This window comes from Tiliqua scincoides, unplaced genomic scaffold (assembly GCF_035046505.1).
Source record: "Tiliqua scincoides isolate rTilSci1 unplaced genomic scaffold, rTilSci1.hap2 HAP2_SCAFFOLD_103, whole genome shotgun sequence".
NCBI classification, from domain to species: Eukaryota; Metazoa; Chordata; class Lepidosauria; order Squamata; family Scincidae; genus Tiliqua; species Tiliqua scincoides.
The window spans coordinates 2,772-74,860 of NW_027101355.1; the positions used below are offsets into that span (position 1 = coordinate 2,772).

General features: G+C 46.4%; 2 pseudogenes; both read left to right on the forward strand.

Annotated features, from left to right (window-relative positions):
• The first annotated feature begins 5,420 nt into the window (after positions 1-5,420).
• LOC136635825 (procathepsin L-like) lies at positions 5,421-24,441 on the forward strand (annotated as a pseudogene).
• LOC136635826 (5S ribosomal RNA) lies at positions 21,271-21,388 on the forward strand (annotated as a pseudogene).
• Positions 24,442-72,089: the final 47,648 nt, after the last annotated feature.

Consider the following 72,089-nt stretch of genomic DNA (forward strand, 5'->3'; position numbering starts at 1 on the left):
GTGCAGCCATGAACTGCCTTGGGGACTCCGGCTCCTGATTTTGCCTCGAGGTTGACTCCTGAAGCCTTTTCCACAACTGGATGTAGCCACAAGGCAGTGGAGGTTTGGAATCAGAGTTTTCCTTCTCTTAGATGTCTCCCTATTCAACTTCCTGATACACACAAACCCCTCCCGCGCCCCTCCCCCCGCATTAAAAGCCATTAAAAGACGATGTATTTCACATTCCATGGGCAAAATCTAATGTGTCTAGTTAAGACCATTCAGATCCAGAAACTGTCTGCTCCAAACCCCCGGTAGGGAGAGCACTTTAGGGTAGTGATGATTTGAGGGTGTTGCAGAGATTCCCAAGTGTCCCACAACCGCACCTGGTCTTTTGTGAGTGAGCCCAGTCTTATTCCTACATCTTTACCATCTGGGCAGGGTTGCAGGAGTCCTGGTTTCTGGAGAGAAAAATGCAGCCAAGAGGTGCTCCATTGAGCTAGAAAGGTAGCTTCTCTGAGGGTGGGGGCACCTACCACAGCAAGATACTGGCAAGTAAGGGATTGGAAGCACTGATGTTGGGAGGGACCATTTATTCCTTATTTGGTCAGGAACGTAGCAGAAACCGCAGCCGCCAGGGTCCTCGAAGGACAACTAGAAAGGACCCAACTGCAGGTGTGCTTCTCACATCTCACCTCCCTGGTTCTCCTTGCTTTCTCATTCACAGGTTAGTGAGTTCAGCAGTGACACCAGCACCTCCCTTAGCCTGGGAGAAGAGGTGGATGATTCTTTAAGGTAAAGCATTGTGAATTTCCTGTCATCTTTAGTGGCTCAAAGCCAGAAACATGCGGCCCAACCCTATCCCCCCTGCCAGCCCATAGTGCACAGTGCTGCAGACAGAGCACATGTTGCATGCTATGGGGTGTGTGTGTGTGTGCGTGTGTGCGTGTGTGCGTGTGTGCGTGTGTGCGTGTGTGCGTGTGTGTACCAGACAGCCCAGGAGATAAGTAAAATGTTTTCCTACTTACTTCCCCATAAGCCACCTGACCCCCAATGGGTTTCATCAAACCTATAGTAGCTATTTTGCTTGCATAAGTCCAAGGAGACTAATGGATTGGTTCAGGGCAGGGAAAGGGGATTAGGATTAGGCAGTGAGGTGGTGCACCTGCCCAGCCTCCTGCCCAGCCTACTGCCTGCCCCAAACTGCCCATGATTCTCCCCTGAACTGCCCCTGCCACCAACCTGCCTGTTCCAGCAGGAGATCTGGAAAGCACTGTTGTGTGTACTTGGCCTCTGGCTCTTTGCTTCGGCAGCCCCAAAGCTTGTGAGTCTGATCTTCGCCACCTAAAGAGGTGTTGTAGATCTGAGCAGCCCGGAGCTGCGCTATGCTGCCCAGGAACGGGGTCAGGATCCGGCACAAGTGATGGAACAGCATCCCTCATTTCAGAGCCTTTATACAGGTCCAACAACTCTCACTATCCTGCAGTCCATTTTAGCTTTACCATCTCTGGTGACAAGGAAGGGATCCTGGGGTGCAAATTTTGAGTCTGTGTCACTTGAAGTGCAGACCTGCTGTCAGTCTCAGCTCCTCAACATGCTACACTATTCCTTGAGGCAATCCGTGGAGGTTACGCGGATATTGTTAGCCCACATCAGTTTGTTGTGTGTGTTTTTTCTTCTCCATCTGTCTCCTTCTCCCAGAAACCTGGGATATTCTGATGGGGGTCCCGATTGTGCTGAAGTCCCAGACAAATTTGGGAAACAGAGGCTGACGTGTGATCTGGTCACTATCCTGAATCAAATGATAAGCCCAAACAATCTGATCCGGTCACAGGCTCTGGAAGTGTTCAGATCTGCAGACAAATTTTGCAAATTTTGAGTCTGTGCCACTTGAAGTGCAGACCTGCTGTCAGTCTCAGCTCCTCAACATGCTACACTATTCCTTGAGGGAATCCATGGCGGTTACGTGGATATTGTTAGCCCACATCAGTTTGTTGTGTGTGTTTTTTCTTCTCCATCTGTTTCCATCTCCCAGAAACCTGGAATATTCTGACGAGGGTCCAGACTGTGCTGAAGTCCCAGACAAATTTCAGAAAGAGAGGCTGACGTGTGATCTGGCCACTATCCTCAATCTAATCTAATCTACACTGAGCAGGTTTCCTTGAGGGAATCCATGGAGGTTACGTGGATATTGTTAGCCCACATCTGTTTGTTATTAATTGTGTGTGACTTTTCTTCTCCATCTGTCTCCTTCTCCTAGAAACCTGGGATATTCTGACAGGGAGGAAGTGAGGCTGACGTGAAATCTGGCCACTCTCCTGAATCAGATGATCAGCCCAAACAATCTGATCCGGTCACAGGCTCTGGAAAAGTGTTCAGATCTGCTGACAGAGATCCAGAAATACATGAGTCACTTAGGGCAGTGATGGTGAACCTTTTAGAGACCGAGTGCCCAAACTGCAACCCAAAACCCACTTATTTTTCCCAAAGTGCCAACACAGCAATTTAACCTGAATACTGAGGTTTTAGTTTAGAAAAAACAACTCATACATGTCTTGTCACAGCTCCTCCCCACTGGGCCTTGTGCCCGCTTAAGGCTGATTAGTTTTCCTTGGTTGACTCACCAGTACAGCACGCAAAAGTCAGAGTCCAAAGTCAGTAAGCTAAGTCACAGTCTAAGGTCAGTTTGTCAGTCAGTCAGTCCAATCAGTCAAAGGTGCCAAGTCAGAGTCCAAAGTCAGTAAGCCAAGTCAGTCAGTCCAAGGTCAGTTTGTCAGTCAGTCAGTCAAAGGTGCCAAGTCAGTCAGTCCAAGGTCAGTTTGTCAGTCAATCCAATCAGTCAAAGGTGCCAAGTCAGAATCCAAAGTCAGTAAGCCAAGTCAGTCAGTCCAATCAGTCAAAGGTGCCAAGTCAGAATCCAAAGTCAGTAAGCCAAGTCAGTCCAAGGTCGGTTTGTCAGTCAGTTAGTCTCTCCTCTCCACATTCACTCCTCCTAGAACCCACAATCCTTTCTATCTCAGGTGCTCCTTATATCCTGAGGGATCTCCTTTAGCCTCTAGTGGCTGCAGCTGTGCAGCACACCTCCAGCTACCACCTGGGCCTTAATCCTGCATTCACTTAGAGCAAGGGGCACTGTGGACACCACACCCTATCTCCTCGGTAATATCTTCCACAATGTCACTACAATACATTAACATCTTTTACCTACTATTACTTGTAACCCATAATGAACTTTTCCTCTAGAAATTTGTCCAATCCCTTCTTAAAAGCATCTAGGCAAGTTGCCATCACTGCTTCCTGTGGCAAAGAGTTCCACAGACTAATTACATGCTGGGTAAGGAAATATTGGCAGGGAAGGGGTGGCTGCAAGACCTTTTCTCAAACAAGAAAAAAAAAAATTTAAGCCCCACCCACAGAAGTGGGCTCTAAGGCTGCAATCCCAGCCACTCTTTCCTAGGAGTAAGCCTCATTGACTCTAATGAGGCTTACATCTGAGTAGGCATGCACAGGAGCAGGCTCCAAGGCTGCAATCCCAGCCACTCTTTCCTGAGAGTAAGTCTCATCAACTCTAATGGGGCTGGTTGGATGGCTGCATCATGCTGTATTTCATGCTCACAGCTATGTGAAATTGTGCATGCACTTCTTTTCCAATAGGTTTGGAGAAGCAATTCTGTGGTTTACCTTTAAGATCATATGAAAATTAGTTTTGTGTGACATTCTTACAGATAAGCCTCCAGCATGTGCCATAAGGCGATAAGGCAGGGCCAGCAGCAGGTGCAGGGCTGGCGCCACAAAGCCCAAGCGCTCTGCTCCCCTCCAGCGACGCCAGGCTGTGAGCTCTGCTCCCCTCCAGCCCAGCTCCTCTCCAAGCCCACCACGGGAATGTCCGCGCTGCACCCTCAGGCTGCAATCCTTCCCTCACATTCTTGGGAGTAGCCCCACTGACTGCAATGGACTTCCTTCTGAGTAGACCTGCAGAGGAGTGGGCTCTCAGGCTGCAGTCCCAGCCACGCTTTCCTGGGAGCAAGCCCCACTGACTCTAATGGGACTTCCTTCTGAGTAGACAGGCAGGATTTGTCTCTGGCTGCGCTGCTCCCCCCCAGCTGCGCCTGTGCTGCGGAGGAAAAGCCTCTCCTGGCGCTGAGTGGGCAGTTGGAAAGGCGGGCTGCAAAGGCTCAAATGGCTGAGGAGGAGAGCAGCTCCGGATTGGCTGGTCTGCAGCCAGTGAAGGGCCCTGAGCCATTCTAACCGAAAAAGCCAGGAGTCTGCTGGATGCTGATTGGCTGAGCCTGCTGGAGAGTTGGGGAAGGGAAGGGAAAGACAGGGAGGGAAGCAAACTCGGGGCAAAGGAGTGAAGGGAGAGGAGGCAGCGGCTTCAGCGCCCCCTCTAGGCTGCCTGGCTCAGTGCAAGCACGTGCCCACAGAAAAGGCTTGGAGTGCCCTCTCTGGCACGCGTGCCATGAGTTCGCCAACACTGACTTAGGGGTATAGTTGGGACAAACAAACAAATTATTTATCAGTTAGACCAGATCAAATGTCAGTGTCCAGTTCATGCAGCCATTCAAAGACAGAGTGACCTTCAAAGGAAAAGTCAGACCATGGGCCATTATACACCCTCAGTTTGCAGCCAGACACAATGTGGTACATGGTTTGGTGGGAGAACCCACAATCACACTGAGGGGTAGAGACTAGCCCCCATTTAAACACCTGACAAACACCATGTAGGGTACGGATCACCTGATGCTTTAACCACACACAGTGTTCTTTGTTTTTATATTATTACTATTATTGTATTTATTACAGTATTTATATACAAGCATGCCCCTGTATCTGCAGGGGTTCCATTCCAGAACCTCCTACAGTTACCTGAAACTGTGGATGCTGGCAAACAGCTGCCCCCCAGCCTCTGGAGGTGAGGGAAGCAGACCTCCCCGTCCGTGGCCTCTGCCGGGCTCAGGCTGAGCTTGGCAGCTCAAATAACATAACTTCCGGTTTCACGGAGAAACCAGAAGTGGCTTTTTAAAGCCTTATAAGGCATGAGGAGGTTTGGGGAAGCCCTCTGGGCGAAGTGGAGCTTCCCTCGCCTCCGGAGGGGGCAAGCGCCCAGGGGGTCCTGCGGACTCAATCCACGGATAACTGAATCTGTGGATATGGGATCCGTGCATACCACGTTCCCCGGGTTCCTATGCCTTTCTCATAGACTCCTGTTGTTCTCATGATGTATTTTTGTCATTTGCCGCTTGTAATATTGCACTGTTCTGATTGTTTTGTTGAATCTTTGGGAATTTCAGCCAGAAGCCATCATAGTTGTTTGATAAATAGTCAGTGTGCCTGGGTTGTGAGATGTAAAGATGCACAATATCCCTGCAATAGGACGTCTCCTTCCTGCCATCAGGGTGAGCTGCTTATCCCAGCATTGGCTAATCCTCATTTCTCTCTAGCCTTCCGTAGAGTTGCCTTTGCTTCCCCGCCTGGTCACGATCCTCTGTCTCTGCTCGTTGGATACAGATGCCAAGTGCGATGAGAATGCGATAGAGGTTCTCTGGGAGCTGCTGCCCATCCTGCGCCATCGGGCGGGTAAGTCTGGAAGGAGCTTGAGCTGTTGCCTGCAAAGGTCGCTGAACCTTTTGCCAAGTCGAACAGAATACATCCAGGGACAGACAGAGTGTTTGTGTTTGTTGGGCTGGTCATAAGCACCACCTTAACTCCAGAGCCCAGGCCAGCCAGGGGGATAGACTTGGGTTGCTGTTGTGCTTTGGCCTCTGTGGCTGAGGTTTGCTGAGTAGGTAGACCTGGGCTTCCCACCCAGACTTGGAGCCCAGGACTACTGGCCTCTCAGGATGAGGTTTGCTGAGTGGATAGACCTGAGCTTCTGCCTGGACTTGGAACCCAAATCTACTGGCCTACAGAGATGAAGTTTGCTGAGCAGGTAGACCTGGGCTCCCACCCAGACTTGGAGCCCAGATCTACCTGCTGGGTAGACCTGTTTTCTTGGCTGTGCTTGGGCTGCTTCCCGTGGACAATTAGGGGCGGGCCATGGATCAATGGTCCCCCCTTGAATTTGCCCCGGAATGCATCACATTTGAAGACTGCCAGTTGAAAGCCTTTTCGTTGTCTGGCCCCTTGGCAAGGCTAATGAAGGCTGACAGCTTTCTTTTTCAGGCAGCATCTCTCTCTCTTTTCTAGGTGTAGAATCAGTTGCAAGGGGAGCTGGAAGAAACCCAGGGGCCTCCCTCTTGCCCTCCATGCAGTAGCCCTTGCTGCAGCGTTGGAGCATCCAGTGCTCAGTGTGGGTTGCTCCTACTCTGTTGGCTGCCTTGAGCTGAGGGCACTTGGAGTCTAGACAGCATGAGGGTGTTCAAATGGCGCATGGAGGAATTTTCCCAGGGATGACTAAGTTTCTTTTGGGCCCCTTCCCAAAGAGGATGGGGCGAAACAGAGTGAGGGGAGGGTGGCGACGGGAGCAGGCAGAATGGGGGCAGGGAGGGGGTGAAACAGGGTGGGAGGAGAGTGGTAGCAGCCAGAATAGTCTTTGGAGCCTGGGTCTACCTGGCTTCCCCATGTGGAGAAAATGTAGAAAATCATTGCAGAAAGTTAGCAACATTGTCTTTAGGCTCCCAGAAGCATGGGAAATGTCCTGCCTGCAGAAAATGTACTTCTGCAGTAGCTGTAATCCCACCGCTATGTCCCTGAGCTCTTATACACTCCTTCCTGGAAAGTGGATCCACAAAGTAAAGAGCTACTGCAGCAGGCCGGTTGCCTCCTGGATTTGACACCAGGAGTGTTAAGGAGTGTCATGTATGCATTCCCTGGCCCGGTGCATATGGCTTGCAGCAGCCAATGCCGCAGCAACCCCAGCATCCCAAGTCCAGGTGAGAAATTTCTGCGGCCCCTCCTTTGGCTGCTGGGCCCCCTTTTTCACTCTGTGCCTGGGTACAAATTACCCCCTCTCATGGGCACTGTTGCCTTGATAGGCACCCGCTAGTCATCACCACGGGACTGCCTCCTCCTCCCTGCCACCCTCTTGCAGTGGCTGCAGTGGCTGTCCTAACTCTGTCGCTGTTTCACCATGTTCCTCCGAGCTTCACCAAGATCTTTCCAGACTAGAGGACCACATATTTTGGCAGTCAATAGCAAGCAACCTTAAGCTGATCTAATGGAGGGTCAAGCAACTGTTCAATACGGGATTATCTGATCTCATTCCGATGGAGGCCAGGGAGGAGTTGCAATGAAGGGGCATCCGTCGTATGGTGGGATGAGTCGAAGCTGTTTCTTTCCCTTGCAGGCATGCTGATAAATTCCTCCTTGAACCAAGACTCTATCAAGAATGCACTCTGCATCCTGAATGCAGCTGATGTAGCACTACCAACCATCTTCAGGAACAACAGCTGCATCCTGGTCAGAGTAAGTTGGCATCACAAGGGACAGAGTACTCCTGACCCCATATGAGAGTGAGTGACAGCAGAATCCTATCCTTGGGCTGCTCTGCTGGAACTTGTGTTCCAGCAGCACAACCTGACGTATCACATTGCGAAATATAACACTTGAGCACACTGCTGGGTGGCTGCCAGAAACAGTTAGTGGTGCTGACCAGGCAGCAGTGGGTTTCCTATATCCCCCAACAACAGGTCAGCGGGGAGGGCAGGTGTGTGCACGGAAGGGGAGGACTGGGGCATTCCGTGGGAGGGACAGAGGCAGGAGGGGGTGGATCCAGCAGCAATGGTGCATGCTGAATCTAATCCCCCCTTTCAGAAACCTCCCTGCCCCTTTTCCCACCTTGGACATACACCACCAACACAGGTGGTGTATGTCCAAAGAGACCCATCGCTAGCCCCAGGGCTTATGTGGGGTTAGTTAAAAAAATAAGTAACTGCTTTTTACTTGCCTCCCATAAGAAGATAAGAACAGCCCCACTGAATCAGGCCATAGGCCCATCTAGCGCAGCTTCCTGCAGTGGCGTAGCTAATGAATGTGTAGCCCAGTGTGGAGCTCAAAATGATGCCCTGGAAGTGATTTCACAGCAGGAAGTGATATCAAGCCCAGGCTTTTTTAAAAGTGCAAATTGGGGGGAAACTTGCCTCCTCCCCCAAGGAGCTCATCACCCACTTGATCTGCCATCTCCCCCCAGCCAGTGGCATAGCTAAGGCATCTATCTGCTACCTGGAATCAAAGATTTTGTGGCCACCCCCATGACAAAATCAAACTTTATTAAGTAAATACATAAAAAGTTTGCCCCTTATTTGTTTGAGACACTGTGCTGGGGTGATGAGGGACTCCCCCTGGTAAATAGAAGAGGAGCACCACGTGAAAAAGTGCCTCTTTGCCAGTTAGCAGGAGTAGCTGTATTATGATACATGGAAATGAGAGCTGACTCATATTCACATCTTACTGGTTCTCTGCTGCATCATAAGAACATCTCTTTGGCTCTCAGAAAAATCAGTCTCATAAGTCAGCTTTGAGTTAAAGTCGGTTTTTGTTCTTTAAGGCAGTTGTATTTTCGTTTTCTGGTTAATTGGCCATAACTTTTGATAAAATACAGTTATTCTAATGTGGTTTGTTTCATTGAATTCTGCATTAAATAACCTTTCTAATGATATATAACGTGATGGTATTATTTGTATATACCAAGATTTGCTCAATTTTGGCCACTAGTGTCAAGCTCAGCTTGTTGCCCCCCTAAAGCTTGTTGCCCGGTGTGACTGCTACCCCCTGCACTGCTACCCCACTGGCTTCCTGTATGTCACAGTGGCCCACCAAATGTCTCAGGGAGTACACAAGACAACAAGAGACCTGCATCCCGGTGCCATCCCTTGCATATGGTGTTCTAAGGTAACCCACTTCTAAAATCAGGAGGTTGCACATACACTTCATGGCTTGTAACCCGTGATGGACTTTTCCTCCAGAAATTTGTCCAATCTCCTTTTAAAGGCACCTAGGCCAGATGCCATCACCACATCCCATTTGTCTTCAGGTAGTTCCCACCTACCATAGGATGCAGTGTGCTCCTTTGAGGTTGACCTGCATTGCTGCTGCTGGTGGGTGAAAGGATTGGGGCCTGAGTGTGTGTGTATATGGGGGACATCTAATTCATTCCTAATTCATTCCTCCCTTTGACTCACCATTCATTTTTTTGGCTTTCTGCCCCTTTGTTTCTTGTGTCTGGCTCTTTCCACCCCTCCCTGGCTATGCAACATTTTACTAGTAATAATTTAGACCCGTCTCTTGGTCCAAAGGAAAACATATGAGAAAAGCAAGGAGGAAAGGGTGTGAAGCCTTCCATGGTCTGAGGCCTCACTGCATCCTAAACTTCAGGGTTCTTGCAACCTGGAAAGGAAGAGGAATGGGGCTGAAAAACTGGGGGAAAATGTAGGTGCTTGGAGGTTAAGCCAGTAGTTCTCAACCATTTTAGCCCCATGACCCACTTTCAGCATGGAGCTCAGCAACCCAGATGTTATTGGCGGTGGCGTAATGATGCCATCACATCGCTGCCCAAACATCTGGATTGCTGAGATTTTGCATTTTTTTAAACACAAAAAAGCCCACATGAGGTACATGTTTTTGTCAGCAAGAACACAATGCATCTCAGCCCAGAGGGGGCCAAGCATTCTGCTTTCTGGTCTACAGCCCACTCTGGTCCTTGTCGCGTTGTGTTCTTGCTCATGAAAACATGCTCAATGAGAAAAACACACTCCAGAAGGTGTGCTTTACAAGTAATAAAAAAAAAAACCCACAACAGCTCAGCAAGCTCAGGCCATGTTATGCAACCTGCCAAAAATCAGTTTGTGACCCACTTGTAGTTGTGACCCACAGTTTGAGAGCCACTGGTTAAGCCATGCAGAAACACAAGATGTTCAATTGTAGAATGTGTATTATTGCTAACATGGCATGGTAGTGAAGGCAAGTAACCTTAACTAACCATTTCCATGCTTTTCTTGGTGCACATAAGCACCTTCATTGTTGGTTTAAACCAGTAGTGTGCAATCTTTAGGAGCCTGCAGACCACTGAGGCAAAAATTAGAATTGTCGTGGACAATGTGCAAATCCCCCCCCCCCGTTCTCACCTCACCCCCTACACACAAAAAATGCACAGACTATCGGAGAGAATGGACTACCCACAACCACAGCCAACACTTCAGTGCTGGCTGTGGAAGGTCTGATCTCCACCCTCTATGATGGTCCATGTGGAAATGCTCACTTGGCAACATGGAAGTGATTAAAGGCGTGTTGTTGTTTTTTTGAGACCATGTTCACCACTTCTCAGGGTCTCACAGACCACCTGTGGACCACAAGTTGGGAACCAGAGGTTTAAACCAAAGGTGGTGGTGTTTTTTTTTTATCTTAATCAGTGTTAAATATTTACAGTCACATGAAAGCGTTTGGAAGAGAATATTTGGGGTAAGTTCATTTCAACTCTGCTTTGCATCATATGGAATCTGAAGTCTAGACAGTGTCTGGTGAGTCGTTCTAAGCAGAAATTGAGGCCCAAAGAAATGCAGGCACCTAAGGGCATTGGTCTGTTGCTTAAAAAAGAGTTACCTGTACGGCATAACAAATTGCTTTGGAAACGAGAAGACTTTTGAAAGTTTTCCAAACCATCTCTCGACTCCCAGACCTGTCACAAACAGCATTTGAAAGTCATCTCAGTTTCCCAGTAGTTGAGAGACAGGTTGAAAATAAGAATAAGGGCCCAATCCTCTCCAACTTTCCAGTGCCGATGGAGGCACAATGCAGCCCTGAGGTATGGGAACAAATGTTCCCTTACCTTGAGGTGGCTTCCTTGACTGCTTCCCCACTGCAGGATGCGGCACACACCCGTTTGGTATGCTGCATCAGCACTGGAAAGTTGGATAGGATTGGGCCCTAAGGCAAATTCATGGCTCCTGACAAATGTGACTCAAATGGAACCTTCTCAGATGATGAAAAGGCTTTCGAACTGATTAACACAGTGGTCCCCAAAATGTGGTTTGGGACCCACTGGTGGGTCACGCCCTAATTTTTGGTGGGTAGCATAAGGATGATGGAAAGATCAGATAACTAATTGCCTCAAGCCCTGAAGCTATTCAAAAATCAAATAGCTGCTAATTGACCTTCAAACAGCTCAGCTTCTGCAGTTTGCAAGGTAGCTGCTAACTCTTTTTTTCTGGGCATTATTACTTGTAAATAAATAAATATTTTTTTCTAGGTCGCCTTTCATTTAAAGTCTGTTAAAGCTAGGTGGGTCCCAAGCAGTTTGGCAGCAAGGTAGTGAAGGTAAGGAACTGCAAAGATATTATTATTATAGAAATTTATACCCCACCTTTCCCATGCTGAAGTAAATACCCAAGAGGACTTACAAAGCTCCATAATAAAATACAAAGTATCATAACAGGTCAGAAGGAAAAACAGCTTGTACTGCCTTGGATGGCCCATTGGGGATCTATGGGGCTTACAGTAGTGCCTAAGGGCCCAATCCTATCCAACTTTCCAGCACTGCTGTAGCCACAATGCAGCCCCAAGGTAAGGGAACAAATGTTCCCATACCTTGAGGAGGCCTTTGTGACTGCCTCCCCACCACAGATTGCAGCGCATGCCCTGGAATGGAACCCACACGAATAATGTGGCTCAACCTGTAGATCTAGCACATGTTTTCCAGCTCAAAGACCTCAAAGGAGGCCTTTGTGACTGCCTCCCCACCACAGCCTTGTTTGCACAGCTGCACCAGTACTGGAAAGTTGGATACGATTGGGCCCTAAGTATCATGTCTCTGCACCCAGGACAAACTTAAAGCAGGGTTCCCCACCACCCTCTCTGCCTGCCTACCAGAATGAAGAATACTCTCTGTTCTGGAGCATCTCTACGGGTGTCCGGTCACATCTAGTTCATGGTTTAGCTTCCTAATATTTCAAACTTGATTTGTATTAGGAGCCAGAAATTGTAGCCTTGTATGCACATAGACCAGCGTTCCTCAATGTTCATCCCACACTGTACCACTTTGCATGATCCACCTATTGGAAGTACCAGCAGAAGTGATTGCAAGTTACTTCTGGGTTGAGAGGCCAGATGCCACATGACAAACACCAATCAGGAAGAGGCTCAGGGTGCTTTTTAGAGTAGGTGAAAAGCCTGCTGCTCACTGAGCCAAGCCTCCTACTGAAGTTGGTTACATCAGTTCATTTGTCTTGCTGCCAGAAGCAGATGCCTGGGGGTCCCACAAGTACCATCAGACACAACCTCAAGTATCGCTGGTGGTACACATACCATTGGTAAAGAAACACGGACATAGGGCGCAATCCTCACCTCTTATGTCAGTACTTTCCAGCACTGGCATAGCGGTGCCAATGGAACATGTGCTGCAACCTGCAGTTGGGTGTCACTCATGGAGGCCTCCTCAAAGTAAGAGAATGTTTGTTCCCTTACCTCGGAGCTGCATGGCCCTTAGTGCTGGAAAGCACTGACATAAGGGGTTAGGATTGCACCCATAGGCTCATTGTGTATGTGCATGCTTCTGTGCCTGGCGGTGATTTAGTGGCAGTTCTGTGGGCACTGGAGACCTGTACAGGCATTTTATTTTATTTTTATTGCTTAAACAGAACCCCAAAAAATAGCATTACATGGATACATGCTTATGAGTTACATACTTAAAAAAAGGGGGGGAAATGTATATTTATACGCACACACACATATACAAAATATCTGCATATCAACACTTCATGCAGCTTATGTTATTATAGCAAGTAATGGCCTCCAGATATCCTCAAATATATACAGTGGCGTAGCTAGGTCACTTGACACCTGGGGCCCATAAATTTTTGTCTCCTCATGCAACATAATTATTTAATTATTAATTAATTATATTAATTCATTCACATTTTTATACCACCCTTCCTCTAAGCAGCTCAGGATGGTGTGTGTGGTTCCTCCCTTTATTTTGTCCTCACAACAACCCTTTGAGGTAGGTGAAACTGAAAGATAGTAGTAGTCATGACATGAAGTGAGTAATAATAATGGCCAGAAAATAAATGCAGTGAATATTTCCCCACAAGCAATGGATGAAATTCTGCATCAAATGGTCTCATGATGGTATATGGTATTATTTCTAACGTGATGGCATTATTCCTAAAAGCCACGATTTCCATAATTTTGGTCACTAGTGTGTCAACCCCCCCCCCCCCCGATATCTCATTGGCCTGTTTTGAATTAAGGCAGTGGTTCTCTCATGTTTAACACTGGGACCCACTTTTTAGAATGACAATGTCCGGGACCCACCGGATGTGCTGTCAGGAAAAATTCCTTTTCTTGATCCGTAAGTTGATGTAAAAATTGTTCTATCAGTCCAGCTACTCCATAAAAAAAGGTTCCCTATTGTCCCCAGCTCAGCTCACAATATTGAAATACCCACAAGGCCCAAATGCTCTGACTAAAAGCCCCTCTCCGACCCTTGTCCAAGAATGATACCAGCCAGCATCTAATATCCCTCTCAGAAAACAAGCTGGCTGCAGTATGGGCCCCAAGGATGAACAGAAAGCCATAAACAATGGCAAGAAACAAATCAGGATGAAAGGGTTAGGGTAAAAGGGATGTTGATAGAGCACCAGATCCTCTGCAATGGATAGGTCTGTAAACAAAGTGTCGATAACAAATGCCAAATGTTGTTCTTTTCCTGTTGCTCTGTTAATTTTCCGCAGGAAGTACTTCCGCGGGAAGTACAGTGCGCTTAGGTGAGAATTCTCTGTGGGAACCTAGTGTGGGAACCTTGGATTGAAGGGAGGTCCTAGTGTGGGGCCCCAGTGGGGAGGGTTATTGTGTTTATATTACTGCACATATTGCTGATTGTGTTTAGATTACTGTACATATTGCTGATTGTGTTCATATCATTGTACATCTTGCTGTGTTGCGTGTGAGTGTGCCCATCTCTGTGGTTTCAGAGTAAGGCCAAGTGGGTCTCTGCCTGACTGAGTGTTGTGTGACTGAGACAGGAATGAGAACGTGTGTGTGTGTGTGTGTGTGTGTGTGTGTGTGTGTGTGTGTGTGTGTGTTTGTGTGTGTGTCAAGGCAGCAAACTCAGAGGTTTTGAAGGACTGGCCATGAGTGAGTCACTGTTTTGGGCAGCCAATCCTGCTGAGACCAGACTCCCAGGCAGGAGGCCAGCTTGTGTGACCATTAAGATGGGGCAATCAGAGGCTGAGCCTGATGAAAGAAACCCTTTGAAATGTATTTTGGATAACTTTGAGTCCCTGGGAAGGGGAAACCCCACCATTCTGAATGGGTGAATTACCAGCCAGCTCAGAATTTCAATGGTACTCTTAATTTCCATATGTTGTTAACCCTGTCTCAGTCCTTTCAGGAAGTGGGGAAGGCATTGGACATTGAATCTTTGCAATTGTTTATTCCCCCAAGAAATAGACCTGAGCTCTTAAAAAACAATGTAGGATTGAATGTTTAAGATGTAGAACCTGTAAGCCCTGTGCACACTTTAGTGGCTGAGGCTCCAACCACACCGCCTCCTACCGATCCTGCACCCCCTTCCTTTCAACGAGGCACCCTCCCTTCCCTCCTCCAATGTACTCAGTGTTCTGCTTGCCCACCCCTTCCCCTCAGTGTTCCTGCCATCCTTCCCTTCTATTTGCTTGGCAATTTTATATGATGTGTTCTGCCTTCCCTTGTCTGGGAGACAAGATACAATTTGCTGTCTTGTTCCTGGGTGCTCAGGATCAGGCTCATTTGAACTTTGTTTTTTTAATGCACTTACTTAAGAGCAAACTACACTGCCTGTTTGCTTAGAAACACAGCCTGCAAGACAATATATGTGCCCATTACCTAGATCAGCAAAACTGAGTCAATGAGACCCTAGGGGCCAGAATACAAGCTAAAAATGCTTAGGGTGATTTAGGGAGACCCTAAAGTATAGAGTCTCCAGCTACAATAATAACCATGATTTGCCTCCTACCTATTTAGGTAACTAAAAAAGACTAATTGCAGCTGCAACCAACCTAGACAGTTGTCAAAAGTGTGTTTCTCTTTAAATACAACCTTTAATCGTTCTTAATAACTTTTGGATTTCACAGGTATGCAATGCAGGAAGTCTGTGTGTTCCCCCCCCCCCAAGAGACAGGAAAGCCAGAGAAACCCTCCTAACCTTTGTGCCTCAAGGCATGCACAGAGTGCAGAACAGTCTCCACAAACAGTACCCTTCTGAGTAGACGTGGAAACCCTGAGCCTTCAGTTTTTATTTTAGCAGATTTGTTTAGGAGGTTAGGATTCCCTTTTCCTTCAACTCCAAATCCGGAAAATTGCCCTAGGGTGTTTCATGCCTCCCACATGGCCTTGTGCACACTGAAAAGTTTTTGTGTAGGTGGGGAAGTTACCATTTGAGAAAAGCCATAACTGTTGGAAGTGAAATATCAAGGATCACACCTGTTCCCCCTTCTCTCTGCTCATCATGAAAGGTGCGGTGACCCCAGTCAAAGATCAGGCTGTGTGTGGTTCCTGCTGGAGCTTTGCTACGACAGGCACACTGGAGGGTGCTCTGTTCCTCAAGGTGAGAGCTCAGTGACCTGTCAGTTCCTTACCAGTGGCGTAACTAGGGCTTGTGTCACCCAGTGTGGGCCTGCTCCTGTGCTGTGGGCGGGGCAATGTCCCAGGCAGCGGGTGTGATAATGCACTATCACTCAGCCCAAACTAGTTTTTTTGGCTATAACTTTTGTTAGAATATAACATGTACTCAAAAATACCAAGATTTTAAAAATTTTGACCAGTAGTGGTGTCACCCCCGTGTGGGTGTCACCTGGTGCAGCCCACATCTCCCACACCCCCTAACAATACTGGTGTTCCTTACAGCTGGCTTGTTACCTTAGAGCCCTGGGAGAAGAACTTTGCTGCTAGCAGAACTATGGATCCAGGAAAGGTTGTTTAATCAAACAAGTCATAGATTATTGTAGGGGGAAAGTGTGAGGTTAAGAGATGAAGGCAGATTTTATAGGCACACAAACATTGTCAAGCCTTCCACAGCCAGCAGATGAGGGAGTAAATCTGCAACTGGATTGTACCAATTAGGCTGTGAAGAGAGGGGGAGGGGGATTACACAGCTGGTACCAGGGTCTCTGCATCCTGGACAATTGTGTCTTGGTCTACTGAGTCCTGGATACTGGTGTCCCTGGACATTCAAGCCTATTCTTGTTTTGATTTTTTTTCTTTGGTGTCCCAGTTATTAGCGCCCCACTATAACTGGGCAACAAACCCCACATTATATATTGGGGTGGCCAAACTTGCTTAATGTAAGAGCCACAGATAAGAAACTTCAGTTGTTTGAAAGCCTCAAGAGAGATGTTTGAGAGCCACAATATTTAGGAAGCACTCAGGTTCTTCAATATACTTATTCACCATGAACATTAAACTTACGTGTTAATCCAGTGAACTCTCAGTTTATACCCAGTAAATAAGCATAAAACTTCAACATTTATTTACCTTTTATATTGTGATGCAAATTAAGAACCACACATATGTCAAAGAACTGCATGTGAATGTCCGTGGAGGTCTGGGAATGGGTATGCTACCAACCTGTATATGCTAAGACTCTTAACCCAGCCCTAACCCTACCTTCGCATTTTAAAAATAAAAAAGTACATATAATTTAAATATACACCTATTGGGACACAAATATCTAGGACACAAAAAGAACGTGGAGACGAATGTCCAATATCAGAATGCGTTTGACTGGGACACAGTTGTCCAGGATGCAAAGGTCCTGTCACTTGTACAGCTGAATGGTTGCCCATAGTCAAGAAATAGAGCTGTTTACTGCTACCTCCACTGACCTTCCTCTTTTGTCTCCCATATGGCAGTAATTAAATTGTAAGTTCCTTGGGGCAGGGACCTGCTGCCTCGTGTTCCCAGGTGGGTGCTCTCCCCCCCTCTTTCTTCTTACATACACAGAGAGAGGGAGAAAGAGAGGGAGAGATGATGTATGGCATGCTAAATCTAAACATCCTTTCTTGAGCAGGAAAAGGACATTTGAGGAGGGGAAGCTGTTAGAAGAGCTGGTGTCAGTGCCTTGATGTAGAGACCAATGAGTCACCATATTTACCCCTTTCCCTGCAGACTGGAGTCCTAACTCCACTATCTCAGCAGATCTTGATTGATTGCTCTTGGGGCTTTGGAAACCATGCTTGCGATGGAAAGGTGCCTTCGATTCTGTGGATAGGGAGCTTCTTTGGTCAAAGTTGGAAAACATGGGGATTGATAAAAGATTGTTGCTGCTGATTAGGTCCCTCCATCTAAATACTTCATGCAGGGTTAGACGCTCCTGGAGTGGGAATCTAACTCATTCCATCGCTACCAACAAAGGGGTCAAACAGGGCTGTGTCTTGGCCCCCATGCTTTTCAATCCGTTTCTAAACGACCTGGCCCATCCCTGAAGGAAGTAGATAGCCATTGCCCGAAGCTTGGCGCAAGTCAAGTGCCACTACTTCTGTATGCGGATGATGCAGTACTGATATCCTGTACTAGGATTGGCCTAAAATGTCTGCTGAATCGCACTGAAGAGTATCTTCTGTCCAACAAACTGCAAATCAATTATGCTAAATCTAAGATAATGATATTTGCCAATAGATGGAAGGCTTTTAAGTGGTCTTGTAATGGCAATTAAATGGAGCAGGTTAAGCATTTCAAGTACCTGGGAATCAACTTCCATTACAGGCTCACTTGGGCTTTTCATCGTAAGGCAGTGCAGAACGCATCCAAACTGGCGTCCTCAGCTATTTCCCGTTTCTTTTTTACCTGCGGCAATGGTTATGTTCCAGCCGCTCTGGAGGCGTTTAAGGGAAAGATTCTTTCCCTGGTCCTTTATGGCTCTCCTGTCTGGTATAAGGCTACTAGCCAACCATTAGAACGCATTCAAGCCTCCTTTCTGCGGAAGATTTTGGGTTTACCCAGGTGCGTTCCCTACTCGGTTCTGTGTCTCGAGGTGGGGTTAATTCGGCTAAAGACGACTGCTTGGCTAAGATTACTGACATTTTGGTTTAGGATTTTATTTAACCCTACCTCCTCTGGTCTAATGCTCCAATTATTGTCGGATTCAGTCCTGCCATTAGAGATCACTGATCTTCTAACCAAGCTCAGGTCAATAGGGCTGGACACTGCAGAGCTAGGCACGATTGGTTGTGATGCTGCTTACAGAATCGTCAAAGAAAGAATTCTTGACATTGAACAACAAGAGCTGTTTAGTGCCACCAGAACCACATGCTCTCCACTCTATCTCCATGTTCCAATCAGTTTCGGGAAACCAGCCTCCTTCTTTTATCACCTGGAGTGCCCACAGGCTCGGAGAGCATTCACACTTGCAAGATGTAATGCTCTTCCATCAGCCGTGTTATCGGGTAGGTTCAGTGGTATTCCCTACTCGGAGAGGAAATGCAAGTGTGGTAGGGATTGTATTGAGACCATAACACATACCCTTTTCTACTGCCCACTTCATGACATCTCACGCAAGAAATATCTAGGCCCTTTGCTAACTAGGATGCAGGGCTGGGAGGACTCAATCATGCTTCAGTCTCTCCTTTGCACACCTGACTCTGAGACCCTTGATAGGGTCGCTGCCTTTTTATCTGGGGTAATTGCCAGGTAGAGCTCTGGAACTCTGGGCAGTATGTGAGGAAAAGACTGATGTCTATGTTGTGTTGTCTTCGTATATTTTTGTTTTGTTTTGTTCTTTCTCTGTATTTTATGCCAATAAAGGTCTTACTGACTGACTGACTGACATGCTTGCGATGGTGGTCAAGAATGGCATGCATACGAGTGGATCATGAAGCATGGTGGAATTGCCAGCACAGAGTCCTATGGGCCTTACATGGGTCAAGTGAGTCCAGATTGTCTGTCTGTGTGGGAAGCAAAACTTATAATAGTCAATAGTAATAGTCATGACATGAAGTGAATAATAATAATGGCGAGAAAATAAATGCAGTGAATATTTCCCCACAAGCAATGGATGCAATTCTGCATCAAATGGTATATAACATGACATAAAGCCATGATTTCCAGGATTTTGGTCACTAGGGTATCTCCCCCCCACCCTGGATGTCTCATTGGCCCGTTTTGAGTTAAGGCAGTGGTTCTCAAACTTTTAACACTGGAACCCACTTTTTAGAATGACAGTCTGTCCGGGACCCGCTGGAACTGATGTCATGGCTGGAAGTGACATCAAGCAAAACAAAATAAATAATTATAAATAATTAAGTTAAAGATAAACAAATAATTAAGGGGAAGCCAGCCCTGTTTCACCAAGTGAATTTTCTCTGTAGCCTGCCTACAATAACACCCTCCACAAAAATATCAGTGAGATTTTCAGCCCTCCCCAGTGCTCAGTTCAGTGTAAATTCTATTTCAAGCATAGCACTATCAGGACCCTCCGGGCTTTACCAGTCTTTAAAAAGTAAAAATGCACCTTACCAGCTGAAGCCTCTGTTTTGATCCTTCTTATTGGGGGGGGGGGGGGGTGCTGACTTCTGGAGCTCCACTTCCATCAGATTGGGACCATGCAGATAGCCTTGTATTCCCCTTTGCCTGACTTGACCAGCAGCCAAGGCATGCCACTCAGGAGTAAACATGACCATGCGGCTTACTTTCACTTTCCATAGGGCTCAATTAATACAGTCAACTGCTTGGAGGGAGGGACTTCCTTCTTGGGTGTTTTTTGGGGGCTGCTTTCATTGGATAGGAACCATTCTGGTGTCATTGTATTTCTCTCAGCCTACCCTTTCCAACAGACTAAGGCAGGCTCTTCTACTCATGAGTAAACACACAATATGGCTGTTTCACTTTCCATAGGGCTCCATGCATTTTTTGGTTTCTGGTTTTTTGGCCATAAGTTTTGATGGAAAGGAGACATTTCACTCTGGTTATTTTCATTACATTCTGCTGGAAATTCCGCATCCAATGGTATATAGCATGATGGGGTTATTCATAACCTCTGCGATGTTAGCAATGTTGGGTCACTTGTGGTATCACCCCCCAAGACTGGTACCTGGGGTGGACCGTTCCCCCCACCCCTCGCTAGCTACGCCACTGGGGTGGAAGGAGATGGAGGCCCTCGCCAATTCTCTGCGCACCCCTTAGTATCAATATATCAGTGGCTACTAAATGTTATCAGTGGCTGTTAGTCATGATGACTATAGGTTCAGGACAGCACGTCTTTGAATACCTGGTCTAGTGATGTCATGGTGAGAATGGGGTGTTGGTTTCACCTCCTGTTATTGAGATCCCAGAGACAGCTGTTGGATCACTGTGAGATGAGACTTTGGCCTGAGCCAGCTGGGAACCCATATGTTCTTATGGTATGCATATCATACCTGGTGCAGGAGCCCAATGTGCCACCCCATCCTCCTCCCAGGGCAGTGCAGCACCCTGGACAGTGGGCATGGTGATGCACCATTGTCCCACCTCCACTGGTTTTTTGCTATAATGGGATATTTCAACACAGCTTGTTTCATTGCATTCTGCATGAAATTACACATTGATTGATACATGATAATGATAATATTATTAACATAGTCACATGATGATATTATTCAAAAATACCTACATTTTACATATTTTGGCCAGGAGGGTGTCACTTCCCCTATGCGCGTCACATGATGCGGCCACACACCCCTAGCGATGTCACGGCTTATAGAAATCTCATCAGCAACTGCTCTTTGAGGTTCAGCAGACATTACTCATGTGCTTCCAGGCGAGGCTTTGCAGCTGTGAGAGCTACAAAACATGCAAGCTGAGAAATTTCGTAAGTGGAATGCTGCAATCAGTAGTGCATTACATGGTTGCTGTATGATCTCACAAAATGGCAGGCCATGCACACAACCTTGCACAAGCCGCAGCCAGAACCCATGAGCTCTAAGACAGAGATGTGTATGTGAAGCAGTAACAGTTTTCTAATCGAGGAGCTGTCTGGTTTCCCTCTTCCAGAATGGCTATTGCCACTACAACAAATCCGAGCTGATGGCCAAGGTCTCTGGCTACGCAACGTGCCCTCTGCAAACGCCACCGCCTTGAAGGCTGCTCTGTTCAAGCATGGCCCTGTGGCAGTGAATGTCGATGCCTCCCACAAGTCCTTTGCCTTTTACGCCAACGGTGTCTACCATGAGCCAAGCTGTGGTGAGTCTGACTGGTGGGGGAGGAGTTTAGATGCCAGGGGCTGGAGCAGTGGCGTTGCTAGGGGGTGCAGGGGTTGCAGGCTGCACCTGGTGACATGCACGGGGGGGGGTGTCACATCACTACTGGCCAAATTTTTTAAAAACTTGGTATTTTCAAATAATACAATCATGTGCAGCAACTGCTACCCTGCATGTTCCCGATCTCGTCTGATCTCGGAAGCTAAGCAGGGACAGGCCTGGTTAGTACTTGGATGGGAGACTGCTTGGGAATACCGGCTGCTGTAGGCTTATACCATAGTCTTTTGAGACTGAATCATATTATGTACCATTTGATGTATACTTTCATGCAGATGCAATGAAACAAACTGCACTGAAATATTTCTATTCTATTAAACGTTATAGCTAAAAAACCAGCAGGTGAGTGGGGCAATGATGCATTGCCACACCCACCACCTGGGGGGCATTGCCATGCCCACTGCATGATTGGTGGTCTATCATGGGGGTAAAGTGCTGGTGATGGAAACTCCAGGTGATGGAAACTCTCGTGACACCACTGGGCTGGAGCCCTCCATGCTCAAAAAAAAATTCTTCACCCATCAAGGGAGAAACCATTTTCAGGCAGGGCTGCACCTCAAGTATTGGTTTCATGTTTCTTCTCAATAAGAGCACTCTTCACCTCCCAGAACATACACGCTCTGAATTCAGAATTGCATTTGGAGCTGGTACGATATTGACTATTCACAGTGCCTCTTGGTAGCGTCTGAGTCATCAGTGCACACACACACTCTCCAGTATGAAGCTGTCCTCTGTTGAGTCAGGCTATTGGTTTAATTACAGAATCCTAGAATGTTAGAGTTGGGAGGAACTTTGGAGGTCATGTAGTCAAACCTCCTTGTCAGTGCAGGCTACAGCATCCTTGACATGTGACTGTCCAGCCTCTGCTTGAAAATCCCCAACAAGGGAGAGTCCACTAGGCAGATGGTTCCAAGGCCAGACAGCACTTACAGTTAAGAAATTCTTCATCATGTCTGGCCCAAGTCTACCTCCCTGTAGTTTTAACCCATTAATTCTAGTCCTGTTTCAGGAGTGACCTAAAGCAAGTCCTGTCCTTTTTCTGTGTGACATTCCTTCAGATACTTGAAGACAGCTATCATATCACCCCTCGTCTTCTCTCCTGCATGCTAAATATACCAAGCTCTTTGAACTATTAGATGGTTTCCAGACCCCTTGCCACCTTAGCTGCTCTCCTCCAAAACCACTCCAGCTTACCAGCGTCCTCCTTATAACGGGGTGCCTGAAATTCTATCTGCGCCATCTTCCGAGTCAGGCCTGGCTACTGCAAAATAGAGTAGAACCATTACTGCTTGTAATCTGGACTCTATGCCTAAAAAAAAAAAAAAAAAAGCAACCTACCATTACGCTTGCTTTATTTGAAGCTGCATCACATTGCTGGCTCTTCTTCAGCATGTGAACCCAAACCTATTGTGCAATCCTGCGACTTATGATATGAAACACAAGATCTGCCATCATGAGACCAGGATAGGATTGGGCTGTCTGTTTCATTACAATTATTAGGAGAACTGATAGTTGACTTGGTTCAGAGCATCTTCTTGTGTTCAGCCTCTTTCTTAATGGCGTTGCTAGGCAGGTGCGAGGGGTGCAGGCCGCACCAGGTGATGCGCCAGGGGGATGCGCCCTGGGGGGTGATGTGCTAAAATTGCACCATTAGCAGCTACCCCATCGTGCCATACACTGTTGGATGTGGAATTGTCAGCGGAATGGAATGCAAGAAACAGAATTGAAATAGCTCCTTTCTTTCAAAAGTTATGGCCATAAAACTGGAAAGAAAAAATGAATGGATCCCTATGGAAAGTGAAAGTGAGCTGTATCACACGTATACTCGTTGGTAGGCATACTTGCTATAGTCCGTTGGAAAGGGCAGGCTAAGAGGAATCCAATGACACCAGAATGGTCCTGATTCAATGAATGCAGCCAAAAAAAAATACCTGAGAAGGAGGTCCCATCCCTCCCAGCTGCGAGTCTCTTGAGCCCAAAATGAAGCCACATGGCTGCGTTTACTCATGAGTAAGTGAACTTGCCTTAGTCCATCAGAAAGGGCAGGCTGAGAGGACTCCAAGGCATCAGAATGGTCCTGATCCAATGAATGCAGCCCCCAAAAACACCCAAGAAGGAGGTCCCTCCCTCCCAGTTGTGAGTCTATTGAGCCCTATGGAATGCAAAGCAGCCTCACGGTTGCGTTTACTCATGAGTAGGCAGACGTGCCTTGGCTGGTGGTCAGGCCAGGCAAAGGGGAATCTGAGGACACCAGGATGGTGCCGATCCGATGGAGCTGGAGTGCAACAAATGCTCCAGAAGGCAGCCTCCCCCCCCCCCACTAAAAAGGACAAAAGAGAGGCTTGAACTGGTAAGGGGAAAGTTTTCTGTTTTCCACTTGCAAAGCCAGGTGGGTCTTTATCTTGGTCTGCTTGAAATAGAAGAACTTTAAACTGGGCACTGGGGAGGGCTGGAAATCTCACTGATTCATTTTTTGGGGGGGCGTGTTATTGCAGGCAGACTATAGAGAAAATTCACTAGCTGGAACAGGACTGGCTCCCCCTTATTTAATTATTTCTTTTATTTTAATTTAATTATTTATAATTATTTATTTTAATCTGCTTGATGATGTTACTTCTGGCCACAACATCGCTTCCAATGGGTCCTGGACAGATTGTCATTCTAAAAAGTGGGTCCCAGTGCTAAAAGTTTGAGAATGCTGCAATAAGGTGTTAGTAAGTTGACAAGGGGGGTGTGTGTGAGAGACTCTACAAGTTTTCAAAATCACTAAAATCAGAGTTTGGAGGAATAACACCATCATGTGAGATATCAATCAATGTGTAATTTCATGCAGAAGGCAATGAAACAAACCACATTGAAATATCTGTGTTCTAACAAAAGGTACAGCCCAAAAAACAGTGGGGCGGGGCAATGGTGCATCACCACGCCCACCACCTGGGGCGTTGCCCCGCCCACTGCATGGGGTGATGCACAGGCCTCCTGCACTGGGTGACGCAAATCCTAATGATGCCACTGAATAGAAATGACCAGTGGAGAAGCACAGTCGATTGACTCTCCCCCTTTTCTTCTTCTTCTAGGAAACAAGACTGCAGAGTTAGACCATGCAGTCCTAGCAGTGGGATATGGGATCCTCCAAGGGGAAAGCTATTGGCTCATCAAGAACTCTTGGTCCACCTATTGGGGCAATGATGGCTACATCCTCATGTCCATGAAAGACAACAACTGTGGCGTGGCAACCGCTGCCACTTCCCCCATCCTGGCCTAATGGTGAAGATGGTCCAGGCTAGTTGACCTTCTGGAGGCCTCTGCCATGTGGCATTTAGAATTGGGTTGACCTGAATGAGGCTGGAATTCAGGACCATCTGCATAGCAATGTCTCATTGCATCTCTGTAGAAGAAATTCCTAAAGCAACAAAACTCATGTCATGCAATGAAAGGACTTCTGTCTTGTTACTGCATTTTTTCAGCTCAGTATCTCTGTTTAACACGGACGCAGACTGCTCTGTCCAGTACCATGCCATGTGGCTGCACTGCGCAAGGACCTGATCCCCTACTTCACTTTCTGCCCAAGAGGTAGGGAAATGTTCCAGACCACATAACATTCACATTTGGGTGACCAGAATAAATTATGTGTGGCAAACAAACATGCCTAGACAGCTCAAGTCATTTAAACTGTTGCAACTTCCTGTGTAAGATGACAGATTTATCCTCCATGTCTATGCCAGTGATTTCTTCACCCTAACAGCACCTTCAGGAAGGTGACCCCATCTAGAGCTTTGCATGTCCTTAAGGTGCTACAAGACTGTTTTTGTTCTAATTCATGCCTGAAATCATCTGTAGCTTGGGACATTTTCAACTACAGCCAAGGGCAGCAGGGATACAGGGAAAGGGGAGAACCACCCCGCAAATGACCAGACCCACCAACTAAAACTTCTCTACACCAGAAATGCTGTTCTTCTGATCCAAGATGCCCCAAAGTGATTGTAAATAGCCTTGGGCATCTTAGGGTGCAATCCTAACCCCTTATGTCAGTACGTTCCAGCACTGGCCTAGCAGTGCCAATGGGACATGTGCTGCATCCTGCAGTTGGGTGTCACTCATGGAGGCCTCAAAGTCAGGAGCTGTTTGTTCCTTTACCTCAGAGCTGCATTGCCCTTAAGTCAGTGCTGGAAAGCACTGGCATAAGGGGTTGGGATTGCGCCCTTAGTTTTTAAGAGGAAAGGCAGGAAATCTTTTAAGTGAAAAACCACACAACATCCAAAGCCAGTAGCACAGAGTTTCAAAACTCTTTATTTGAAGCTCTACAGCAATGAGAACCATCCTGCAGATCATGAGAGCCACATTTTTGAACAGCCACCATCTGTAACAGCCTCCTCTGGAGCCTGGTTAGATTCAATTTCTGGTTTAAAAAAATCCTGGAAGAAAAAAGAAACAGTTAAGTTTGTAAAAGAAATGGAAAAAATGAGGGTTGTGATGGATTCCCAGTAGACTAGTATAAATTGTAGTTGGACGGAGCAATCTGTAAACGACATTCTCGAACACTATACAGTCCAATTCTCTCCCCCCCCCCCTTTGTTCTACTGTGCACAGATGTCTTGAATGGCCCGAAACTAGGAACAGACCACACCCAGTTTGAGATTTAGGGCCCAGTCCTATCCAACCTTCCAGGCTGACACTTGACTGCCCCCACACCACCAGATGCAGCACATGCTCTGTTGGCATGTCTGCATCTGCACTGAGAGGTTGGATAGGATTGGGCCCTTAATCCCATCACTGGGCAAAAGTTCTCTTCTTTGCAAGTCTATATAGCAGGGATGGGAACTCAAATCAGGTGGCCTGAGTCCAAACCATGAAAACACGTTTTTTGCTGACTCATGTACACTCGAGTCATCTATGTTGATGATTCCGGCACTGACTCGAGTCTGAGACCCCTAACTGAGAGTCATGAATGTAAACAACTTAAGTGCATAAGTCTGGGTGTGCTTGCTTACTTTTTTCATGGCGTGAAAGACCTTGTGGGGCCATCATTCAGACCGGGTGAGCAGCAGGGAAATTCCAGCCAGGAGGCAGGGAAGGGTTAATGTTTTGGCTTTGCATTGAACAAGAGGTGGGGGATGGGAGGCAGCAGCAGGCTCTTTTGTCCATCTTTGAAGGAACCAATGATAACACAGGCCAACACACACTTTGCTTCCTTAAACGTTACAACAATTCCTGGGTATATTTGGGGTGCTGATTCCAAAAATGGCATCTGTTTTGCCCTATCACGTCTAGTTTGGGAGATATAGTATAGCTTCGTTAGTGAATAGTTCAAGCAGCTTCCTCATGAGGAAGCCATGGTGTAGTCTCTAAAACTAGACATGATAGGGCAAAATGGATGCCATTTTTGGAATAGGCACCCCAAATTCATATCAAATCACCATAAAGTTTGGGAAAAACTTTTCTGACCCTCAATTTTGTAGGCCTGGACAAAGGATGAGTAGAAGGAGGAGCCCAAGGGATGGGGGTAGGGTTCTTGCCTGGGGAGTAACTTGGGAAGCCGGGGGGGGGAGGTGTGTGGGAGGTGGTTTTAGCAATTGAAGAGAAACTCATGGCTTCAGCAGGCTCACTAAATTCCTGGCCACAATGGGACTACTGAGTAGGGCCGGAAAGGATTGGATCCTACTGGTAAGCCGCCCAGCTGGTGCACCTGACCCCCCTCCCACTTGCCCCTTCTGTCTCCACTCTCACGCAGTCCGTCCCACCCCCCTCCAGCCTTGCGGACACGTGTATGGGAAAGACATGACTCAAGTCAAACTCAGTTCCAAAAATTTCCGAGACGGGTCAATTCCACTTTCCAGCTGCAGGATATACTCATACGCTACCGGGAGAAGGGAATTGTGACACAGTTCCACAGCACAGCTCTTACCACACTTGTCTGCTCTTCTGGCTTTCCCCGCATCTCATACAGCAGGGCTTCAAGGAGCAGGGTTGTATCTGCACAGGCAAACACCACCGGCCAGTGCTCCTGACAAGCGCTGTGAATTGAAAAACAGACAGTTAGGTCCCTTGGACCAGGCGTGGCAACATCTGCCTACCTTACTGATGGCCCCCTCCAACCTGGAGTCAGCCTTGTTGCCGCCCTATGTAGCATGCTCTTTGGCAAACTACAAGCCCCAGGATTCCTTACTTTCTTCTGGCATTCCTACATGTCAGATGTACCCACAGGGAGCAGTAACTCAGCAAGAAGAACTGTAATAATCATGAACACTGGAATCCCAGAGAGAGTGCAAAACTGCCTGATACCATCTCACTTAGCATTGCCTATTCTGACTGGCGATGGCTCTTCAGCATTTCCGAGACGGGTCAATTCCACTTTCCAGCCCTACCAGCAGATGCCAGGGATTGAACCCAAGTCATTCTATGTACAAAGCGCGTGCCTTATCACTGAGCTAGGGGCTTTCCCATACATGACGCAGAACATATGGCAGTCAATGAGTTATGCCTGCACAGTGAATCCAACTTTAAAGATTAACAGGGAATCTTTTTGATGGAGTAGCTGGACTGATAGGGCAATTTTTACATCAACTTACTGATCAGGGCCAGGAATTTTTCCTGACATCACTTCTGGTGGGTCCCAGACATTGTCATTCTAAAAAGTGGGTCCCAGTGTTAAACATGAGAGAACCACTGCCTTAATTCAAAACAGGCCAATGAGACATCTGGGGGGGCGGGTTGACACCCTAGTGACCAAAATTCTGGAAAGCGTGGCTTTTAGGAATAATGCCATCATGTTAGGAATAATACCATCATGAGACCATTTGATGCAGAATTTCATCTCTTGCTTGTGGGGAAATATTCACTGCATTAATTTTCTGGCCATTATTATTATTCACTTCATGTCATGACTATTACTATCTCTCAGTCTCACCTACCTCACAGGGATGTTGTGAGGACAAAATAAAGGGAGGAACCACACACACCATCCTGAGCTGCTTAGAGGAAGGGTGGTATAAAAATGTGAATGAATTAATATGATTAATTAATAATTAAATAATTATGTTGCATGAGGAGACAAAAAATTATGGGCCCCAGTTGTCAAGTGACCTAGCTACGCCACTGTATATATTTGAGGATATCTGGAGGCCATTACTTGCTATAATAACATAAGTTGCATGAAGTGTTGATATGCAGATATTTTGTATAAGTGTGTGTGTATAAATATACATTTTCCCCCCTTTTTTTAAGTATGTAACTCATAAGCATGTATCCATGTAATGCTATTTTTTGGGGTTCTGTTTAAGCAATAAAAATAAAATAAAATGCCTGTACAGGTCTCTAGTGCCCACAGAACTGCCACTAAATCTCCGCCAGGCACAGAAGCATGCACATACACAATGAGCCTATGGGTGCAATCCTAACCCCTTATGTCAGTGCTTTCCAGCACTAAGGGCCATGCAGCTCCAAGGTAAGGGAACAAACATTCCCTTACTTTGAGGAGGCCTCCATGAGTGACACCCAACTGCAGGTTGCAGCACATGTTCCATTGGCACCGCTATGCCAGTGCTGGAAAGTATTGACATAAGAGGTGAGGATTGCGCCCTATGTCCGTGTTTCTCAACCAATGCTATGTGTACCACCAGCGATACTTGAGGTTGTGTCTGATGGTACTTGTGGGACCCCCAGGCATCTGCTTCTGGCAGCAAGACAAATGAACTGATGTGACCAACTTCAGTAGGAGGCTTGGCTCCGTGAGCAGCAGGCTTTTCACCTACTCTAAAAAGCCCTCCTGTTCACCCTGAGCCTCTTCCTGATTGGTGTTTTTCATGTGGCATCTGGCCTCTCAACCCAGAAGTAACTGGCAATCACTTCTGCTGGTACTTCCAATAGGTGGATCATGCAAAGTGGTACAGTGTGGGATGAACATTGAGGAACGCTGGTCTATGTGCATACAAGGCTACAATTTCTGGCTCCTAATACAAATCAAGTTTGAAATATTAGGAAGCTAAACCATGAACTAGATGTGACCGGACACCCGTAGAGATGCTCCAGAACGGAGAGTATTCTTCATTCTGGTAGGCAGGCAGAGAGGGTGCTGGGGAACCCTGCTTTAAGTTTGTCCTGGGTGCAGAGACATGATACTTAGGGCCCAATCCTATCCAATTTTCCAGTACTGGTGCAGCCGTGCAAACAGGGCATGCGCTGCATTCTGTGGTGGGGAGGCAGTCACAAAGGCCTCCTTTGAGGTCTTTGAGCTGGAAAACATGTGCTAGATCTACAGGTTGAGCCACATTATTCGTGTGGGTTCCATTCCAGGGCATGCGCTGCATTCTGTGGTGGGGAGGCAGTCACAAAGGCCTCCTCAAGGTATGGGAACATTTGTTCCCTTACCTTGGGGCTGCATTGTGGCTACAGCAGTGCTGGAAAGTTGGATAGGATTGGGCCCTTAGGCACTACTGTAAGCCCCATAGATCCCCAATGGGCCATCCAAGGCAGTACAAGCTGAAATCCCCTATAGCTGCTTTGGGTGGTTTTTTATAAATACTAACAGAGAGGGAGAAATGCTTTAAATAAATAGATACCCCAAAGGATTCTGGAGGAGAAAGTTCATCACTTGGACCACGTTCTCACCAGCGAGCACGGCAAAAGCTAATAACGCCATGTTGCTTTCATCCTTCCTTTGTGTTTTACTCTTTTCAACGAAGTGTTCCAGCAATGTCTCAACCTGTCAGGAAAGCAAAGGGCCACTGCTAAGGTACCCAGAAGCAAAATGTCTCAGAGGCTGATGCCGTCCTAGGCAGGGCAACATCCTTGAGGCCAGGTGAGATGAATTCCTCAGGTAGCAGACTGGTGGACGGGGGAGGGTGACCAGATGTCATAACGGCAAAAAGAGGATCAGGCACCCCCAAATGTAGGAATTCCAAGAAAAATGTAGGACATGACACAATAAAAGCTATGAACATTCATATATTGATTTCATCTGGTTAATTTAAACACTTAGGGCACAATCTTAAAACAATATTACTTCTTAAATTCAAAACTCTATTACTTATAATTTATTACATTTAACATTAATTACAAGACAGTTCTGCGCTGCCTGCAGGGGCCCACTCACAGGGAAAAGGAGGACATTAAAGTTCTTTTCCAGGACACGAGGTTAAAAAGAGGATATGTCCTGGAAAAAGAAGATACCTGGTCACCCTGTGGGGGGGGGGGGGAACCCATCTCCATTTGTTGCGTTCTGCCCACCGATCTGCTGCCCAAGGCAATTGCTAAAAAACCTTTACTAAACCTTTTTCTCCTCCCACTGCCTGGATTTGAAAACAAAGAAGGAGATGGAGTGAGAAGAGGAACAAGAAGAGCAGTTCTCTCTCCTTCACGCCAAACTCCCTCTCCATCTCTCCCTTCCCTATGAGAGAAGAGTGTATGACTGCATTTAGGGAAATAAATAATTTAGGAAAATATTTAGGGAAATGATATAGACAATCCATCAATCCATCAATCCATCTGATCCATATAGACAATCCATCAATCCATCAATCCATCAATCCATCAATCCTTCTCTCTCCAGGTGACCCCTCCCTGACACCAGCGCATCACCCCTGTGATGGATCTCCTCCCATGCTATGGGGGGGCAATGCTTTGAGTGGCATTGTACCATCACCCCACCCCCGCTGTTTTTTTTATAACTTTTGATGGAAAAGAGCTAGTTTAAGGTTTGTTTCATTGAAGTTACATGAACTTCATACATGAAATTATGCTTTGATTGATATATAACATGATTGTATTATTTGGAAATACAAAGATTTTAAAAATTTGGGTGAGTAGTGGTATCACTCCCCGTGCACGTCACGCAGTGTGGCCCGCACCCATCTAGCAATGCCATTGCCATTGTTATATCTTGGCTTTCTGACATCAGAAAATATACAGGTCCAGTCTTGTTATACACGGATTTGACTCAGCATGAATGGCCACTGCAAATGAGAAGGAATGTGCTGATCCCTGGAGAAGGGGGAAAATGCATGCCTTTAAAATCAGTTTAAAAATCTGAACAGTTCTTTAACAATAGCCTCCTTAATGAGAGGGGAGGCAGCTGGCTGACAATCCATCAATCCTTCTCTCTCCAGGTGACCCCTCCCTTCCCCCTGAGCACATGAAAGAAAGGTGATCACTTTGCATTGGTGAAGGGAGGGGCGGAGTGAATTGGAGGACTGATTGATGGATTGTCTTCTTAATGATCTTACATCACAAAGATCAGCAAGGCTGTTTTTAAATCACCTGAGCCAAAAAACTTTTTTTAATTTTTTTAAAAAATTGATTTGCTATAGTATGTTTTTTTGCCATCCACTTAAGTGCTTGGAATGGAACTCACGCGAATAATGAGGCTTCACCTGTAGATCTAGCGCATGTTTTCCAGCTGAAAGCTGACATGAAACAAACCTGTTTCCAGTCCACTCAAAGTACCTGAGAAATAACCAGTTTCCACTGTATTACTCTTTTCTTGCTAGCTAGCTAGCTGAATGCTTGAATATTTTAGTTTTCCTATGTACGTTTGTACTCCGACCTTCCTCTAAGGATCACACAATGGTAGACGGAGATCTAGACATTTGCCCAGCATGCTTCAGTCCTAAATAGCTCTTTGATTAACCTCTCCAGGCCTTGTGTCTTGCTGGCACACCAGGTAGAAGGCGCCCCAACTAGGGGTGATAGGGTCCTGCTGCAAACGTAGACATAGGGTACCTTACAGCCTGATGCTATGCGGCCGCTATGCTGATTGCTCAGGGCTGCCTGCGCTTTGTCTGCTGATTCCAATGTGCCATCATGTTGGAGAGGTTAACTGTGGCGTGTGTGTGTGTGAGACAGATGGTTGGCAACCTTCAGTCTCAAAAGACTATGGTATAAGCTTACAGCAGCCGGTATTCCCAGGCGGTCTCCCATCCAAGTACTAACCAGGCCTGAGCCTGCTTAGCTTCCGAGATCAGACGAATTTGGGCGTGTGCAGAGTAACAGACCTCTGAAAGACTTACCTGCATGTTTCAGCTGCTGCATAAGACTCCTGTGCAGGGCTATACCAGCTACTCCATGGACTCCTATGAGCTACACAAGCTACGTTGCCAGGTTTGGAGCCACTGGGGGCATGTACAGCTCAGGAAGGGATTTTGGGATTGGTGTCTCCTGACTTTATCTATCCCACCTTGCTTCCCTCCCCCCTTTTTCAACCTCTCTGCTGGTGAGGTTGTGGCCAGGGACTTTCTTCAACCTGTTGGTGGTGGGGCATGGCTTTCTGGTGTACTGCTGTGCTTGTGTCAGTGCAGCACCTGTCAGGCTTCTGCACTGGTGGGGCTGCCTGTGTGCTGGTGTGTTTGGCAGTATGCTGGTGTTTCCCCTGGCTAGGATTGTTTCCTGAGGTTTCCATAAGAAGCCTTCCATAGGAGAAAGACATCTCTTAGGACAGGGGTCTCCAAACTTTTTGGCCAGAAGGCCGCATCAAATATCTGGCACGGTATTGAGGGCCGGAAAATTTTTTTTTAAATACATTATTTATATAAATAAATCAGAGATGGAATTTAAATGAGTGAATAAATAATGAATGGGCTCATTCATTCAACCTCTCCGGCCCTTCAGACCAGACGCAACCCTCCAGACGCAACCAGAGCACTGTTCCAGTCATTTTCCGCCAAGTGGGCCAGTGGCTTTCAGGTAACAAGAGGCTGGTCGTGTGCCAGATAGAGGCTCGCCATGGGCCACATACAGCCCCCGGGCCAGGGTTTGGAGACTCCTGCCTTAGGATATGATCTTTTTTGACTCCATGTGCTGCATGATGTAATGGCCTATCTCAGAGTGCTGGTCCCAAGAGTGAGGAGGTATGTGAAGCCCCAAAGCCATGACCTTCACTTGGTGCTCTACCATGTTGCCAAACATTTGGTAAGTCTCTGTTGCTGCCTTCCCAGGGTACCACCTTCAATTTTATCTCAATGTGATGAGAAAGGTCCTTTAAATTAAAGGAAAAACATCCTTTAACAATAGCCTCACTTACCATTGTAATCTCTCTCCAAGGGCTTAGAGAGGCTTCACTCCCAGGCAAGCAACCCCTCCATTCCCCCTGCAGCACTCAAAAGAATACAAAGGGAAGTGATTATTGCCTCCCTCTTTGCATTCTTTCCCTGTGCTTCAGGTGAAGGGAAGTGTCACTGCCTAGGAGTGAGGCCTTTCTAAGCACCTGGAGAGAGAGAGAGAGATTGTCTGTTTTCTGCTTCTGCTCTCCCTCACAATGTTAAGTGAAGCTGTTTTTAAACCACTGAGAAAAGGGACATTGTTTTTTAAATGGATTTCATTTAGCATGATTTTTTGCATCTGCAGGGGTTCTTGGAACGGAACCCTCATGGATGCCAAGACTCAACCTGTATAAATTTTCTCATATACCATGGGGAATTTCCACATCACACTATAAGGTAGTATGATGTTCATTGTCCCATAGTCCTCTAGTGAAATTCATAGATGAGCATGGATTTGAACCCAGGTCTGCTTAGTCTACATCCAACTTCATGGGTTTCACTACTTGATTTGTGATAGAAGGGTGGTAGGATCAGTACAGAGTGTTCCCTTTGCACAAATATGCCTGATGCCAGTTCTCATTGTTATTTTCTGCAAGACCAAGACCTACAGCCCAGATCTCATTAGGGGTGCTGCCCTGAGCTGTGTGTTCCATCCTTGTGTGAAGGAGGCAGCAATATTCAAGGTGGCAGCTTGCTTTGTGGATAAGTCAAGGGGCATCCCTCACTTCAGTGATGAACATCAGCCCCCACCCGTTTCTCTAATCCAATAAGCAGTGTGACTGTTTCAAAGACACCCCCTCTTTTTCACCTGGCAGATCCTCCCAAACTGCAGAGCACCCCTGAAAACCATCCTAATTGTTGGAGACTATTTTTGCTTGTTTGTATTTTGGCTTAAAAAACATTAGGTCAGCATTTGGCTGCGTGAGAAGTTGTGATATCTGGGTGACTGAACAGAGAAGTCCCTTTGATTCAACAGGTCTCTTGGTGCAGAAACTAGAACCCAGTGCCAGGAACAGGGGACCACTGGCTTCTCTACAAGAATAGTTTATACAAGTGGTTCCCAAACTGTGGGTCAGGACCGACCCACTGCTTGGTTGTGACCTGATGTTTGGTGGGTTTTATGTAGGAACATAAAACAGGTCATTTCCCCTTAAGGGGAGTGACCTAGTAATGGATGCCCCGGCAGTGCCACAGTAAACCAAAAGTCACTCCAATCTTCAGATCGGAGTGAAATGAAGCTTGGGGGAGACCCGCAGAGGGAGCTGCAGGCCTCTCAGACCCTCTCCAAGGCTGGCAGACCCCCTCAGATAGGCAGGTCTCTGGGTGCCTGCAGCGCCACTATTACTGCGGTGCCACTGGGGCACATCCCCTCTCTCAGTCCCTGCCACTTACAAGCAGTTCTTGGACTCCCAGTGAGTTTGAGAACCGCTGAGCTATTTCCTCAAGCCCTGAGGCTATTCAAAAATCAGATACTGTAGTTACATATTACCCTACAAAGAGCCCAACTGCTGCAGTTTGCAAGCACGTGTAAATATAGGGAGATAAATGTTTCAGGGTCTTTTTCTGGTTATTAGCCCTTATAAATAAATAGATTTTTCTTTCTAGACCTCTTTTTTTAAAGTCAGGTAAACCTAAGTGGGTCCTGATAGAGTATCGTTTAAAAAAGTGGGTCCTGATGCATAAAAGATGCCCCTTGTTTATTGCCTCTCGGTACAGTACATGTGCCACACAGGGAGAACTCTGTTCTCAGCTCACAACCTCCTAAGGCAGTGGCTCTCAAACTACTAGCACCAGGACCTCCTTTTTAGAATGAGAATCTGTCAGGACCCACCGGAAATGATGTTCTGAAGTGACATCATCAAGCAGGAAAATCTTTCTTTCTTTCTTTGTTTTAATAAATGCAAATACAAAAAAATTAAAAAGAATAAAGATATTACAATTTGTGTGGCAAGTGTGGAGATCTCAAACTACATTTCTTTGTTCTACTACTACAAATCATACAAAAAAGTTAGTCATCAAATCTTAAACAATCTACACTTATTTAAAAAGTACATTTTCAACACAAAAAGAAAAATGAGAAAAACATAAAAGTTAAATCCCCTATCTACTCATCAAATCCATAGATTATTTGACCCATTCTCCCTTCAATGCACAGGAAGTCCATGAATGGTTTCCAATTGTCCATAAAAGTTTTTACTGACTTATCTTTAAGAATTATTGTAAGTTTCTCCATTTCTGTCAAATTCAATACCTTTAGCCAGCGTCTTCCACTACAGGTATCTCTGGAACTTTCCAGTATTTGGCGTACGATATTCTTGCAGCAGTTGTCATCTATAAAAACATAGTTTCATAGTCTTTCTGAATTGAATCATCCAATATTCCCAACAAAAAAGTGTCTTGTTCCATTTGTAAATTTACCTTAAATGTCAACTGCATTTGCTGGTGTATCAAAGTCCAATATTTTTTTGCTTTTGTACAAGTCCACCACATATGGTAGAACATTCCTTCTTGTCATTTACACTTCCAACATCTATTTGGTATATTAATACATTTTTGCCAGTTTACCTGGAGTCAGACACCATCTATACATCATTTTATAAAAGTTCTCTAAGATTTGCATTCAATAAGCAGGAAACTTTTTCACAATCATAGGCTGCAATCCTACCCGTGCTTATCCAGGAGTAAGTCCCATTTACTGTGTTACATTCTAGCCTGTAAAAAGTACAAGTTTGTCACATTTCCCCAAATGATAGCATCAAGTCTAATATAGTAAAAATAAAATATTGAAATGATATGGGGAGCCACCTGAAATTGGGTCCTAGTTGGTCCTGACCCGCTGTTTGAGAAACACTGACCTAGGGAGATATCTGGCAGTCCTAGGTGCTGTCTTGACAGTCCAAGAATCAACATTCCACCCATTGTCGATGGCAACACCATGAAAGAAGTCGCAAAAGGCATCCCCTGAGCACTGAAGCTGTCCTTCAAGATGGGTCTCTCCATCTCGCACTCCAGAGGTGGTACAAATTCAAGGAGACCCATAGTGGCCAGCAGCTGTTATCCAGGGGTAAGAGGAAAAGTTTTCCCTTGCCTCTGGCTAAGCTGCTTCTGGCCATAATCCTTCGCTGCATGCAGCACAAGCCTCCTGGCTTGCCTGTACCAGCAAAGGATAGGATTGCAACCCAAAACTTGGATGAGAGGACCTCCCCCTGCCTCAGGCCATTCACAAAGGTATAGGGAGGAAATTCTTGGCCCAGACATTCACCTTTGAGAGCCCTTCTCATACACCAGTATAAACACCCCTGGGATGACTGGCAGGGCAGTCGTGAAGCAGGTGCTTCCTCCTTTCCCCAATTCTGCCTTTCTGTCCAAGTCCAAATTGGTGGACTCCACAATCACCATGAAGACAAATCCAGGCAGTGAGGGGTCATCTTTGGAAGCCTCCAATTTACAAGAAGAACCCCAAAACCAAACCAATTGCAAATAGGCAAGCCTCAAAGAGGTCTGAGGCAAGGCTATGGATAATTCCAGAATAAAACAAGAAAGGAAGCTCAATCATTACATGTCCCTTCCTCCTGAACTGATTGTATATATGAACTATACAGCAGGGATGTGAAAATCCCCAGCGGCTAGACTCGACTTGGGTCCCAAGTCCCCGTCCTCTTTGATTTGACTCGTGCATAATTGTGTCCTGGAGTATTGTGTCCAGTTCTGGCCGCCGCATCTCAAAAAAGACATAGTGGAAATGGAAAAGGTGCAAAAGAGAGCGACTAAGATGATTACGGGGCTGGGGCACCTTCCTTATGAGGAAAGGCTACGGCGTTTAGGCCTCTTCAGCCTAGAAAAGAGACGCCTCAGGGGGGAAATGAATGAGACATACAAAATTATGCAAGGGATGGACAGAGCGGATAGGGAGATGCTCTTAACACTCTCACATAACACCAGAACCAGGGGACATCCACTAAAATTGAGTGTTGGGCGGGTTAGGACAGACAAAAGAAAATATTTCTTTACTCAGTGTGTGGTCGGTCTGTGGAACTCCTTGCCACAGGATGTGGTGCTGGCGTCTACCCTAGACGCCTTTAAAAGGGGATTGGACAAGTTTCTGGAGTCCAAAAATCCATTACGGGGTACAAGCCATGATGTGTATGCGCAACCTCCTGATTTTAGAAATGGGTTATGTCAGAATGCCAGGTGCAAGGGAGGGCACCAGGATGAGGTCTCTTGTTATCTGGTGTGCTCCCTGGGGCATTTGGTGGGCAGCTGTTTGATACAGGAAGCTGGACTAGATGGGCCTGTGGCCTGATCCAGTGGGGCTGTTCTTATGTTCTTAACTACAATCCCCAGGAGGCCTTGCAGGTCTCTTGTTATCTGGTGTGCTCCCTGGGGCATTTGGTGGGCAGCTGTTTGATACAGGAAGCTGGACTAGATGGGCCTATGGCCTGATCCAGTGGGGCTGTTCTTATGTTCTTATAATGCGTGGCCGTGGGGACTGCAGTGTTGGCATCCTTCAGTCTCAGAAGACTATGGTATAGCGCTCTGAATAGTGGTTCTGGAACAGAGTGCCCTCTCCAGTGCGCAAGGTCTGGGTAAAGGAGGTATGGAGGATAGACTGTTACCCATGCAGCAAATCCCCCCTCTCCATGTCGCTGAAATGGTCCAATGGAAAGGCAGAAGCCAATTCGTTTGGTTCCAGTGGCGTTGCAGGAGTTGCCAGAACGTGACTGTGTTCAGCCATGAACTGCCTCAGTGACTCCGGCTCCAGATTTTGCCTCGAGGTTGACTCCTGAAGCCTTTTCCTTAACTGGATGTAGCCACAAGGCAGTGGAGGTTTGGGATCAGAGCTTTCCTTCTCTCAGATGAGCTGCCTTCCCAGGCTAACGAGTCCCATCTACCCAGTGGCTGTTTAGTGGCCTCTTATGACAAGTGCAGCCAAACCGAGGGCCTATTCTTATCGCCAGCCCCCAGGGGAGACCGTGGGGACTAGTCCAAAGCATTTTTGGAACTGAGTTTGACTTGAGTCATGTCCTTCCCATACACGTGTCAGCAAGGCTGGTGGGGGGTGGGACGGACTGCGTGAGAGTGGAGACAGAAGGGGCAAGTGGGAGGGGGGTCAGGTGCACCAGCTGACCCCAGTAGGATTACCAGTAGGATCCAATCCTTTGCGGCTCTACTCAGTAGTCCCATTGTGGCCAGGAATTTAGTGAGCCTGCTGAAGCCATGAGTTTCTCTTCCATTGCTAAAACCACCTCCCCCCCCCCGCCCCGGCTTCCCAAGTCACTCCCCAGGCAAGAACCCCACCCCCATCCCTTGGGCTCTTCCTTCTACTCATCCTTTGTCCAATTACACAGGCCTACAAAATTGAGGGTCAGAAAAGTTTTTCCCAAACTTTATGGTGATTTGATATGAATTTGGGGTGCCTATTCCAAAAATGGCATCCGTTTTGCCCTATCATGTCTAGTTTTGGAGACTACACCATGGCTTCCTCATGAGGAAGCTGCTTGAACTATTCACTAATGAAGCATATCTCCCAAACTAGACGTGATAGGGCAAAACAGATGCCGTTTTTGGAATCAGCACCCCAAATATACCCAGGAATTGGTGTAACGTTTAAGGAAGCAAAGTGTGTGTTGGCCTGTGTTATCATTGGTTCCTTCAAAGATGGACAAAAGAGCCTGCTGCTGCCTCCCATCCCCCACCTCTTGTTCAATGCAAAGCCAAAACATTAACCCTTCCCTGCCTCCTGGCTGGAATTTCCCTGCTGCTCACCCGGTCTGAATGATGGCCCCACAAGGTCTTTCACGCCATGAAAAAAGTAAGCAAGCACACCCAGACTTATGCACTTAAGTTGTTTACATTCATGACTCTCAGTCAGGGGTCTCAGACTCCATGAAAAAGGTTGAAAATCACTGCCCTAGAGGCTGCTGCCTGATTGATGAGTGCCAAGAGATATGGCTGTAATGGTGATTGGACAGCAGTGCTCTCCCTCTCCTCCCCCCACAAGACACAGCTTGTTTAACCCTTGATGCACATCGCCTAATCTGCCCCATCAGCTTTATGAACCACCAAAACTTGGGTCACGAGCCCCCACGGAGAACCACTGCATTAAATTGATTTGTAGGGCCTCTTTTCCAATGCAAGCATCTCATCTGTATGGTTCGTGATCAAAATTGCAGAGGTGACTCCTAGAAGGGAGGGGGGTGTCCTTAAACCACAGCCTGTAAGCCACGTTCCAACCAACACATTTTGGCCAGGCCACCGAGTCCAACAGAATTATAGGAACTTATGCTCCCTTCCCAGATAATTATAAATAATAATTCTAAATGAATAGACATACTTGCAAATATTTTTCTTCTACTGTGAAAATGGTTACAGTCATGCCTAGCGTTTATATCTCCTTTCCTACCATGAACCAGCATTGGCCCGGCATAGCAGCAAGGCTGAGCTATACTGTCCTGGTAGTTGACAGTTTGGGGAACCCTGGCCAAACCCCACACTCTCTACCCTACCCTATTTTTATTTGGCCTGCCCATGATCCACACCAGTTGAAGTTTAAATTTACATGGTTAGACTCTTGCCAGACACCTGTTGTCTACATACCACTCCCCCCCCCCAATCCTCATAGGGACTGACCACTCTCAGGACAGGGGGAAGGGAGGGCTATGCCTTGAAAAACTAAGGTTACCGGATACAAAGAGGGACAGAGTTCCTATACCTTTAACCATTGTATAGAAGAGGGAATTTTGGCAGGTGAAGCTCAACAGGGAAAGGTTCAAAAACCCTCTTCTATATCGGGGTATCAAACTGGTTTCATACAGAGGGCGGAAGGGAGGGGGGGTGTCCTTAAATTCGTGGTGCCTGCTGAGGGATGGAAGTGACATCATTAAGCAGAAAGTGACATAGTTAAGCAGATGATGGCCAGAAATGAGCAACTGGTTCTCAGAAACTCATGAGCTGCAAATGACAAAAGAGAAAATGTGCAAATCTGGTCCATATTTTCAAGAGAGCCCAATAATCTCGCTGGGAGAACCCAATTATAACGTGGGGCGGATCAATTGCTTCCAGGGGCTACATTTGGCCCTCAATGATTAAGGTATAGGCCAGCCATTTTCAACCACTGTGCCATGGCACACTGGGGTGCCACGAGAGGTTCACAGATGTTCCCCAGGAATTTGGGGGAAGGTCATTTATTAGTAGAGCCAATGGGGGATGTGAGCCCCCCACCGGCAGCATGGTGTGCCTTGTTGATTGTCAAAAACCTGATGGTGCGCCTTGACCATTTTAGTTCCTTGTCAGTGTGCCGTGAGCTGAAAAAGGTTGAAAATAGCTGGCATAGGCACTCTGTCCCCGTTAGCATCTGGCAACCCTAGGAAAAACAGAATCAGGTATGATTTGGGGAAAGAAAAGAAAGAAACAAAACTTCATCGTCACGAAGCGGAACCCAACTGGATTTCAGAGGAAACAAGTGCACATCCTCAATGCATCCATTTTGACTGGGAGAGCATAAACTTGCCCTGTTCCAGATTCCCAGCCTCAGGAATATTCAGCTTCCCCTTTTTGGAACTGGCTTTATTTCCTGGGCTGTGCTCCTCCATCCAGTGGCGTAGCTAAGGGGGTGCAAAGCACTAAGTTTGGCAGGGAGTCTCACCTCTGGGTGCAAGCGGACCCTCTCCTTCGAAGCCATTCTGGGCGGGAGGGGGGCAACACAGAGGGAGGGGGAGAGCCTGCTTGCTTACTGTGTGGCGAGGCTCCCTGCAAAACTTAGCACTTTGCATTCCCCCGTTATGTCATTACCTCCATCTAGCAGCCCCACGGTTTGCAAAAGCCTTCTGAGGCTGCCACACTTACCTGGGAGCAAGCCCCACTGACTTTAATGGGACTTACTTCTGAGTAGACATGCAGAGGATTGGGCTGACAGAAGACCAGGAAGAAGTCCAGGGGTGGGACAGGGTAATAACAGCGGTGGGTTCCTCCAACCCAAAATTGGGACATCTCTGTCGATCCCCCCAAATCAAAAGAATCGGGGCCAGATCCACCCAGTGGCGCTTACCGTGTGCTTCCTGGCTGAGACAAGGCCATAGAGGCAGCCAAGATTATTCTAAGAGACCAGAATGTATACCTGCTCAGTGAAGACAATGAAATGTCATGATGTTTTGTTCAAATGTATGTTTGAAAAGCAATCCAAACCTATGCCAACCAAATGTTATGTTATGTTAGGGGAAAAAATATGTCTTTATCATGACCAAAGCAATATGTTTGTGCTTAGGACAGTTCAAAAAGCATTTCACAAACAAGACTTCAGCATATATGTTATGTTTAGCAAGCATTTGCTTAGTAGATATAGGGAAAATGTACTATATTTGAGTTTGAATCCATTTTGCCCAGAAGCCTCAGAGAGAAAGACAGCTGTTGTCTGCAAGCTGGGTGTCATCAAAAGGAAATGCAGAGTCTGTTAGTAGAGACATTCCTTGGAAAGGAATCAAAGATACATCCCCAATTGCTCTTTTATAAGAACAAAATGAAAGGAGAGCACCTAATTTATTTATAAGCAATAAGTTTAATAATGTAAATGCAAAAAGTGAATCAGTATAAAACAAATGTTTAATAATGCGAAGAGTAAATAAGTTTGGAAATAGGGAATAAGGTAAGAATCAGATGAACTCTGTGTCACCCCTCTGAGTCCAAAGCTGGGTGAAGGCAGAGGTCATAAGCTAGGATGGCACGGGAGGCCCCAGTAATAAAACCATTTGACATAAGGATTAGATAAGAGGTTTCAAAGAAACTGTCAAGCTAATTAAGTTGATATCTAGAGTCAAGCAACAGCTTCAAAGAGTTAAGAATGTAAACCCCCCCTCCAACCTATGGGCTGCTTTTGGACAGAGAAAATAGGATTTAAACAAAAGGAAAACACAGAGAGAGAGGAAGAACAAATATGTTGAATTTTAAGGGAAGCTTACTTTGAGAATTAGATATGAATGAGTGATCATAGTTAGGTCAGTTATTTTTCTTACGCTTAGCAGAGCTTCAGAACAAAAGGGAGCATTTTAAAGTTTCTGAAGCCGCAATAAAAGGGGATAGGGTTACAAGATCCTGCTACCAGCACTAATAAAACTAATAAAATCTAATGAGAATTACCAAAGGTCATAAAATCATTAGCAAGGAGGTAAACAGAAGCTACATGAAGATGGATTCGAGTAGACTAAAACAGAAGCAAGATCTTTCTAATCTAAAGGGACACTTCATACCTGCAACTGAATAGAGAGCCAGTGGTTTGCATTCAAATACACAGAAAGTCAAAAGGGATTTTTGACTTTCAAGTTTGCTTGTGATAAGTAGAAATACATAGGATGTTTGCAGATATTCTTAATCAATATAAGTCAAGTGTAAAAGTTTAATTGCTAATGTTATTCGAAGCCAGAATATAAAATCCACAAGAAAGAGAAAAGCTAAGTTTACTTAGCCAGCTAATAAGCAGATCTGTCTCAGCCTAAGTTTCCAGAATTTATGGCATGCCACAGATAAAGAGACTCTGTAGGTACAGACTTATAATTAGATCATAGAACTTAGCAAGTAAATTGAATTCTTCACTGCTCTAATCAGTTAGAAAATACAATGAAAGGGTGAATTCTAGTTTTGTTAATATGAGTTAGATTAATAAGAGAAACTAAATGGAAAGGATTTAAGTTTCAAATGTGACTCAAATCAAACGAGTAGAACAAAAACAGGTCGATGAAAGTGTCGAACAGGTCGATGAAAGTGTCAACCCAATGTGCGACAGCAGTGAAGAAGGCCAATTCTATGCTTGGGATCATTAGGAAGGGTATTGAGAACAAAATGGTTAGTATTATAATGCCGTTGTACAAATCTGTGGTAAGGCCACACCTGGAGTATTGTGTCCAGTTCTGGTCGCCGCATCTCAAAAAAGACATAGTGGAAATGGAAAAGGTGCAAAAGAGAGCGACTAAGATGATTACGGGGCTGGGGCACCTTCCTTATGAGGAAAGGCTACGGCGTTTGGGCCTCTTCAGCCTAGAAAAGAGATGCTTGAGGGGGGACATGATTGAGACATACAAAATTATGCAGGGGATGGACAGAGTGGATAGGGAGATGCTCTTTACACTCTCACATAATACCAGAACCAGGGGACATCCACTAAAATTGAGTGTTGGGCGGGTTAGGACAGACAAAAGAAAATATTTCTTTACTCAGCGCGTGGTCGGTCTGTGGAACTCCTTGCCACAGGATGTGGTGCTGGCGTCTAGCCTAGACGCCTTTAAAAGGGGATTGGACGAGTTTCTGGAGGAAAAATCCATTATGGGGTACAAGCCATGATGTGTATGCGCACCCTCCTGATTTTAGGAATGGGTTAAGTCAGAATGCCAGATGTAGGGGAGAGCACCAGGATGAGGTCTCTTGTTATCTGGTGTGCTCCCTGGGGCATTTGGTGGGCCGCTGTGAGATACAGGAAGCTGGACTAGATGGGCCTGTGGCCTGATCCAGTGGGGCTGTTCTTATGTTCTTAACTACAATTCCCAGGAGGCCTTGCAGGTCTCTTGTCATCTGGTGTGCTCCCTGGGGCATTTGGTGGGCCGCTGTGAGATACAGGAAGCTGGACTAGATGAGCCTATGGCCTGATCCAGTGGGGCTGTTCTTATGTTCTTATGTTCTTATCTGGAATGTGTTAAATGGGTAACTCCTCACAGTTTAAATTCTTATCTAGCAAAAATATTATATCATGTCAGCTAACTAATAAGCAACTCAGTTTAAGGAGTGAAACCCAGGCGCCAGAGAAAGTTTTAAGTATAAGAATAGTTAATCAAACTGGCAGGACCCGATATCTAAGGAATGTTAGAAGGGGCCCAGTTGAAGAGATTCCAGAGAAAAACACAGCTTGTCTTCTGAAATCATCAGAGCAAAGCTGAGATTTTACAGAGAGAAGAAAACCCTTAAAAACTCAGTTTTTAAGCAAAATATGAAATGTTTGAAATCAGAATCAAAAGAGGAATAAATTGAGAATTATAAAAAGTCTAAACACTAGTTTATCAGAGGCATAATTAAAGAAATAAAGAAAATATAAAAGTTAAGCTCTGAATAGGATAGAAGCACAGTGCCCCCTACAGGCTTTTTAGAACAGTGCTAGCATTACAGGAAGGGGAGGAGCTTTCCAAATATGGCACAAGCGGTAACCTGAGAGATTCAAATGCACTCTCCTTAGATGGCACAGCCAATCAATGCTAGAGGCCTGTGGCCAATCAAAGGAAAGTTCCATTTCTGATATCATCAGCTCTTAATGAATAGCAGTAAGATTTTTAGAACAAAGAACCTAGGGGTACTTAAAATGAAACATGCATTGGAAAGTGGCTTTTTCTCTGGAGACACTGAGAGAACACAGATCTCTGTGTTTCCCATTTTGAACACCAAGAGAAGCCCATTGCTGGCAATGAATAAATGCTTGGAAATCACCACGATTTAAGTCTGCTGAGTTTGCTTTTGAACCCTGAAGACACCGTGCAACATGGCTACCATCTTCTCCAGCTTCTTGGCTATTCGGATCAGCCCCTCCGCTGGCCCCATGCTTTCTGCTCTCCCAAGTCTAGGGGGTGGGGGGAGCGTCTCCTTGACTTTCATCCAAGGGGGGCTGTTTGGTTTGCTTGTGCGTGGGGGAGGGGAAAACGTTTGTGCGCTTCCTGCAAGTTTGACAAGGAAGGTGGGGGCAGGCAGGAGGGAGAGGGAAAGGAAAGCAAAGGGGAAGGTGGGGAGGGAAAAAAGGAGGGGGAGCCATCCAAGCACTTCAGTGCAGAGCAGTCATAGCAGGGGGTGGCTGGGCTAAATAGAGCAGGCCAGGATTAAGCGCTGGAAAGCTTTCCAAGGTGGAGGCAGGCAGGGCAGTGGTTGTGCAGGTGGCTGATCTGCGGCTACTGTGGGGCTAAGGCAAGGTTTCTTAAACTGTGGATCAGGACCCTCTAGCTCAGTGGTTCCCAAACTGTGGATCCGGACCCGATTTGGGTGGGTCCCCTAAGGGGGAGTGGAAAGATCGGATAGCTAATAGCCTCAAGCACTGAAGCTGTTCAAAAATCAGATCGCTGCTAACTGCCCTGCAAAGAGTGGAGCTCCTGCAGCTTTGCAAGGTATCTGCCAACTGCCCTGCAAAGAGCGGAGCTCCTGCAGCTTTGCAAAGAAGCTGCCAACTGCCCTGCAAAGAGTGGAGCTCCTGCAGCTTTGCAAAGAAGCTGCCAACTGCCCTGCAAAGAGAGGAGCTCCTGCAGCTTTGCAAGGCCGTTGCCAACTGCCCTGCAAAGAGTGGAGCTCCTGCAGCTTTGCAAAGAAGCTGCCAACTGCCCTGCAAAGAGTGGAGCTCCTGCAGCTTTGCAAGGACGTTGCCAACTGCCCTGCAAAGAGTGGAGCTCCTGCAGCTTTGCAACGAAGCTGCCAACTGCCCTGCAAAGAGTGGCACTCCTGCAGCTTTGCAAAGAAACTGCCAACTGCCCTGCAAAGAGTGGAGCTCCCGCAGTTTGCAAGGTAGCTGCTAACTGCTCTGCAAAGAGGTGGGTGTTTTATTAAAAATTTAAATTTAACACATTTAAATGAATGGGGACCCACCTGATATTGGCCAATAACACACCTAATGGGTCGCAACCCACAGTGGAGGGGGCACTAAAATTTTAGGTTGCCCTGGGTGACAGATGCCATAGGTATGCCACTGGGGCAGCACTTCTCATTAGAACATAAGAACAGCCCTGCTGGATCAGGCCCAGGGCCAATCCGATCTAGCTTCTTGTATCTCACAGCGGCCCACCAGATACCTCGGGGATCACACAAGACCACCAGATTGCATCTTGCTGCCACTTCCCTGTGTCTAGCATTCTGTTTATGCTCACCCCCCCCTCCGACATCTTGAAGTTCTGAAGTCTGTTGCGTTCCCAAAAGGTGTCTCAAGATGGTCTTCCAGCACATGCCCGGAGTCTTGGAGAGCCCCAGATCTCTGGCATATGCACAGAGTGGCAAAGCACAGAGCCCAACACTGACTATTGGTGAAGAGCTAGAACAGGAGGAGAATGAGGAAGGAGAGCTACAATGGAAGGCAGGAAGGCAGATGAGTAAACCAACTGGGGGCAGATCACAGGGAGAACCAGTGTGCCTAGGAACACACTTTGGGAAACACCACAGTGGAATCATGAAAGTGAAGAAAGGAAGGACCAAGGAAAAGCAGACTATGACTACATAAATGGCAGGTTTTGGTAGCCAGTGTGGGAGGGATGTTTTGAAGGGGAACCAAAGACAAACTTCCCACACCTCCTGGAGAAACATTATGACACTCACCAAGCTGAATGTTCCTAGGTCATGGCTGCCAGGCACTGCAGTCTCTTGATGTCACAAAGGGCTGGTGGTTGGCTTATCAAGTACTATGGGCTTGGGGCTTTTGTCTTTGGCCTCCTAGGCAAGAGAAGACTTTGGGCTTTGGGCTCCTAGGCAAGAGACTTTTTGGCACTGGTTATCTATGTTCATAGAGTTTGATTTGTAGAAGCCCTTGGCCACTAACATTTCTGAATAGCTTTAGTTTTGCTGCAATCTTTATTCGTCTTACACTGGATACATCCATCTTTGTTGTGTTTGTTTATTGCTCTGGAAGCTCATAAATTAGGCTGTAGCATTAAAGGGCATTTTCTTTCTTTCTTTCTTTTTTTGTAACCCTAGTTTGTTTCATCAGTTTTTTCATAGGGTTTGTTGCGGTGAGCCTCCTTTGTGTGAGTCAAACATGGCGTCTCAACAACCCGATGAGGTAAGTGGATTTTTGATTCTCCCAAGGTACCTTCCAGATGTGGGGTTGATGGGCTGCAACTCAGCCCAACCTATGGCAGGGCACAACAGTAGCACAATATTTGTGTAGCTCCACAATGAGAATAGAGAGAGGCATAGTCAGTGCTTTTTGTGTAAAAGGGTGCAGGAACTCACAACTTGTTAATCTTTTATTTATTTATTTATTTATTTTTCTTTCTCATTCACAGCTTACTGAGTTCACCAGTGACACCAGCGCCTCCCTTAGCCAGGTGGATGATCCCTTAAGGTAAAGCATTGTGCGTTTCCTGTCACCTTTAGTGGCTCAAAGCCAGAAACATGGGGCCCAACCCTATCCCCCCTGCCAGCCCATAGTGCACAGTGCTGCAGACAGAGCACATGCTGCATTCTATGGTGTGTGTAAGTGTGTGTGTGTACCAGACAGCCCTGGAGATAAGTAAAATGTTTTCCTACTTACTTCCCCATAGGCCACCTGCCCCCCAATGGGTTTCATCCAACCTATAGTAGCTATTCTGCTTGCATAAGTCCAAGGAGACTTCTGGATTGGTTCAGGGCAGGGAAAGGGGATTAGGATTAGGCGCTGAGGTGGTGCCCCTGCCCAGCCCCCTGCCCAGCCTACTGCCTGCCCCAAACTGCCCATGATTCTCCCCTGAACTGCCCCTGCCACCAACCTGCCTGTTCCAGCAGGAGATCTGGAAAGCACTGTTGTGTGTACTTGGCCTCTGGCTCTTTGCTTCGGCAGCCCCAAAGCTTGTGACTCTGATCTTCGCCACCTAAAGAGGTGTTGTAGATCTGAGCAGCCCGGAGCTGGGCTATGCTGCCCAGGAACGGGGTCAGGATCCGGCACAAGTGACGGATCCTGGCCCCACCCCCCACTCTCTCGCCACCTGCCCACGGGCCTGCCTGCAGCCTGCCTTCCCTCTGCCCCAAAACTCCTCCTCCCCACACCCCCCAGACCCACACGCCAGCTGAGTTTGGCTGGCATGAACTTACCCATCGTCGGGGCAACAGAAGCTGGATGCAGCCCCTGCGGGCCGGCGCACATTCTTGCGCCAGCCCAGCTGTCTCCACGCATGCTTTATGGCACATTTACAACCCTCCTAGGCTGGTGCAAGGGACTTGTGCTGGCCAAGCGCACCATTTGGATTGCGCTCTAATTTGATTTGATTTTTTTGTCTGGGGGTGTTAAAAATTTTCCTGCTTGATGATGTCACTTCCAACCATGTCGTCACTTCCAGGTTAATATCTTCACCCAGTGGGTACTGACAGATTGGCATTCTAAAAGTGGGTCCTGATATGAAAGAGTTTGAGAACTACTGATCGAACCCCATGGAATCCAGGCCAAGGAGAGGAACAGCATTCCTCACTTCAGAGCCTTTTTGCAGGTCCAACAACTCTCACTATCCTGCAGTCCATTTTTGCTGAAATCTCTACCATCTCTGGTGACAAGGGAAGGCAATCCTGGGGTGCAAATTTTGAATCTGTGTCACTTGAAGTGCAGACCTGCTACACATGCTCAACATGCTACACTGAGCAGGATTCCTTGAGGGAATCCATGGAGGTGACGCAGATATGGTTAGCCCACATCAGTTTGTTACTAATTGTGTGTGTTTTTTCTTCTCTATCTGTCTCCTTCTCCCAGAAACCTGGGATATTCTGACGGGGAGGAAGTGAGGCTGATGTGGGATCTGGCCGCTCTCCAGAATCAGATGATCAGCCCAAACCATCTGATCCGGGCACAGGCTCTGGAGAAGTGTGTAGATCTGCTGGGAGAGATCCAGAGATACGTGAGTCACTGAGGGGAGTAGTTTGGACAAATCTTGTTTTGAACACCAAAGGCTGCCCCTTCCAGGATTGCTGTGCAAGCCGGCTACATGCAATCAATATTCATTTCTGAAGCACTTCAGAGTATTCAATCTGCTTCACAGATTATATTACTCATTCCTTTCAACAACCCTGCAGGGTAGGCCAGTCGTAGAACTACAACATCCCTGACAAAGGGCCAACCAGCTTCTGCGTAAAGATCTCCAATGATGAAGAGTCTACTACCTTCTGAGACATAGTGTTCTACTGCACAATTCTTTGGACCATTAGGAAGTTCTTCCTAATGTTTAATCGAAATCCCCTTTGTAGTCCAAGCCCACTTGTCCCGGTACCATCCTCCAGAGAAACTGGGAACAAGGCTGCTCCATCTTCCATGCAACAGCCCCTTAGATATTGACAGATAGTTCCCAAATCACCCGGTCAACATCTCTTCTCTCAACTCCTTCATGCGAATCCCTTTCAACCTGTCCACATAGGATGCAGTCTCTGGACTCCTCACCCATCCTAGACTCCCTCCTCTGGACCTGCTCCAGTCTTCCAGTAAGAACCTTGCCATAGGTTTCATCATGATTTCATGGCCCAGGAGAGATTTGAATGGGGTTTTCCCAACCTACAGGCAAAACGAGGGAAAGTAGCTCCAATTCAACCAAAGAAAAAAGTGACAGACCAAGACTGGGGTTCTATTTCATCACCTGATTGATTGATTTAGCGTAAGGCATATAATACATGGACTTCTATATCAGTTAGACTAGATCAAATGTCAGTGTCCAGTTCATGCAGCCATTCAAAGACAGAGTGACCTTCAAAGGAAAAGTCAGACCATGGGCCATTATACGCCCTCAGTTTGCAGCCAGACACAATGTGGTACATGGTTTGGTGGGAGAACCCGCAATCACACTGAGGGGTAGAGACTAGCCCCCATTTAAACACCTGACAAACACCATGTAGGGTACGGATCACCTGATACTTTAACCACACACAGTGTTCTTTGTTTTTATATTATTACTATTATTGTATTTATTACAGTATTTATATACAAGCATGCCCCCGTATCTGCGGGGGTTCCATTCCAGAACCTCCTACAGTTACCTGAAATTGTGGATGCTGGCAAACAGCTGCCCCCCACCCTCTGGAGGTGAGGGAAGCAGACCTCCCCGTCCGTGGCCTCTGCCGGGCTCAGGCTGAGCTTGGCAGCTCAAATAACATAACTTCCGGTTTCACGGAGAAACCAGAATTGGCTTTTTAAAGCCTTATAAGGCATGAGGAGGTTTGGGGAAGCCCTCTGGGCGAAGCGAAGCTCCCCTCGCCTCCGGAGGGGGCAAGCGCCCAGGGGGTCCTGCGGACTCAATCCACGGATAACTGAATCTGTGGATATGGGATCCGTGCATACCGGGTTCCCCGGGTTCCTATGCCTTTCTCATAGACTCCTGTTGTTCTCATGATGCATTTTTGTCATTTGCCGCTTGTAATATTGCACTGTTCTGATTGTTTTGTTGAATCTTTGGGAATTTCAGCCAGAAGCCATAATAGGTGTTTGATAAATAGTCAGTGTGCCTGGGTTGTGAGATGTAAAGATGCAAAATATCCCTGCAATAGGACGTCTCCTTCCTGCCATCAGGGTGAGCTGTTTATCCCAGCATTGGCTAATCCTCATTTCTCTCCAGCCTTCCGTAGAGTTGCCTTTGCTTCCCCGCCTGGTCACGATCCTCGGTCTCTGCTCGTTGGATACAGATGCCAGGTGCGATGAGAATGCGGTAGAGGTTCTCTGGGAGCTGCTGCCCATCCTGCGCCATCGGGCGGGTAAGTCTGGAAGGAGCTTGAGCTGTTGCCTGCAAAGGTCGCTGAACCTTTTGCCAAGTCGAACAGAATACATCCAGGGACAGATAGAGTGTTTGTGTTTGTTGGGCTGGTCACAAGCACTACCTTAACTCCAGAGCCCAGGTCAGCCAGGGGGATAGACTTGGGCTCCTGTTGTGCTTTGACCTCTGTGGCTGAGGTTTGCTGAGTAGGTAGACCTGGGCTCTCCACCCAGACTTGGAGCCCAGGTTTACCGGCCTCCCTGGATGAGGTTAGCTGAGTGGATAGACCTGAGCTTCTGCCTGGACTTGGAACCCAAATCTACTGGCTTACATGGATGAGGTTTGCTGAGCAGGTAGACCTGGGCTCCCACCCAGACTTGGAGCCCAGATCTACCTGCTGGGTAGACCTGTGTTCTTGGCTGTGCTTGGGCTGCTTCCCGTGGACAATTTGAGGCTTGCCATGGATCCTTGTTCCCCCCTTGAATCTGCCCCAGAATGCATCACATTTGAAGACTGCCAGTTGAAAGCCTTTTCGTTGTCTGGCCCCTTGGAAAGGCTAATGAAGGCTGGCAGCTTTCTTTTTCAGGCAGCATCTCTCTCTCTTTTCTAGGTGTAGAATCAGTTGCAAGGGGAGCTGGAAGAAACCCAGTGGCCTCCCTCTTGCCCTCCATGCAGTAGCCCTTGCTGCAGCGTTGGAGCATCCAGTGCTCAGTGTGGGTTGCTCCTACTCTGTTGGCTGCCTTGAGCTGAGGGCACTTGGAGTCTAGACAGCATGAGGGTGTTCAAATGGCGCATGGAGGAATTTTCCCAGAGATGACTAAGTTTCTTTTGGGCCCCTTCCCAAAGAGGATGGGGCGAAACAGAGTGAGGGGAGGGTGGCAACGGGAGCAGGCAGAATGGGGGCAGGGAGCGGGGTGAAACAGAGTGGGAGGAGAGTGGTAGCAGCCAGAATAGTCTTTGGAGCCTGGGTCTACCAGGCTTCCCCATGTGGAGAAAATGTAGAAAATCATTGCAGAAAGTTAGCAACATTGTCTTTAGGCTCCCAGGAGCATGGGAAATGTCCTGCCTGCAGAAAATGTACTTCTGCAGTAGCTGTAATCGCACCGCTGTGTCCCTGAGCTCTTATACACTCCTTCCTGGAAAGTGGATCCACAAACCAAAGAGCTACTGCAGCAGGCCGGTTGCCTCCTGGATTTGACACCAGGAGTTAAGTGTTAAGGAGTGTCATGTATGCATTCCCTGGCCCGGTGCATATGGCTTGCAGCAGCCAATGCCGCAGCAACCTCAGCATCCCAAGTCCAGGTGAGAAATTTCTGCGGCCCCTCCTTTGGCTGCTGGGCCCCCTTTTTCACTCTGTGCCTGGGTACAAATTACCCCCTCTCATGGGCACTGTTGCCTTGACAGGCACCCGCTAGTCATCGCCACAGGACTGCATCCTCCTCCCTGCCACCCTCTTGCAGTGGCTGCAGTGGCTGTCCTAACTCTGTCGCTGTTTCACCATGTTCCTCTGAGCTTCACCAAGATCTTTCCAGACTAGAGGACCACATATTTTGGCAGTCAATAGCAAGCAACCTTCAGCTGATCTAATGGAGGGTGAAGCAACTGTTCAATATGGGATTCTCTGATCTCATTCCGATGGAGGCCAGGGAGGAGTTGCAATGAAGGGGCATCCGTTGTATGGTGGAATGAGTCGAAGCTGTTTCTTTCCCTTGCAGACATGCTGATAAATTCCTCCTTGAACCAAGACTCTATCAAGAATGCACTCCGCATCCTGAATGCAACTGATGTAGCACTACCAACCATCTTCAGGAACAACAGCTTCATCCTGGTCAGAGTAAGTTAGCATCACAAGGGACAGAGTACTCCTGACCCCATATGAGAGTGAGTGACAGCACAATCCTATCCTTGGGCTGCTCTGCTGAAACTTGTGTTCCAGCAGCACAACCTGACTTATCACACTGCGAAATATAACACTTGAGCACACTGCTGGGTGGCTGCCAGAAACAGTTAGTGGTGCTGACCAGGCAGCAGTGGGTTTCCTATATCCCCCAACAACAGGTCAGCGGGGAGGGCAGGTGTGTGCATGGAAGGGGAGGACTGGGGCATTCCGTGGGAGGGACAGAGGCAGGAGGGGGTGGATCCAGCAGCAATGGTGCATGCTGAATCTAATCCCCCCTTTCAGAAACCTCCCTGCCCCTTTTCCCACCTTGGACATACACCACCAACACAGGTGGTGTATGTCCAAAAAGACCCATCGCTAGCCCCAGGGCTTATGTGGGGTTAGTTAAAAAAATGCTTTTTACTTGCCTCCCATAAGAAGATAAGAACAGCCCCACTGAATCAGGCCATAGGCCCATCTAGCGCAGCTTCCTGCAGTGGCGTAGCTAATGAACGTGTAGCCCAGTGCGGAGCTCAAAATGATGCCCTGGAAGTGATTTCACAGCAGGAAGTGATATCAAGCCCAGGCTTTTTTAAAAGTGCAAATTGGGGGGAAACTTGCCTCCTCCCCCAAGGAGCTCATCACTCACTTGATCTGCCATCTCCCCCCAGCCAGTGGCATAGCTAAGGCATCTGTCTGCTACCTGGAATCCAAGATTTTGTGGCCACCCCCATGACAAAATCAAACTTAATTAAGTAAATACATCAAAAGTTTGCCCCTTATTGGTTCAAGACACTGTGCTGGGGTGATGAGGGACGGTTGTTATCCCCCTGCTAAATAGAAGAGGAGCACCACGTGAAAAAGTGCCTCTTTACCAGTTAGCAGGAGTAGCTGTATTATGATACATGGAAATGAGAGCTGACTCATATTCACATCTTACTGGTTCTCTGCTGTATCATAAGAACATCTCTTTGGCTCTCAGAAAAATCAGTCTCATAAGTCAGCTTTGAGTTAAAGTCGGTTTTTGTTCTTTAAGGCAGTTGTATTTTCGTTTTCTGGTTAATTGGCCATAACTTTTGATAAAATACAGTTATTCTAATGTGGTTTGTTTCATTGAATTCTGCATTAAATAACCTTTCTAATGATATATAACGTGATGGTATTATTTGTATATACCAAGATTTGCTCAATTTTGGCCACTAGTGTCAAGCTCAGCTTGTTGCCCCCCTAAAGCTTGTTGCCCGGTGTGACTGCTACCCCCTGCACTGCTACCCCACTGGCTTCCTGTATGTCACAGTGGCCCACCAAATGTCTCAGGGAGCACAGAAGACAACAAGAGACCTGCATCCCGGTGCCATCCCTTGCATATGGTGTTCTAAGGTAACCCACTTCTAAAATCAGGAGGTTGCACATACACTTCATGGCTTGTAACCCGTGATGGACTTTTCCTCCAGAAATTTGTCCAATCTCCTTTTAAAGGCACCTAGGCCAGATGCCATCACCACATCCCATTTGTCTTCAGGTAGTCCCCACCTACCATAGGATGCAGTGTGAGGAGCACCTGCATTGCTGCTGCTGGTGGGTGAAAGGATTGGGGCCTGAGTGTGTGTGTATATGGGGGACATCTAATTCATTCCTAATTCATTCCTCCCTTTGACTCACCATTCATTTTTTTGGCTTTCTGCCCCTTTGTTTCTTGTGTCTGGCTCTATAGTTTCTGTCTATTAACCTTTCCACCCCTCCCTGGCTATGCAACATTTTACTAGTAATAATTTAGACCCGTCTCTTGGTCCAAAGGAAAACATATGAGAAAAGCAAGGAGGAAAGGGTGTGAAGCCTTCCATGGTCTGAGGCCTCACTGCGTCCTAAACTTCAGGGTTCTTCCAACCTGGAAAGGAAGAGGAATGGGGCTGAAAGACTGGGGGAAAATGTAGGTGCTTGGAGGTTAAGCCAGTAGTTCTCAACCATTTTAGCCCCATGACCCACCTTCAGCATGGAGCTCAGCAACCCAGATGTTTTGGCGTTGGCGTAATGATGCCATCACATCGCTGCCCAAACATCTGGGTTGCTGAGCTTTTGCATTTTTTTAAACACAAAAAGCTCACCTGTGGAACATGTCTTTGTCAGCAACAACACAATGCATCTCAGCCCAGAGGGGGCCAAGCATTCTGCTTTCCGGTCTACAGCCCACTCTGGTCCTTGTCGCGTTGTGTTCTTGTTCATGAAAACATGTTCAATGAGAAAAACACACTCCAGAAGGTGTGCTTTACAAGTAATAAAAAAAAAAACCCGCAACAGCTCAGCAAGCTCATGCCATGTTATGCAACCTGCCAAAAATCAGTTTGTGACCCACTTGTAGTTGTGACCCACAGTTTGAGAGCCACTGGTTAAGCCTGGCGCAAACACAAGATGTTCAGTTGTGTTCAATACAAGATGTTCAATACAATAATGTGTATTATTGCTAACATGGCAATAATGAAGTGAAGGCAAATAACCTTAACTAACCATTTCGGTGCTTTTTTTGGTGCACATAAGCACCTTCATTGTTGGCTTAAACCAGTAGTGCGCAATCTTTAGGAGCCTGCAGACCACTGAGGCAAAAATTAGAATTGTCGTGGACAATGTGGAACCCCCCTCGTTCCCACCTCACCCCTACACACAAAAAATGCACAGCCTATCAGAGAGAATGGACCACCCACAACCACAGCCAACACTTCAGTGCTGGCTGTGGGCGGTCTGATCTCCACCCTCTATGGTGGTCCATGTGGAAATGCTCACTTGGCAACATGGAAGTGATTAAAGGCATGTTGTTGTTTTTTTCCTGAGACTGTGTGGACCACTTCTCAGGGTCTCACGGACCACCTGTGGACCACAGGTTGGGAACCAGAGGTTTAAACTAAAGGTGGTGGTGTTTTATTTTCATCTTAATCATTGTTAAATATTTACAGTCACATGAAAGCGTAAGACCCAGTAGTTGAGAGACAGGTTGGAAATAAGAATAAGGGCCCAATCCTCTCCAACTTTCCAGTGCTGATGGAGGCACAATGCAGCCCTGAGGTATGGGAACAAATGTTCCCTTACCTTGAGGTGGCTTCCTTGACTGCTTCCCCACTGCAGGATGTGGCACACACCCCTTTGGTATGCTGCATCAGCACTGGAAAGTTGGATAGGATTGGGCCCTAAGGCAAATTCATGGCTCCTGACAAATGTGACTCAAATGGAACCTTCTCAGATGATGAAAAGGCTTTTGAACTGATTAACACAGTGGTCCCCAAAATGTGGTTTGGGACCCACTGGTGGGTCACGCCCTGATTTTTGGTGGGTAGCATAAGGATGATGGAAAGATCAGATAACTAATTGCCTCAAGCCCTGAAGCTATTCAAAAATGAATGAGTGAATGAATAAACCTTGATTGGGCATAGATAGAGAAATCATAAAAGCAAACATAATTAGTCCTAATCCCGTTGATCAAAAACGGAGTTAAGATACTAAATTACTAATAAAACATTTACAGTTCAACATAAAATATCAACATTTTTGACAAATTACATTAAGAAAGCTTAGAAATCACCATAAGTAAAAATTTAGAAACTCCCTCTAGCACATCTGGTGAGCAGTCATTAGGAGACACTTCAGTTTTGCCTCATCCGAAAGCCCGTTCATTTTGCCAAGAAGTGATATAAGTGTGGCGGGATCTAGTGTGCCGAGGACAATAAAAAAGAATGTGTATGATTGAGTCAACATTTCCCAAATTTCAAGGGCAGAGGCGTTCTTTATAGGGTATTTGCCTATATCTGCCTTCTGTGACCTTGGATGAAAACACATTGAATCTTGCCAAGGAGATTGCACGACGTTCAGAAGGGTTGATCAGAATACTCAGATAAGGAGCCATTTGCCCATACTTTAGCGGGATAGAGAAATTAAGAGGGGAGCAAATTCTAGAAGCAAGTTCAAAGAGGTTTTGTGCCTCAATGTCTAGCATTCTTTGCTTCACGCTTTGATAAACTGCAGGGAATGGATAGAAACTTAAAAAATCCAAAGAAAAACCAATGGATTCGATTTTTGATTTAATTGGGCTCTACTCAGATAGCATTCTGGATAGGAGACTGCCTGGTTTCATGTTATAATGGAATTGGAACCAATAGCGTATGGTTAAAAGCCATGCTCTTGATACTAAGAGCGATTGTCTGGTCTCCAAACATAATGCAGAGTATGGTACAGATTTAGGTAAACCCAGGATAGCCCTCAAAAATTTAGCTTGAATACTCTCAAGGGTGTGATTTATAGCACTAATCCAGATAGGGCACCTGTACAGGAGCTGTGCCGCTACTTTGGCATTAAATACCTTGAGAGCAGCTGGTATATAACGATTGCCCTGACTAAAAAAGAATCGATTGGTGCTCTGCAAAGTGACACGGGCCAAGTTGGTAAGCAATTTTCGATGAGTACCCCAGCAAAGATTGTAGTGGAAGTGAATTCCAAGATATTGAAAGCTTTTGACCTGTTCCAGTTTCTCCCCTCCAATAGACCAAGTGCCTGGGCTCCATGATTTTGAAAAAACCATAACTTTGGTTTTCTGAGAGTTCAATTCGAGTTTATTGCACTTCAGATAGTCAGAAGTTCTATTTAAAAGTCGCTTAAGTCCACTAGGTGTACAGGAAACTAGCACTGCATCATCTGCCTAAAGCAATGCTGGAATATGCATTGAACCTAGTTTGGAAAAATGTCCATCTATCTGAAGCAAAAAGGGGGTAAAATTGTGTAGAAAAAGATGAAAAAGAGTGGGTGCTAAAATGCACCCCTGTTTCACTCCCCTTTTGACCTGAATTTGGGGAGTCAATTTCCCCAGATGTCAATTTAATTTGGCAGGTGGTGCCTGTATAAAGTTTCTGAATAAGAGATAGAAGTCCAGGGTCTATATTGAGTTGAACTAGTTTGTCCCATAGCAGCGATCTATTAACAGAGTCAACATATAAGTTTTGATTTTTTAAGCCTTGTGTACTTGTCAATCAAATGAGCTAAAACAGCACAGTGATCAATTGGTGAAGATCCTTTTCCAAATCCTATCTGATCCCACCCTGGAAGGCCCAGATCTTCCATCCAGGATAGCAGCTTGTTTAAAAGATGTTTTGCATCAAGTTTTGTCCCCACTGCTAAAAGGCTTATAGGTCTAAAATGGGAGGGATCAGGATGGTCGCCTTTTTTGTAAATAGGCACTATAATAGCATTTGTCCATTCAGCTGGTATTATACCTGTTTGGTCCACCACTGTGAATAATGAGGATAGAATAGGGGCCCACCATTCGGGGTCCACTTTCAGGATCTCTGACAATACCAAATCTGGCCCAGGAGCTTTCCCTTGTTTACTTTGAGAGACTAGCTCTCTCATTTCTTCAGGGGATACAGGAGGCCATGGGGTGGTTGCTGAAGGATTTAAAGTCAAAGATGCTAAGCCACTTTCACCCTCTTGGCAATAGAAGGTGGGGAACAAGCGGCACCACTCGTGTGGGGAGATGACCATCTGAGAGCGAGGTGCAGTTTTCTGAGCAGAATTGGTGATTATACCCCAAAATGGCTTAGAATTTTTATGTTCTATGGCGGCTAGTAGTTTATACCACAAGCGGGAAGCATCATTATGTGGCTTTTCTTGGATCAGTTGTTGCAGCTGCTTCTTTAGAATAAAAGATGTATCGGGAATTTGAATATCCCCTGAATAGCGGTACTGCTGGTAAACGGATCTAATCTGATTGTGGAGATCCATACAATCCCTATCAAACCAAGGGGATATTGTTTGGGATCCCTCCCCTGTAGCACCTTTAGCAGAGGGTATACTAGTGTAGGAGACTAAAGTGGATGAAACCCTAGAGATTAATAACTCATATATCTGAATTAGTTCTATCGGATCTGACTCGTTTAAAAGTGGGATTCTATAGCTCTTGTATGGCTCCGTGTAGAGCAGTTTGCTCATTTTCTGATTAATTGTAGTATTCCACATGATTTTAGGCCTAATTTCATATTCATTTTCAAGCTCTACATCAGGGGTAGAGTACTGGAAAGAACCTCAATCTAGCTTGAGTATGAAAGGAAAATGGTCACTCATTGCTAGATCATCAAGCAAAAAATCAATAACATTGACCTTGAGGTGAAGTGGAACCAAGAAATAATCTATAACACTGGAACCAATGGCTGAAGCAGAAGTGAATTCACTTGAATTGGGGAAATCTACAAGGCCATTTAACCATATTGTATTAAAATTGAGACAGAATCTGGCCAAATAGAGGCCAGCTGCATTCGTTTTATTATCTTTGGAAAATCTCTCTAAAGAAAATAAATCAAGGAGAGATGAATCAGGATCGAAGTTTGCGGCAGTACTGAGCAACGGCTCTGAATTTCCAAGCCTGGCGTTGAAATCCCCACCAATAAGCCAATGGCATGAAGGAAATTCCATGTCTAACTCCTTGACAATTTTAGAGAAGGTGCTCCAATTCTGGGATAATAATTGGCTGTTCAAGCCAGGAGGAAGATAAACCTTTCCAATTATTAATTGGAGATGGTTAAGAATAAGCTTGACTGCATGACATAATTTGCTAGTTGTCTTGGTGACCACCAGTTCTGAATTGAGCTGGGAAGAGACAAAAATTGTCATCCCCGCTTGCAAACGTCCCTTGGAGCTTATTCTATAAACTGGAATGTTGTAGGAATTAAAACCTTGAAGGTGTAAAGGAATTTGAGACCAGGTTTCCTGCAAAAGGATTATGTGAAAATCACATAAATATCTCTGGAAAGTCTCATCGTTAACCTTGCTACGCCATCCCGCAATATTCCAAGAAAGAAGTTTTAAATATGTCCTTGATGTGAGATCATGTATTGCAGATGTAAGTCAATCTCCCATCAGATTGACTTACATCTGCAATACCTATTCAAAAATCAAATAGCTGCTAATTGACCTGCAAAGAGCTCAGCTTCTGCAGTCTGCAAGGTAGCTGCTAGCTCTTTTTTTCTGGGCATTATTGCTTGTAAATAAATCAATATTTTTTTCTAGATGGCCTTTCATTTAAAGTCTGTTAAAGCTAGGTGGGTCCCAATAGAGTGTTGTATTAAGAAGTGGGTCATGGTGCTGAAATGTTTGGGAATCTTCTGGATTTGATTTTGTTTATCATTGTTGTACATTGGACTGTTTATGTTTTACGTTTGGTTGTATGTTCTGAACTTGTAAGCTGCTTTGGACATTTTCTTTCACTAAAAGCCCAAGACCATTTTCCATGGAAAAGTGGAGTATAAATAGTTGAATAAACCAAGCAAGATTTGACGCTCAGAGATGTTGCATTGTTTCAGGTCTTTGGTGCATTCCTGACTCCTGAAGAACTCTTGGAAGCCGTGGCCTTCCTATCCGGAGCTGCCCAGAACTCCTTTGAGGTGTTTGATATATATTGCTTGCTCCGTCAACTCCTCAAGCAGTTTGGCGGCAAGGTAGTGAAGGTAAGGAACTGCAAAGATATTATTAGTATAGAAATTTATACCCCACCTTTCCCATGCTGAAGCAATTACCCAAGAGGACTTACAAAGCTCCATAATAAAATACAAAGTATCATAACAGGTCAGAAGGAAAAACATCCAACAAAGCATTAAAAACATGTTAACAGTAAGCAGTGAAACACAAAACGAAGAAACAAAGTAAGACCTGACACATATTATTGAGCCGTTGGGAGAACAAATAAATCCAGAGAGACAGTCTGGATAGCAAAGAAGGATCTTGGTTTTGAACTGGATCTCTTGGAGTTGTCAATCAATCCCATGCCATTGGGATCCTTGCGCCAGATCCTTAGCATGTTTTGAAGGATATATTTTTGAGCATATCATGCCAGTACTAACCAAAGGACTTTGAAAGACCATATGTCAGGTGAGTGGCCTTAGAGGTGAAAATATAAACCCCCCTCCCCCCCTCAAGTTTAGCTCGGTGTTCCTGAATTCTAAGTTCTGCAATAACCCCAAGTTTCAGCATGGAACAGATGTCAGGTACCAATCCTAATATATCTGTCATCTCCCAAAAGATACGTATGCAAGAGAGGCAAACCATAAGATGCTAAGGGTTTGTGTGAAATCCATGGCTGAAATCAGTGGTTCTCAGACTTTTTTAGAACTGGGATCTGCTTTTTAGAATGGCAATCTGTCAGGGCTCATCAGAATTGATGTCATTGACCAGGAAGTAATGTCATGGCTGGAAGTGAGATCATCAGACAGGACAATTTAACACCCCTCACATGACAAAGTCAAATCAAATTAATTAAGGGTGCAATCCTAAGCCACTTTCCAGCAGTGACATAAGGGCAATGCAGCTGTGAAGTAAGGGAACAAACATTGCTTTACTTTGAGGAGGCCTCAGTGATTGCCACCCAACTGCAGGATGCAGCACTTGACCTGTTGGCAAAGCTATGCCAGTGCTGGACAGTTGGTTAGGATTTGAGCCTAAGTATATTAAAATGTTACAATAAGTATAAGTTTAAAAAGTTATTTAAACTAAAGAAGAACCCTCCTAACTTTCCCAAGCAATTGATGATCTGTTTCAAGAAAATTCCCCAAATATCCCAAAGGCTGCAATTCTGTCTGCGCTTACCCAGGAGTAAGCCCTATTGACTATCAGTGTGAAAAGCATTTACATAGTATCCTGTTGAAAGTACAGATCCATAACATTTCCCTGAATGTTTCCCTAAATGCAGTCACACACTCTTCTCTCATAGGGAAGAGAGAGATGGAGAGGGAGTTTGGCATGAAGGAGAGAGGACTGCTCTTCTTGTTCCTCTTCTCACTCCATCTCCTTCTTTGTTTTCAAATCCAGGCAGTGGGAGGAGAAAAAAGGTTTAGTAAAGGTTTTTGTAGCAATTGCCTTGGGCAGCAAATCGGTGGGCAGAAACCAACAAATGGAGTTGGGTTCCCCCCCCCCCCACAGGGTGACCAGGTATCTTCTTTTTCCAGGACATATCCTCTTTTTAACCTCGTGTCCTGGAAAAGAACTTTAATGTCCTCCTTTTCCCTGTGAGTGGGCCCCTACAGGCAGCACAGAACTGTCTTGTAATTAATGTTATATATAATAAATTATAAGTATTATAGTTTTGAATTTAAGAAGTAATATTGTTTAATGATTGTGCCCTAAGTGTTTAAATTAACCACATGAAATCAATACATGAATGTTCATAGCTTTTATTGTGTCATGTCCTACATTTTTCTTGGAATTCCTACATTTGGGGGTGCCTGATCCTCTTTTTGCCGTTATGACATCTGGTCACCCTCCCCCTGTCCACCAGTCTGCTACCTGAGGAATTCATCTCACCTGGCCTCATGGATGTTGCCCTGCCTAGGACGGCAACAGCCTCTGAGACATTTTGCTTCTAGGTACCTTAGCAGTGGCCCTTTGCTTTCCTGACAGGTTGAGACATTGCTGGAACACTTCTTTGAAAAGTGTAAAACGGAAAGGAGGGGTGAAAGCAACATGCCCTTCTTAGGTTTTGGCGTGCTTGCAAGTGAGAACGTGGTCCAAGTGGTGAACTTTCTCCTCCAGCATCCTTTCAGGTATCTATTTATTTAAAGCATTTCTCCCTCTCTGTTAGTATTTATAAAAAACCACCCATAGCAGCTATAGGAGATTTCAGCTTGTACTGCCTTGGATGGCCCATTGGGGATCTATGGGGCTTACAGTAGTGCCTAAGGGCCCAATCCTATTCAACTTTCCAGCACTGGTGTAGCCACAATGCAGCCCCAAGGTAAGGGAACAAATGTTCCCATACCTTGAGGAGGCCTTTGTGACTGCCTCCCCACCACAGTATGCAGCACATGCCCTGGTTGCACGGCTGCACCAGTACTGGAAAGTTGGATAGGATTGGGCCCTAAGTATCATGTCTCTGCACCCAGGACAAACTTAAAGCAGGGTTCCCCACCACCCTCTCTGCCTGCCTACCAGAATGAAGAATACTCTGCTCTGGAGCATCTCTACGGGTGTCCGGTCACATCTAGTTCATGGTTTAGTTTCCTAATATTTCAAACTTGATTTGTATTAGGAGCCAGGAATTGTAGCCTTGTATGCACATAGACCAGCGTTTCTCAATGTTCATCCCACACTGTACCACTTTGCATGATCCACCTATTGGAAGTACCAGCAGAAGTGATTGCCAGTTACTTCTGGGTTGAGAGGCCAGATGCCACATGACAAACACCAATCAGGAAGAGGCTCAGGGTGAACAGGAGGGCTTTTTAGAGTAGGTGAAAAGCCTGCTGCTCACTGAGCCAAGCCTCCTACTGAAGTTGGTCACATCAGTTCATTTGTCTTGCTGCCAGAAGCAGATGCCTGGGGGTCCCACAAGTACCATCAGACACAACCTCAAGTATCGCTGGTGGTACACATAGCATTGGTTGAGAAACACAGACATAGGGCGCAATCCTCACCTCTTATGTCAGTACTTTCCAGCACTGGCATAGCGGTGCCAATGGAACATGTGCTGCAACCTGCAGTTGGGTGTCACTCATGGAGGCCTCCTCAAAGTAAGGGAATGTTTGTTCCCTTACCTTGGAGCTACATGGCCCTTAGTGCTGGAAAGCACTGACATAAGGGGTTAGGATTGCACCCATAGGCTCATTATGTATGCGCATGCTTCTGTGCCTGGCTGAGATTTAGTGGCAGTTCTGTGGGCACTGGAGACCTGTACAGCCATTTTATTTTATTTTATTTTTATTGCTTAAACAGAACCCCCCAAAAATAGCATTACATGGATACATGCTTATGAGTTACATACTTAAAAAAAGGGGGTGCGGAATGTATATTTATACACACACACATATACAAAGTATCTGCATATCAACACTTCATGCAGCTTAGGTTATTATAGCAAGTAATGGCCTCCAGATCCTCAAATATATACAGTGGCGTAGCTAGGCCAATTGACAACTGGGGCCCATAAATTTTTGTCTCCTCATGCAACATAATTATTTAATTATTAATTAATCATATTAATTCTTTCACATTTTTATACCACCCTTCCTCTAAGCAGCTCAGGATGGTGTGTGTGGTTCCTCCCTTTATTTTGTCCTCACAACAACCCTGTGAGGTAGGTGAGACTGAGAGATAGTAATAGTCATGACATGAAGTGAGTAGTAATAATGGCCAGAAAATTAATGCAGTGAATATTTCCCCACAAGCAATAGATGAAATTCTGCATCAAATGGTCTCATGATGGTATTATTCCTAACATGATGGCATTATTCCTAAAAGCCACGCTTTCCAGAATTTTGGTCACTAGGGTGTCAACCCCCCCCCCAGATGTCTCATTGGCCTGTTTTGAATTAAGGCAGTGGTTCTCTCATGTTTACACTGGGACCCACTTTTTAGAATGACAATGTCTGGGACCCACCGGAAGTGATGTCAGGAAAAATTCCTGGTCCTGATCAGTAAGTTGATGTAAAAATTGCCCTATCAGTCCAGCTACTCCATCAAAAAGATTCCCTATTGTCCCCAAAATGCCCAGCTCACAATATTGAAATACCCACAAGGCCCAAATGCTCTGACTAAAAGCCCCTCTCTGACCCTTGTCCAAGAATGATACCAGCCAGCATCTAATATCCCTCTCAGAAAACAAGCTGGCTGCAGTATGGGCCCCAAGGATGAACAGAAAGCCATAAACAATGGCAAGAAACAAATAAGGATGAAAGGGTTAGGGTAAAAGGGATGTTGATAGAGCACCAGATCCTCTGCAATGGATAGGTCTGTAAACAAAGTGTCTATGCGCGTCAAACTGCCCTTCTCAAATCAACATCCTGAACTGATAACAAATGCCAAATGTTGTTCTTTTGCCTGTTGGTCTGTTAATTTTCCCATGGATGTTCTCCTCTCTTTGTGTGCTCTTGTACCCCTCCCCTATCTAGAATACCCTATAAAACCTGCATCATTGTAGTTTTTTGGGATCCTCCACCTGTGTGTGTGGGGGTCCCGTTTGCAAACGAGTAAAGGTTTACTTTTGTCAGAAGTCCTCTGAATTCTCCTGTCTGTTGTTTGCCGCTCCAAAAATCCGAACTAACAGTGTGCCCATTTGGCATCACTATTAATCTGTAAAGTTGGATTCACTGTGCAGGCATAACTCATTGACTGCCATATGTTCTGCATCATGTATGGGAAAGCCCCTAGCTCAGTGATAGGGCACGCGCTTTGTACATAGAATGACTTGGGTTCAATCCCTGGCATCTGCTGGTAGGGCTGGAAAGTGGATTTGACCCCTCTCGGAAATGCTGAAGAACCATCGCCAGTCAGAATAGGCAATGCTAAGTGAGATGGTATCAGGCAGTTTTGCACTCTCTCTGGGATTCCAGTGTTCATGATTATTACAGTTCTTCTTGCTCAGTTACTGCTCCCTGTGGGTACATCTGACATGTAGGAATGCCAGAAGAAAGTAAGGAATCCTGGGGCTTGTAGTTTGCCAAAGAGCATGCTACATAGGGCGGCACCAAGGCTGACTCCAGGTTGGAGGGGGCCATCAGTAAGGTAGGCAGATGTTGCCACGCCTGGTCCAAGGGACCTAACTGTCTGTTTTTCAATTCACAGCGCTTGTCAGGAGCACTGGCCGGTGGTGTTTGCCTGTGCCGATACAACCCTGCTCCTTGAAGCCCTGCTGTATGAGATGCGGGGAAAGCCAGAAGAGCAGACAAGTGTGGTAAGAGTTGTGCTGTGGAACTGTGTCACAATTCCCTTCTCCCGGTAGCGTATGAGTATATCCTGCAGCTGCATGCAAGGAGAGAGAAGCCACAGGAGTTGGTACTGAGGGCAAAATCTACACACCAAAATTCACCCTGAAGAATATCAACTTCTTCAATATCAATGAATGTTAATATCCACAACAATCCAGAATATGATTTCAGGGTTTGAACCACAAGTGTGAATGACTGTCCCTCGTGCATGATGTGCTCTCCTTTTGTCAGGAAGGAAGGAGAGAATTGATTTCTGTTGGAGGGACTGCTCTTGATGTGGTATACTCTAGCACAGGGATTTTCAACCAGTGTGCCATGGCACATTGGTGTGCTGCCAGTGGTTCACAGGGGTGCTGCAGGAGTTTGGGAGAGGGTCATTTATCAGTAGGGCCGTTGGGGTGTGCAAGCCCCGCACCTGTAGTGCAATGTGCCTTGTTAATTGTCCAAAAACTGATGGTACGCCTTGACAATTTGAGCACCTTGTCAGTGTACCGTGAAATGAAAAGGGTTGAAAATCTCTGCTGTTGCTGACATCTTTGCAATGTAGCTCTCCATCCAATGCTGGGTTGTTGGCAGAGACCAAACCCCAAAAGATGCATTTTGCAGGAAAGCCGAGATCGGCAGCTTTGTATGAGACTTGAGTTCAAGACTCAGACATCAGTTAATTTAAGAAACATGCATGTGAGTTTGAGAGAATCCCATAGCTAGTCTGTCTAGCTCCATGGCCTTTTGTGGGGAAGGGGGAGAGAGAGCAGGAAGGAAGTAAAGCCTGAGGATTGTCCTCTAGGTATGCTTTACCAGAAGATAGAAAAGACAGAGAGAACACCTTATCCCACTACCATTATCTGCCTAGCCTTATGACCTCCCCGCTGGTACAGCTACAAGAGTACCACTTTGTTGCAAACTCCAATATGGGAGACCTGCCAAGAGACAATATGAAGTGCTCACTGCAGGTGAGAGATTTTTGAACTGTGGCTGAGTGAGAGACAAACCCATCTGACTCCATGGGGATGCCCTTTTCTTCAAGTCCTAGTGAAATGAGTGGAGGCTGTGAAAGAAAAAGAGGCAGGATCCATTCCTATCACTGGGGATTGTGCAGGAAACCTTCTGCCCAGCTTTCATGAACAGGAAGGTGTATTTTTCTCCCTCGGTCAGGTTTGGGCCAACCCTGCCTCAGCTGGAGTTTGGGTTGGTGAGGAAGTGAGGGGAAGGGGGTGGAGGACGAGCCCAGTCCCCGGCAGGTACCAGGCAGATTGCAGTGGAGGACTCCCCCTGCAGCTGAGAGAGATGAGCAGGTGCATACACACAGGATCTCACCCTCTGCTGCATGACATTCTGGTCTAGGACAAAGAAGAAGCTGTAAGAGCACCGGGCATCTCTTTTTCCTTTTCTCCTAGCAACATGCCACCCAAGCCATGAGGAGCTTTCTCTGTGCTGCTGCCAACAAAAGAAGGGTGAGAGAGCAGTTTCCCAAGTTGCTTCTGACATTGCTGGGGCAAATCTCGGTCTCCTTGAACGACGGCAGCAATGTGAGGTAAGTTGTCTCTGCAAGAGATCTTTTGGGTTTTGGTGCTAGCTTTTGGATTGACCATGCCAGGTATTGAATCTGGAACACGGTGCTTGCAAGGCATGGAGGCTACAACTCAGCCATGGCCACTTGCCCAGCATGTGGCCCTTTTTTCCTCTTGGACCACAGTGGCCAAACTCACTACCGCCACACACAGGAAAAGCAGTTCCTGTTTGGACTACATCTTTCCATTCCACCCAGGCGCCATGTGTAATCCTCCATGATTGGGGGACGCTCTGGGCAGTCACATCTGCTGCCTGGCGTCCCAGAAGGCCACGTGACAGGACATTCAGGCACATGCGACTGCCCAGAGCATCTCTGTCTCCTAATCGTGGAGGACCACATGCAGCGCCCAGGCTGAACGGTAAGGTCTGCTCACCGGGCGCACAGATTTGTTGGAATCCTGGATTTGGCACCCAGGCCGGGGTTCCCTTGGACATGCGCTCATCTGGGAAATTGACCTTACAATCTCACACTCTCAAAATAAGAAGAAGATTACTCCTGAGCCAGCAACTTGTTCCATTTCTGACTTAAATGAAACTCTTGGATTCTATAGAAGTGGGACCCTTAGTCACACTCCTGGTGTATCTGTGGCAGTGACCCTCCTGGTCTTACTTCTTTTATCTTGCTTGCAGAGAGCCGCTGAAAACACTCCAGCTTCTCTGTAACATCGTGAGAATCGTGACAGAGGAAACCGAGTGCTGGGATCAGCTGAGCAGTCCTCAATCTTTTAGTGAGGGATTGTCCAGCTTAGTAAGGTAGGAGGAAGACTGCTGGGTTTCTCAAAGAGTGTCAGATAGCTGAAGTTGTGGGATGTGAATGTGCATCATTTGTCTTCCACTGACATCTTTAGTGCCTCTTTTTCTTTTCCTTTCTTTTTTTTGCATGGTCCTGTTACCTATTCCAGGATTCTCCTCTCCAGCTCACACTCCTTGGTCCCTGGCATCATTCAGTTCCTTCTGCTTATCTTTGGGGCTGAAGAGCATGCATGGCTCTATGAAACAGCAGTGATGCTCTACCACAAGGTGAGGGGTACTGCAGTAGTTGAGAGGCTTCATTAGTGGCGATGCACCCTGCAGCCTTTCCCTGGATAGGATTACGCCAGTGGTTCCCAAACTGTGAGTTGTGGCTTCCCAGGGAGCCATGAAAACCAGCTAGGGAAGCCACAGAATCTTTGTGAAAAACCTGCCTCTATAGAATTGTAGCCTTAATGGAGAGCCACGGCCAATGGCCCAGTAGATCAAGAGAGCCATCAGTCAAAAAAGTTTGGGAACCACTGGATTAGGCCATGTAACTGCTATGGAAACCAATGGTCCTAAAGATTGGTTGGCATGTGGATGGCAAATTATGGGCACCATTACAGGGCATCAAATGATCAGTTAGAGTCTACTTGTGTTTACAGAGTGGTGTGTGAATTTTATACCCTCTAGGCTGGCTTTGCCCTGAATCTCTGACCTCAAGGTCAGGGAGACAAGGCATGTGAATGACTTGGAATTCACTCTTTGAGTCTTTGCTTCAGCTTGCAGAAGAGACTGTGATAGATGTTTCTGGGTGTGTCCAGGCAACTCTATGCTCTAAACTTCTATCCATTTCCTGTTCAGTTCAACTGATGCAGTTCCTTCCAGCAAATCTTGAGAATTGTGATGGCACTGCCAATGCAAGAGTTTTCTGGCTCCGCTCACAGAAATAAAGTTCCCAGGATGCTCTGAGGAGAGGAAATGGCTTTTCACCAAATTTAAACCAGTGATATAGCTGTGCCCTCTGCATCTGTATGTGGTGGATAAAGCCATGATCACTCATCTGCAAAGAGCTCAACAAGGTGAACCAAAGTGTTCACCCCAATTAATTTGCTTCTGTTGTCCTTCTTGGGCTTTCAGTTGCTCCTGAACCGTGTGAAGGAGCTTGGAAACATCATGTCAAAAGACTCTCTCCTTCAGTGGCTGGATCATGGGAAACTTGGGGTTCGGAAGCTGAGCCTCAGAGGACTTTCTTCCCTGATCTTTGAATCTGATTTGGTAAGTCATCCTCGAAAGACAGGGATAATAAAAATGTAACTCCTCAGATAGTTGGCCGGCACATGCACAGATTCCATTCTTGCATATCCACAGGGACTTTGACAGAAGATTGCTGGGATGGGTATACTCCTCTCTGCACCTATCAGGTGGTGGGAACTCTGTAATAAAAGAAGCTGCACCCATGATAGTTCAGTTCAGTTCCTCTTTATATGTGCATTTGCTGATGTTCGAGGGGCAGAATTGCTACCTACTTCTAGTTATCTGACTCTGTTCTCATTACCTGTGAATATAGTGCTGGTGCACTGGGATGGGGAGCAGTGCAGCTAAGAGCAGGCAGGCAGGTGGGGGCAAGAGAGGTTGCATGAGGAGGAGGAGAAGAGACAGTGGCCTCCTCGTGAGCAGAAGGCAGTGTTGGTGCTCTGCAGGGCTGAGAGGAAGAGACAGTATACAGTATATGGCCAACAGTATATGGAAGGAATGGGCGTAATTGCATCCAGTCAGTTTTTTAGAAAGTTGTCTACTTTAGGTCAGTTTTGGATACCAAAGGGACTTTGGGATTGGCCCATGGAGAATGGTTGGGCACACTTGTGTCCACTTCCTGACTTGCCCTGCCATCTTGGGCACCATCTTGGGGACTTGCCGCTGAACCTTCAGAATGGTGATGATGAGAGGCCAATGGAAGGGTACCTGAGGGCTGCTCTGGGGCAAGCCTAGGTAAGGAGCCAAGAGTCAGGTTGAGGACGAGGACAGGTGAAGCTACCCCCTTCCCACTGCTGAACTATGAGGCTTGTTGTTGGGTCAGCAACCTTGAACTAGTCAAGGGACAGCCAGCACAGAGGCGGAAGCATCAGATGTTGATGAGCCTTCGCTATCACCTAACCCTATAGACATCAGGTTCATAAAGTGCATAGAGTATATGTTGAAGAGGTTTCCCTGGAACCGAACCCCATGTTTCCCATAGGCTCAATGATTCAGTATCTGCTAGCACGGTATCCACTCGATTTTCCAGGAACCTGCCCTAGAGGATAACAAGAACTGACTGTATATATTTAAATGAGCCACCTCTTTTGTTTTAGATGAAGAGCCCCTGGTGCATACAGCTGGCTCTCTTCAATCAGCTGGGTGTGAGCGAGCCAGAAGCCCTCCCCAAAATTTTGGATGTGTTAGAGAGCACCTTGTCCTCTATCACAGGGGAGGAAGAAACCAGCTACATCAGAATGTTGTCTGCAACCTACTCTGCTCTTGTTGACCATGTGAGTGTTTTAGATTGTCATTTCAGACACTGTACAGGTGACCCATGGAGTTCCTTGGTACTGGGCACGCTATCAAGAGTGTGTGTGCTAAATTCAGGAGAAGAGACATGGGCTCCTCATCCTTGGAGCCACAGACAATGAAGGGCTAAAACCAGAAACAACATCTCTGTTGCACATTGTCACCAGTAATTTAGTGTTGGGAGAATTAGAACAGATATAAGAAAGTATTTATTTATTTATCTACCCACCCACTCAGTAACTGTAATTATTCTTTGTAACTCCTTACCACAGGATGTGGTGATGGCATCTGGCTTAGATACCTTGAAAAAGGGATTGGACAAATGTAAGGAGGAAGAGCCCATCACAGGTTACAAACCATGATTGGTGTGTGCAACCTCCTGCTTTTAGAAGCAGGCTACCTCAGAATGCCAAGTGCAAGGGAGTGGCACCAGCATGCAGTCTTGTGTGCTTCCTGAGTTATCTGGTGGGCCTGTGAAATACAGGAAATTGGACTAGATGGGCCTTTGGCCTGATCCAGCAGGGCTCTTCTTATGCTCTTATGAGATTAGAAACGTGGCAAGTATCAATCTCTGGTGACTCTTCCTATTTGTTTCCTATTTGCAGGAGGAAGCAAGCGTCCGTGCCCTAGTGATAAAGCACTTGTGGTTGCTTCGGAGCCGGAAGGGGAAACAGTGGCTCCCACATACAACAGAAGCAGCCATTTCTGAAATGGTGAACATTCTTGTTCATCTCCAGGATAAGAGTGAGGTGGTGGAGGTGAGTGGCCACCTGCGTGACTTACATTAGCAGGAGAGAGGAATCACCTCCAAGAGCAGGGACCAAGACTCTTGTTGCCGGGGGTGACCTGCCATTGACTGTTCTGGGAAATTCTCCCATGTTGTAGCTCAACTCTTGCTTGCTGTGCCCGTGGGGGAAGGATGATGCTAAGGATAGGCAGGGCAGGCCCAAGACCTCCTAAGGCAGCATGCCAAATATTGTCCCCCTTTAACTGATGATGTGCCAGTCTCTGTTCCTCCCCTTCCCCATGTTCTTGTTCAACTCTCTCCTGCCCTCCAGCTTTCTCTTCCTCTGCTCTTCTCTATCCCTTCTTCCCTTTCCAATGCAGGGAGTGGGAGGAGGAGGAGGAGGAGCAGTGGAGGTAGGCAGGCAGGCAGAGATGGGCAGCCCCACCAATCTGCGTTAGCTGGCCTCATGAATGGGCTGGCCCTGCTCAAGGGTTTCTTGTACATGTTGGCTTCGCAAGACTGACCACCGTCTTCGGCTTCATTCCCCCTGCAGGTCCTGTCTTGACTAATTTGCTTCCCTCTCTGCAGTGGCGTCACCAGGGTTTGTGTCACCCGGTGCGGGACGCCAGCGCATCACCCCTGTGATGGATCTCCTCCCATGCGACGGGGGGGGGGCAATGCATTGAGTGGCATTGTACCATCACCCCACCCCCGCTGTTTTTTTTATAACTTTTGATGGAAAAGAGCTAGTTTAAGGTTTGTTTCATTGAAGTTACATGAACTTCATACATGAAATTATGCTTTGATTGATATATAACATGATTGTATTATTTGGAAATACAAGGATTTTAAAAATTTGGGTGAGTAGTGGTATCACTCCCCGTGCACGTCACGCAGTGTGGCCCGCACCCATCTAGCAATGCCATTGCCATTGTTATATCTTGGCTTTCTGACATCAGAAAATATACAGGTCCAGTCTTGTTATACACGGATTTGACTCAGCATGAATGGCCACTGCAAATGAGAAGGAATGTGCTGATCCCTGGAGAAGGGGGAAAATGCATGCCTTTAAAATCAGTTTAAAAATCTGAACAGTTCTTTAACAATAGCCTCCTTAATGAGAGGGGAGGCAGCTGGCTGACAATCCATCAATCCTTCTCTCTCCAGGTGACCCCTCCCTTCCCCCTGAGCACATGAAAGAAAGGTGATCACTTTGCATTGGTGAAGGGAGTGGCGGAGTGAATTGGAGGACTGATTGATGGATTGTCTTCTTAATGAT